Here is a 72,089-nt window from a genome sequence, read left to right on the forward strand (position 1 = left end):
TAGAAGATAAAACAATAATGAGATTAGTGGCAATTCTGGACTACCAACTTGGAAAGGCAATCAAGAAGAAGTGGGAATGGCGACAGGCTTCAGAGATCAAGTGTTTTTCTGTGTTGGACATGTGAGTAGAAGCAATTCCAGATGTCTGGGTATGATAAAACAGCAGACCTCAAATGCCTGCTCTAGTATAGATAGCTATACTGTGCTAGATGCTTTGGGAGATATCAAAATATTTAAAAGACGAATAGTTTATCTTCATAAAGTTTCTAATTTAGTTGCATGATAATGGTTTAGAAAGCCAACTGATGGGTTTACAGTCCAGCTTTAACCCTTACCAGCACTGTGTTCTTGGGTAAAATACTTAATGTCTTCAGGCATTACTCCCTCATCTGTGGAACATCAATACTTGTATCTCCTATATGGCAGTTATGCTGCCTCCTTTCCATTCTTCCACAAGGCAAGCTTTCACTTCCCTCACCCCCTTTGCATATATGTTCCTGTTACCTGGAAAGCTCTTAGCATGGCTACATCTTTGAAGTTTTGCCTTTCATGTCAGAGAGCTTTAGTTCAGAAAATATCGTGTCTATATCCACGGATGAAGCTGTTAAAACACGAAAAGGACTACATAAAAATACGGATGCTATTATTATCAGCCACCGGAAACAGGCTTTGAGATCAAGGAGTTCTCCGGGATTTAGGGTCAGCAAATTTTTTCTCTAAATGGCCAGATAGCAAGTCATTTAGGATTTGCAGGCCATACTAAACAAATGGGAGCGGTTGTGTTCCAAATAAAACAATTTATGGACACAGAAATTTGACTTTCACGTTGCTTTCCACAGTCACTGAACCGGATTTGGCCTCTGCCCTGTAGCGGACTGACCCCTAGTCTATATGAGGATGGCAGACAAGAAGGGAGTGGAGAAGAACCGAGATTCTGCAGCCAGATATTAGGGATCAGATGGCTACTGCGTGAGGCTGTCTCAACCTCCCTGGGCGCCAACGACCTCTACAATGGGGCTGCGGCCCCCGTGTCTGGGGTTTGTGATGAGGGTTAGAAGTGACACGCAGGGGAAGCTCGGTGCTTGGAACGAGGGGCCCATTTACAGCGTCGCCCTCTCTGCGGTGACCTGGGAGCAACCGGGTTTCGAGCGGAACCGACTCCGAAGCCTCAGCCTCGGGGTGCGGGAGGAGGGGCGGAGCCCACCCGGGGCGGCGGCACCGCGGGGCGAGGCCGGGCCCACCGGGCCCGGCGGCGCGAGTCGGGGGCGGGGCGGCGGCGCAGCGTCGTCGTCGTCGTCCCCGCCTCCTCCCCAGGGGCCGCGTCGGAACCTCGGTAGCCGCGGCGTTTACAGCCCGAGGAGAGCGGCCGGCCTGGCAGCGGCGGTGGCCACCGAGACCCACCCGAGGCGCGTCCCCGTCGGCCTCCCGGCGCCCCCAGGCCGCAGCACCCGCGCACCTTCAGCTCGCTCGCTCGCCCTCCTTCCCTGCGGCCGGCTGCGCCATGGCGTTGGCGTTGGCGGCGCTGGCGGCGGTGGAGCCGGCCTGCGGCAGCCGGTACCAGCAGGTAAGCAGCGCCCAGTGTCTCCCCGGCCCTGCCCTACCCGCTGGCCGCTTCAGGCCTCCTCTCCGGCCCCGCCTGTGGCCAACTCGATGCCGCGGCTTGGCAGGCCGCGCTGGGCCTGGGCGGGCCGGGCGGGCCCCGGGCTCGAATTCGAGGCGGCCGCGAGCTGGGCCTGTCCCTCCGCCACCCGGGCCGGGGCTCGGGCGGTGGAAAAACCTCCGCCCCGCAGTGTTTCTCGCATTTCCCACGGCGGGCGGGTCCCCGGGTCGGAACCCGCGACCCTCCGGAGGCGTAGACCAGGGTGCATTCAGTTTTCCTTTTTCCACCTTGAATTTGATGTCACTGGAAAGAAAGAAAAAAAAAAGCGTGAGATGGGAAAGGAAACTGGGTGGAGATGAAAGATTAAAATCGCTGCTACTGCTGCCGACAGCTCTCCGCAGCGAGATGCGATTACTCAGGGTTTCAGAGCCTAGTCTGCCCGTCGAAACCCATCCCCCTCGCTTGCGTTTTAAGACAAAAGTCAAAATGAGACGAGGAACAAGTCTGCAGTTCGCAGTAGATTTGGAAAAGGCGATTAACTGGCGATGTCCCTATAATGTCGAGCTACGTTGCAGGCTGCAGGGCGTGTGCCTGAGTGTGTTTTCAGAGATTGGAAATGACGTTTAAAGAGATTGAATAGCATAGCTGGGGAGAAAATGTATAGGAGATGATTGGATTATTATCTCGGGTACGATTTATAAATTGAGGCCCTAGGGAAAACAGCTGCTTGTTTTACTCGCCTGTCTGTAGCCGGGTTTCCCTCGGAAATTCGGGAAGACATTTTGCAGGGTTTTTAGAGGTATTCAATCTAAGACATCGTAATTGTGGCAGCTGAGCCAGCTGGTAACTGATGTTGATTGGAACTGCAGGTAACTGCTTATATTTTGTTTCAGATGCTTTCACTATAATTTGCATACAAATGGCAATCGTGCTTTTATGAAATTAAATGTCCTATCATAGATGATCTACAGTTTTATATTTTAGGAGTGAGGAAAACCAGTATGATTAAAACATGTAGATTAACCCTGGTGGGGCCAGTTACTGGGTTGTTTTGCTGTCGTCAGCCCCCTGTTGTAATTTCCTCCCTCCTACAGTCCGACTCCTGATATGACTGATTTTAAGAATTTAGCTTTTTGGTTTCATAAGCACGCCCAAATTGTGGCAATGCAGTCTAGTCCTTAGATCTCTCACAGCCTGGGGTACATGCTTTTTTGTATGACCTTGGGCAAGGCCCTGGGTTCCTCCCTGTTTTAGTAAAATATGATTGACAGGTATCACTTAACTGTCACCAAGGTGTTCACAAATCACATGTACCCCATCGTGTGATTTAATTCATTCTTTTCATCCTGCCTTGGATAAGGCAAAGAAGCAAAAAGCTGTGGCTTTTCTTTGTACTGCCATCTTCTTGAGCTATTAGGTAATGCTGACATAACGCTAGAATACAAAAAATTTGGTGGAGTAACAAAATTACGTATTTCTCAGCGTAGTGTTTAATAGCTTTTAATATGCAGAACAGAGGTATGTTAAGGACAGGCCATCGTTTTTACTTTTTTAAAACTTATTATTTTGAAGAAATCTTCAAAAAAAAAAAGAATGAAAGAAAGACCTAATCTTCCTAGAAAAATTGCAAAATATGAAAGCCAAAAAAACCCAAAACCCCACACCAAAAACCTATCACATATAGATAACCAAAGTTAATATTTTGTGTATTCTTGTGGACTCATAGCTGTGTAAGTATACATGAGTGTGTACATGTACAGATAAGGAAAGTTAATATTGATTGAGCATTTATTATGTGCCAGTCATGGTACTGAGTGCTTTATATCCATTATTAAACTTAATCCTCACAAAACCCCTTCGAGGCAGGGTTTGGTATTGTATAGATGACAAGTCAAGACTCCCTAGAGGCTCAGTAACTTGCTCAAGGTCACAGCTTCTAAGTAGTGATTAGAAGGATAAATACATGCTCACCTACTTAAAACACAGGCTTATGGCCCAAATATAAGCATATGCATTAGCAGATATATACATGTGCATATGTATTCTTTTATGTACCCATACATACATATACAGGCACATCTTTGTACATACGTGCAGTTCCAAGGGCCCCTGATTATACTTGCACACACTTTGTGCATATGTGCACATGTATGTTTACATACCCACATGTTCTCAAATACATGTGCATTCACAAATTTGCACGTGTATGTATTGTGCACATATAGGTACAAAGGCACACAATATAGCTATATAATAAAATGGGTTCATATTTTAATGTCTGCAGAGCATGCAGTTGTATAGCTGAACCATAATTTAATCAATTGGCTATTGTTGGTCCCTAAGGGTGTTTATAATTTTTTTTCTGTCACTGAAGTTTCTTTTATATACATCTTCAACCATTTCCGTAGTATAAATTTCTAGGCGTGTAAATGCTTGGTCAGAGAATATACATATTTAAAAGGCTTTTGAATTATGGAATGTTGAATTGTCCAGGCAACTTGATAGGAGCATAATACTCTTTGGCTGTCACAAAGGGCCGTTCTGACTTCTGTTTGATCTGGTTAGTCAAATTGAGCTGGTCCTCTAGTGAAGTAAGTGTAATGGAAAACTGTATGATTCATTCATAAATGCAAACAGTGGTTTTGCCTTTATGGCCTTTTGATTGGTAGAGCAATATGTGCCCAACTTAGCATCACCACAGACTATACAGATAGGCTGGGCTCATAGGTTTCCTGTCGCTTTATTTTTCCCTTTTTGCATTTTGAAACTGAGATTGTGTGTCCAAACATTCTGAAGCACTGTTTCAGGAAGCTCTAGGTAGGCCCAGTGTTGAGAAACCTGTTGTGTTTTCATCTCTCTGAGGATGTTTACCCTGTTCATCCATTCCAAGCCTTCTTTGCCTCACTGTAATAGATCTTTGGCTATATCATGCATTTTGCCAAATACTTCCTGAAATGTTTTGAGATATTTGGATTTAAATCCATTGAAAGTAGGCAATGATGACACTGCCATATAGACTTAAAAATAGACTGCAGAGGGCTTCCCTGGTGGCGCAATGATTAAGAATCCACCTGCCAGTGCAGGAGACACGGGTTCGAGCCCTGGTCTGGGAAAATCTCACGTGCCGCGGAACAACTAAGCCCGTGCGCCACAACTACTGAGCCTGTGCCCTAGAGCCCACGAGCCACAACTACTGAGCCCGCGTGCCACAACTACTGAGCCCGCGTGCCACAACTACTGAAGCCCGCACACCTAGAGCCCGTGTTCCACAAGAGAAGCCACCGCAATGAGAAACCCGTGCACCGCAACGAAGAGTAGCCCCCACTCGCCACAACTAGAAGAAGCCCGTGCACTGCAATGAAGACCCAGTGCAGCTAAAAAAAAAAAAAAAAAAAGGCTGCAGAATGTTTACTTTTAGATCTGACTCCCTGTCTGCTAAAGAAGTTGCTCGCTTGTGGGCATCACTAATAAGTTTGTATTGTAGTTTGGTGACATTGTAAAGCAGTTTTGGGTAAGTTCTTTCAGGATTGTGAAGGAAGGTTTTGATAGATGAGGGAAAGAATTCCATCTCCGGCAGGCCAAACTTTTTCATGTTCAAGTGTTAGATGACGTCATGATCCTAGAGGAAGGAGTGAGTGGTGCCCATGTGGTTTTATTTTTTTATTTTTATTTTTTTTAGTTTCAGAAGACATTATAATTATATCATAGAATGTCCCTTAGGATGTCATGTCAAGATTTTGAGGTTATTTGGTGTATTTGTGGCCTCTATTGCCAATGATCAAAGAAAACTTTTATAAAAATACTGAGAAGATGGGTAGAATTATTTCTTAGAAGAATTTTTTTAGTTGTGGTAAAATATATATGAAGTTTTACCATTTTAACTGTACACTGTTTTTAAGTGTACAGTTAGTTCAGTAGTTGTTTTTTGTTTTTTGGCTGCACTGGTTCTTCGTTGCTGCGCTCGGGCTTTCTTTAGTTGCAGCGAGCGGGAACTACTGTTCGTGGCAGTGCGCGGGCTTCTCATTGCGGTGGCTTCTCATTGCAGAGCATGGGCTCTAGGCGGCGGGCTGCAGTAGTTGTGGCTTGTGGGCTCTAGAGTGCAGGCTCAGTCGTTGTAGCTCACGGGCTTAGTTGTTCCACGGCATGTGAGATCTTTCCGGACCAGGGATCGAACCCGTGTTCCCTGTATTGGCAGGCGGATTCTTAACCAACCACTGTCTACTAGGGAAGTCCCAGTTCAGTGGTATTAAGTACATTCATATTGTTGGGCAGTCTTCATCACCATCCACTTCCAGAAACTCCATACCCCTTAAACAATAACTCTCTATTTCTCCCTCCCAAGCCCCTGACAGCCAACATTCTGCTTTCTGTCCATGAATTTGATTACTCTAAGTACCTCATATAAGTGGAATCGTATAGTATTTGTTCCTTCTGTCTGGCTTATTTCACTCAGCATAATGTCCTCCAGGTTCATCCATGTTGTGGCATATGTCAGAATTTTCTTCCATTTTAAGGCTAAATAATATTCCATTGTATGTGTATACTATATTTTGTTTATCTGCTTTTTGGCCATTGTGAATAATGCTGCTGTGAATATGGGTGAACAAGTATCAAAAGAGTCCCAGCTTTCAATTCTTTTGGATATATTGTTGAATTTGTATAATTTGTAGGTTTTACCATATGAACCAACAATTTGTAGAATTGTTCGTTCATATGGTATTGCTATTTTTAATTTTTTGAGGAACTGCCATACTGTTTTCCATAGAAATGCACTATTTTATATTCCAACCAGCAGTGCATAGGGATTCCAATTTTGTCACATCCTCATCAACACTTGTTATTTTCTGTTTTGTTTTTGATAAAACCATCTTAATGGGTGTGAAGTGGCATCTCATAATGATTTTGGTTTGCATTTCCCTAATGATTAGTGATATTGAGCATCTTTTTATGTGCTTGTTGGCCATTTGAATATCGTTGGAAAAATGTGTATTCAAGTCCTTTGCCAGTTTTTGAATTGGGCAAATTCAAAAATTCAAATTTTTGAATTGTTTGCTTTTTGTTGTTGAGTTGTGGGCATAATTTCTTTTTTTTAATTGAAGTATAGTCGATTTACAATATTGTGTTAGTTTCAGGTGTACAACATAGTGATTCAGTATTTTCGCAGATTATACTCCATTATAGGTTATTACAAGATACTGGGTATAATTCCTTTTATGTGAATATTCTTGTTGCTTACCTATTTTATATGTAGTAGCTTGTATCTGTTAATCTCATACCCCTAGTTTGTCCCTCCCTCCTTCCCTCTCCCCTTTGGTAACCACAAATTTGTTTTCTATATCTGTGAGTCTGTTTGTTTTGCATATACATTCATTTGTATTAATCTTTACATTCCACATATAAGTGATATCATACAGTATTTGTCTTTCTCTGACTTATTTCACTAAGCATAATATTCTCTAGGTCCACCCACTTGCTGCAGATGGCAGTATTTCATTCTTTTTTGTGGCTGAGTAATAGTCCATTGTATGTATATATTAAGAAGATAATGGTGTATGTGTTTGTGTGTGTGTATCTCACATCTTCTTTATGTACATTTTCAACTTTTTACTATGAAAATTTCAAACATATACAAAAATTTAGCGTAATAAATCCTATGTACCCATCACTCAGCTTCAACAATTATCAACAAATGGCTAACCTTGGGACTTCCCTGGTGGTCCAGTGGTTAAGAGTCTGCCTTCCACATATACAATGGAGTATTACTCAGCCAAAAAAAGAAACGAAATTGAGTTATTTGCAGTGAGGTGGATGGACCTAGAGACTGTCATACAGAGTGAAGTAAGTCAGAAAGAGAAAAACAAATACTGCATGCTAACACATATATGGAATCAAAAAAAAAAAAGGTTCTAAAGAACCTAGGGGCAGGACAGGAATAAAGATGCAGACGTAGAGAATGGACTTGAAGACACGGGGAGGGGGAAGGGTAAGCTGGGACTAAGTGAGAGAGTGGCATGGACATATATACACTACCTAATGTAAAATAGATAGCTAGTGGGGAGCAACCGCATGGCACAGGGAGATCAGCTCAGTGCTTTGTGTCCACCTAGAGGGGTGGGATAGGGAGGGTGGGAGGGAGACGCAAGAGGAAGGGGATATGGGGATATATGTATGCATATAGCTGATTCACTTTGTTATACATCAGAAACTAACACAACATTGTAAAGCAATTATACTGCAATAAAGACGTTAAAAAAATAAAAAAAAGGACCCACCTTCCAATGCAGGCGATGCAGGTTCGATCCCTGGCTGGGGAACTAAGGTCCCACATGCCACGGGGCAACTAAGCCCGCACACCACAACTAGAGAGAAGCCCGCGCGCCTCAACGAAAGATCTCGCATGCTACAACAAAGATCCCGCGTGCCACAAGTAAGAACCGACACAGCCAAATAAAAAAACAAACAAACAAAACAAATGGCTAATCTTTTTCATTTATACTCTCTACCATTATTTTGGAGCAAATCCTAGAAATCATGTCATTTTGTCCATAAATATTTCTGTGTGTAAAAGATAATGGTGTGATATTTTAAGCAGACATTATCACATGAGGAAATATGTCATGAGAGCACTTTTGTAATTTGTTATGAATGTGGAACCAGGATTTGTGAGTGTCAGGAGCTGCAGATCTGCAGCTATCCATTGTATTTGACTCACTCTCTATGAGGTGCTCTAGGAAATCCTCGCATCATCTAAACTGATGCCATCCACTGGTTTGCCTGCATATAACTTCAAATTACTTTATCCTGGACACCAATTATATTACATTACATTAAATTCGATTATAAAATAAATCCTACCATGAGAGTAATTTTGTATTTTATTAATTAAAAAAAAAGGAAGATGAAGAAATTCAAGTGACATTCTCTGATTTACTTGTTCTTAGGGCTTTAAAATAATTACTTTGGTTTCTTAATCATTTATTCTTACATTATCTTTGTGAACAAGTACAGCCGTTTAGTGGAATCATATTCTTGTAGTAGTGGATAATGCCCATTTAGTTAAAGCAACTTTTAACACTTTAATTAGAGATTACTGCTGAGAATCAACTTGGTGATCTTATCTTTATTCTCAAGTCATTTTTGCCAGTATGCCAGGCAGTTGGTGAATACCATGTATTGAATCTGTTGAATTTTACACATTCCAGTTGTAATTGCTTCTCGTGGCTGTCTAGATAGAACTACAGTGTATGTTGTTGCTTTCACCAAGTGTAGTAATAAAGGGAGTGTTATCAGACATCACTTTGCACATCCTTCTGTAACAGGCTCATTTTTTCTGAATACCACAATTTATATTAAAAGTTCTAAATACCAGCTCTAAATATTGATCCAATTTAAGAACATTTCTAGTGAAATATTTTCTTACTGATTAAAGCAGTTTCTTTCACGTGTATTATATATTTCTTCTCCCCTAGCAATTTAGTATAATTTTGACAGTTTCTCTTTTAAATTTGTGTATTGCAATAATATCAGTTAGTAGTAAATCAGAGGCTTGAATGTGATTTGGAGGTCTTTCTGGAGAGTGGATATTTATGAATAGACATACAAAGGTTTAGGGAGGGTTTCTGTTTAATAACAATTTCATTTTATTTGTCATTCAGTGTTTAAATGTGTCATTAAATGTTAAACATTTCTTGTGATAAAATAGTACACAGATACATTATATACTGGAGTCAAACAGTAACTTGTAAAGGAAAACTTGACTTCCCTTCTAGTCTCTCCCCAGAGGTGTAACTGCTTCCCAAGTTTGGTGTGCGTTCTTCAGGCTTTCTTCCTTTCCTTTTAAAAAAAAAAATGTTAAAAGTGTTAAATATTTAAAAATAAACTTTACCTTTCATAACGTTTTTAGATTTTCAGAAACATTGAAGATAGTACAGTTTCTGTATACCCCAGACCCAATTAACCCTTTAACATCTTATATTAGTGTGGTACATTTGTGACAATTAATGAACCAGTATTGATATGTTGTTATTAACTGAAGTCCATACTTTATTCAGATTTTCAGTTTTTATCTGTGTGTTTTTTCTGTTCCACATTACATTTGGTCATCGTATCTCCGTAGGCTCCTCTTGACTGTGACAGTTTCTCAAGTTTTCCATGTTTTTGATGACCTTTACAGTTTTGAGGAGTATTAGTTATTTGCAGGATGTCCCTGAATTGGGATTTTTTAAAATTTATTTTTAATTAATCAATTGATTTTATTTTATTTTTGAGTCTTTGTTGCTGTGCGCGGGCTTTCTCTAGTTGCAGCGAGTGTGGGCTACTCTTCGTTGCAGTGCACGGGCTTCTCATTGCGGTGGCCTCTCTTGTTGCGGAGCACGAGCTCTAGGCGCATGGGCTTCAGTAGTTGCAGCACGCGGGCTCGGTAGCTGTGGCTCGCAGGCTCTAGAGCGCAGCCTCAGTAGTTGCAGCACACAGGCTTAGTTGCTCCACAGCATGTGGGATCTTCCCGGACCAGGGCTCAAACCTGTGTCCCCTGCATTGGCAGGCAGATTCTTAATAACCACTGTGCCATCAGGGAAGTCCAGGGATTTGTTGGTTGCTTTTCTCATGATTAGACTAGAGTTGTGGGTTGGAGGGGGGAAGACCACAGAGGTAAAGTGCCATTTTACATCATGTCATATCAAGAATGCATACTGTCCCCATGACTTACCACTGTTGATGTTGACCTTCATCATCTGGCTGAAGTAGAGTTTGTCAGATCTCTCTACGTAAAGTGACTCTTTCCCCCCTTTTGAACTGTGCTCTTTGGAAGGAAGTCAATGTGGTCACTATGCACAGCCTATACTTAAGCTTTGGGGAGTTAAGTTCCATCACCTCATTGGGGGCAGTGTATCTACATAAATTATTTGGAATTTTTCTGCATGGGACATTTGTCTCTTCTCCATTAATTTATTTATTCAGTGATACTAGTATGAGCTCATTAATTTTACTCTGGGTTATAAGCCAACACTATTTTATTTTGTTGCTCAAATTGTTCCAGCTTTGGCCATTGGGATCTCTTTCAGTTGGCACTTGTATCCCTTTGACAGAGCTCCATCTTTGTGGTTTTTTAAAGCACTTCCTTACTTTTTGGCACCAGGCTCACCACGTATATTTTCTGTGCCATCCTGGAATCAGCCATTTCTCCAAGGAACCCTGGTTCCTTTTATTGGAGAATGATGTTAGAAACCAAGATCTGTGCTCATTGCTGCTGGTGTGTCATTGCTTCTAGGTCTTCTAGGCTGACAGAGTAAAGAAATACATGTGTGTGTGTGTGTATCCATAAACATTTCATATGTAACCATCTATCTATATTAAACTGACTCTAATCCATTACTACATGGATCACTCTAGCCTCCTTCTCTCTCATCTTTAAACTTCTACTCCAACAATGAGAGACCTGGCTCCTCCCACCTGCCATCCATTTGTTTAATTTAACTTCAGTTCTAATGTACATGTGTAGCAGTATCAGAATTGTTAACTTACACCCCTGTGGGAAACAGTTTTATCAACTAGAGGACAGGGCATATGTACAGTTTCTTTTGCCTTTAGTCTTATAAAGACTACTCATTTCCAAAGTTACTTAAGTACTTATGTCAGCACCTTTTCTTCTCACCCTCTTTAATGAGGTGGTTTCATAAATTTATAATACAGTTAGATTGTTTTGTCACATTCTGCATACCATCCTGGGAACCACCAACCACCTAACATTTTTTTTTAATTTCACATACATTAAAGTTCATACATTATTTCACATACATTAAATTTTTTATTGTATTTCACATACATTAAAGTTCACCCCTTGTGCTATAAAGTTCTGTAGGTTTAGACAAATACAGGTTTTGACAAATGTATAGCATCCTTTTTGTTTTTGTTTTTCAAACTACTTTTAAAGAAAAATGATGAGTGATTTCTCATTCTTATTTTGCAAGTTTTCCACTAATCATGTTTTGCTTCTTTTTAAAAAATTCCTTAAAATTTTTTTTTATTTGGAAGTAAATAAAAACTGCAGGAATAGTATAAAATAATGCCCATATAGTATGTATCGCCCAGATTCATCGTAAACATTAAGATTTGATTAACAATGACTACAATCCTATAAAAATTGAAAGCACTACAGGTAAAACTCAAGTCCTTTTAACCACCACCAATCCTTTCTCTATGGAACTCAGTGCTTATTTTGCTGTTTACTTTGTTACTAATTTTAAAAATTTGTTTTGTCCTTGTTAAATTTAGGTGAAATTTTGTGGGCTGTGTAGTCAGGAATATAGTGTTCTTAGTATTCTGAAGCTTTTATTTTAGGAGCTTTATGATATAACGTCCAAACTTTTCATATAACTTTGTGTTAAAAAGCAGTTTTTGAAGGGTGTGATGTACACTTCAGTATCTGGAAGGCTCAATTTGGACATTAAGTAGAGACTGATTCAGGAGAACAAAGAAGGACTTTATCAAAACATCTAATCAGTAATATATTGCCTGACTTCTGCAATGAAGTATGTAGTTGTCATATGACTGTGGGCTAGAACTTCAATCTCTTTCTAGCTTTATTTTCTCCTTTCATAAAATGAAGTAGTAGTTAGATTAGATCATTTTGTCTCCTTCCAGCTTTATGATTGATTGTTTTTGTTTATAGAAGTTGGTGGCTTTGATCCAAAGAGACAGCATTCTATTGATGATTTAGCAAATTTCTTTTATGATGAATAATTATTTTTGAAAATGATGTCAGTAAATATATATGCCCAGTAGATTTTTTAAAAATTATGCATGGTTTAAAAAATAGAAAAATCTCCTTAATATTATGTTTAAAAAGAATAAGTCACTGGTGAGTACAGAGTACTGTTTTGTAATTTCCCACTAGTTAAAACATTCTGTTTGTAGGTCTTTCCCTTCTGGTCAGCTTCAAACAAACATGGTATATCATGACAAAAAGTTAATGATATGGGACTTTCCTGGTGGCACAGTGGTTAAGAATCCGCCTGCCAATTCAGGGGACACAAGTTCGAGCCCTGGTCCGGAAAGATCCCACATGTCACGGAGAAACTAAGCCCGTGTGCCACAACTACTGAGCCTGCACTCTAGAGCCCGCGAGCCACAACTGCTGAGCCCACGTGCCAGAACTACTGAAGACCGCGCACCTAGAGCCCGTGCTCCACAGCAAAGAGAGGCCACCACTATGAGAAGCCCGCGCACCGCCAACGAAGAGTAGCCCCGCTCGCTGCAACTAGAGAAAGCCCACGCACAGCAACGAAGATCCAACGCAGCCAAAAATAGATAGATAAATTAAAAAATAAAAAGTTAATGATGCTTTTAGAAATCAGAAAAGTTAATCAATAATTTAAAATTTTTTCAAATAAACTTTTTAAGAGCAATTTTAGGTTCACAATAAAATCGGTAATCTTTTAAAAGGAAGAAAATACCAATTTTAAAAGTTTTTTTAGCTTTTTTAAAAGAAACTGGCTCTTGATTTCTAGTATTCTTATTCACTGCTTTTAGCAGTTGCATTTTCACAAGTTTGGAAAATCTGCTCATGTTATTATAGAAATAGCATAAGAAGTATGAATTGAGGGTTATCTGCAGCCTTGGGGATCTTACACATGATTGATTGTTGATAGGAGATTCCTTTCAACACTTGTCCTTGTGAAGCAGAATTGCATTTTCAGATGTAATAGTATTTTAGAGTGTACATACTTAAAATCAGTTCTACTCAGTCATGCATGTGAGGGTGAGTAGCATTAATGCTCTCAAGCACATTGGTCCAGTTTCATTTTAGGTGAGAGTTAATTGAGGTGATCACAGTTATGTGATGTTGTAAGCTTTACAGCCATCTTGTCACCATTCAGCTCTGGCCAAAATGACTAGCTGAGTCGAGGGGGAGAAAAGGCAAATTATGCTGGGCATGAAAGGTAATTATTGGCTTATTAGCTTCACCATTATTTGGAAGGTTAAAATATCTTATTTTCTATGTATCAGCTAGGTTTAAGGTAATCCAAATGCCATTTTATATTTAGGACTTCACATTTTAGTGAAAATATTTAAGTAAGAATCTGTAATTGTGTTTGAAAGGATCTCAGCAATTTCCATCATATACCTTTTTAACACTGATTTTGTATTTCTCTCAGCAGGTTGCTTTAACTGTTATTTAGCGGTACCTAGTTACTGCTGTAGTTATTTCTAAGAAGTGAACTTTTTTTCCCATAAGAAAAATATAGACTGACTTTCAAATACTACAGTGATATTACAAAAGAATATTTAATAATGAAGGAAAATTCCACCATGTAGTGAGTGAAAAAGGTTATAAGATGATTTGTATTCCCCCAGAAGGCTGGAAGGATATCTGAAAGATGGGATTGTGGTGGTTTTTATTTTCTTCTCTATATTTTTGTCCAGTTTTCTCCTTGTGAGCCTAGGAATCTTAGGAAAAAAAAATTTTTTTAATCGCTGTGTGCTGTTTATTATTATGAAAATGTTACTTTTATGCTTGTCTTATATGTATAGAGTATACTTTTTTCCCCCCAAATTTGTATCTTGGTTTTTAAAGTGTCAAGCTTCCATTCATCAAAGACTTTTCATCTTGTGAGCCATCTGCAATCTACGTAATAAGGCATTTATGAAGTGCCAGCTTGCGTGTTTAAATATTATGGAATGCAAAAGGATGTGCCATGGGCCTTCCTAATTAAAAGTTGACTAAGTGCCTGTAGAGTGCTGCTTTGTTTGTCCTCGTTCCTTCGCATCTTGCCTTCCTTTTCTTCTTTCCCTTACTTTTAGTACCCAGCATAATTTGATGCATATAGTAAGTATTCACTAAATACCTGTTGAATGACTTCAATCCATGAGAATGTATTATGGTATTGATACAATATTAATTATATTAATTCAGAAAATAAGATAGTAGATAAAAGGCATTATCTTGAGATGGAAGAGATCATCTACTTCCAGAGACTTCTTAGGAGGCTTCTGAGAAGATGTAACTTGAGCCTGGCCTTGAAGGATAGGTAAGAGGTAGATGGGGGAGACCAGGACTTGGGAGAAGGGGTGGAGTTGGACTCTCATGATTCGTTGTTTCCCTGGGGAACTTGTTTCACTTCGTGGAACACATCACCTTCTCTGGCCAGGAGGTCTCCTGTTGCTCTACTTCCTCTACCTGGAATGCTCCCTTCTTCCCAGCTCCCCTCTCAGTTTAGGTAGTCTGTCCTAAGGGGAGTTGGAGTACCTCCCCTCTCGCCCAGTTAGGTTAGTTTCCCATGAATACGAGGTTACTCTTTCATGACACATTTTGTAATCACATTTTAATCTTTTTAAATTTATTTTTCATATCTTACAGATAGCTATACTTACATACAGGTTAGAGTCAGATAGCTCTTACAGGCTTACTACCCAAGACAGCAGTCTCCTGCTTACTTGCCTGCTTCTTAGCTCTTTCTTTTGCTGTTTCGCTGTTATCTGTGAAGGTAAAAAACATTTATAGGGTGTTACTCCTTGATTTTTCAGTTTTCAGGGTTTTTTTAATTGACTTACCACTAGGAGATTTAAGGGTTTAGCTCTCTTTTACCACCCTGCCACAACTGCATGTACTCCCATTTCCTGTCTCTCCATTTTTCTAGTATAGTTATATCCACAATGTAGTTAGATCAGTATTCAGTATTTACAGTAATATGTTGTATGCTGTGGTTATTTTCCTTGCCTGACAGTATCTTATTTTCCCTAAAGTTAACAACAAATTCTTTTGTTTGCCTAATTTTCTAAGTATATATCATAAATTGCTTATAACATAAATTCATTCTCAGACTCTCACTTAATAATCTTAATGGTTTTGGGTTTTTTTTTTTTAGATTTTATTTATTTATTTATTTATTGGATGTGCTGGGTCTTCGTTGCTGTGCGCGGGCTTTCTCTAGTTGCGGTGAGCGGGGTCTACTCTTTGTTGTGGTGCGTGGGCTTCTCATTGCGGTGGCTTCTCTTGTTGCGGAGCATGGGCTCTAGGTGCACGGGCTTCAGTAGTTGTGGCTCGTGGGCTCAGTAGCTGTGGCTCGCAGGCTCTAGAGCTCAGGCTCAGTAGTTGTGGTGCACGGGCTTAGTTGCTCCGTGGCATGTGGGATCTTCCCGGACCAGGGCTCGAACCTGTGTCCCCTGCATTGGCAGGTGGATTCTTAACCACTGCGCCACCAGGGAAGCCCCTCTTAATAGTTTTTTGATATTTTCAAACACATCAGGTATTTTATTGATTTCATTGTTGGGATGGTGTGGTGGCTCTTTCCTGGTTTTTTGACTTGTTCTAGAAGGCTGTTCTCAAGGTCTGCTGTTTAGTTGTTATCCTAGGGATTTCCTTTTCCAACTTTTTAAATTGAAGCCCTTTCCCTTGATTCACATCTCTTTTTTTCTTGGTTTATTGTCTCATATCCATGGAACATACACTCCAGTATCTTTCTGAGGAAGAATGCATGTGGGTTAAACTTTTTTTTTTTTAATCTTCACCCTTACTTCGACTTCTGGGTTGGAAACATTTTCCTTTAGAATTTTGAAAGCTATTTGTTGCATTGCCTTCTAGGTTCCACTATTAGGAAGACCGAAGCCAATTGTGATGTCTGATTCTTTAAATGTGGCCTACTTTCTCTGTTTCTCTGGAAGCCTTTAGGAGCTTCTTTGTGTCCCCAGTGTTGTTAAATTTCACTATGCTGTACCTTGGTGTAGATCTGTTTACATCTGTTGTGCTGGGCACTCAGTGGGTCCTTTCGGTCTAGAAGCTCATGTCCGTTAGTTCTGGGAAATTTTAAAAAGTGTTTGTTTGATTTTTTTTTCTCTGCTTTAATTTTTTTTTCCTTCTCTCCTTGGATCTTTTGTACTGATTCTTTAAAGTTGTTTATTTAATTTTTAAATTTTTATTTATTTATCTATTTGGCTGCGCTGTGTCTGAATTGCAGCACGTGGGATCTAGTTCCCCCACCAGGGATCGAACCCAGGCTCCATACATTGGGAGCGCGGAGTCTTAACCATTGGACCACCAGGGAAGTCCCTTAAAATTTTTTTTAACCTCTTCTTATATTTTCACCTGTTTTTCTCTACTTTCTATGAGAGATTCTCAATTTTATATTCTAACTCTTTGATAAAATTTTAATAATATGTTATTTTTAATTTTCAAAAACTCTTTAATTGTCCCTACCCCCCATTTTAGTAGCACACTGTCCTCGTTTTATGGTTTTAATTTTTTTTCTCTTACTTCCCTGAGATTACAGAAAGTTTTTTTCTTTCTTTTTAAAGTTTACACCTTCCTGCGTAGTTCTTTCCTCCGTGTTGCATTTATTCTCTTTGCTTTGGTCTTTTATGACCTTTTAGTTAGAAGTATGTGGTGATCTTTGTCTGCTTGGTTAAGAGTGCACAATCAGTAAAGCAGTTTGGAAGCTCAGTATGCTTGATGGGACTTCTTGCAGGGGCTTCTTGCCTTCTAATCTAATTAGGCTGTTTCTTTGAGTGACAGTGTTTTTAAATCTTTCTTCTTGGGCTGGTCAGTTTCCCCAGAGAATAGGCCCGACTGTTACTGTTCTGGGAACTGATTGGCGGAGGAAGACTGCGATATCTCAAGGTTTAGTACATAAACCTCTCACTTAATCACTCTTTTTCTGATCTGCTGTTCTTTCTCCTAAGCTCTGGTGTCTCCAGTCCAGACCTCTCCACCTCAGTCTCTCCAGAGAGAGTCTTCTAATGGGGATTCTGGGAGCTGTGTTTGTTTAACTGGGTCTCCGGGCTTCCCTGGTGGCGCAGTGGTTAAGAATCCGTCTGCCAATGCAGGGGGCACTGGTTCGAGCCCTGGTCCGGGAAGATCCCACATGCCACAGAGCAACTAAGCCCATGCGCCACAACTAGTGAACCTGCGCTCTAGAGCCCGTGAGCCACAACTACTGAGCCCACGTGCCACAGCTGCTGAAGCCTACGCACCTAGAGCCTGTGCTCCGCAACAAGAGAAGCCACCGCAGTGAGAAGCCCACACCCTGTAACCAAGAGTAGCCCCCGCTCGCTGCAACTAGGGAAAGCTCGCGCGCAGCAACAGAGACCCAACTCAGCCATGAATGAATGAATGAATGAATGAATGAATAACTGGATCTCCAACTTCCCTTTCTGCTTTTAAATCTAATTTTCACTCTTATTTCCGCTGGTACCTGCTACCACTGATTCTTGAGCCTTTGGAGGGTATAGTGCAAGACAGGTTGATTTTTCTGCTTTCTGGGTTAGGATTCAGGTTTCTTGGGTCTGCTGTGTACATTGTTTCCTGTCTTCCTGCTTCTAACTTGCAGGATTTTATTGCTGCTTCGTCTCCTGTTAATCGATTTTGAATTTTTTTTTGCCTGAAATTTAATAAAACTTTAATAACATTTACATTTGAGAGGATTTTGGAAGGTATAAGAGGCAAATGTGTGTGTTTAATCTTCAGCTGGAAAATTATGATTGTAATTACTTCTTTTGATGGTCTTTTCTTTGGTAAGCTTTAGACTTAGTGAGGTAAAAAACATCAGTCATGGCCTGACATGTTCTTTGAGTGGTGTTAATTATAAAATGCAAGCAATTATACACTTGCATATTGGAACATTCTCTGATAGGGTGAATGTTTCATAGATATGAAATGCTTAATGAATCTCCCTCTTGGTTCTCGTTCTTGCAGGAGAAGGGGACCTCATGACCAGGCCGAAGTTAAGGCAGCCTCTTGGATAGAATACCTTTCCCCATCCGTAATCTCTGTCTCAGTATGCTGTATGCCAGGCATCATATCATCATCATATAATAATAATAATAATGAGCAAGCATAGCTGAGAGAGCTCTGTAGCTCATGGGGCTAGCAGAGCCAAGCAGGCTGCAGTCAGCATGAGTCTCTGGATTCTAGGCATGTCTGTCACTTTCTGGGGCTGTACATTTGACTTTACTATCTTATTATTATTGTTATTTTTGAAATTATAATCATGCTTATTTTTCAAAAATATTTCTTTATTTTTGTCTGCGTCGGGTCTTAGTTGCGGTGCGCGGGCTTCTGTCTGGTTGTGGCATGTGAGCTCAGTAGTTGTGGCGTGTGGCCTTAGTTGCCCTGTGGCATGTGAGACCTTAGTTCCCTGACCAGGGATCAAACCCATGCCCCCTGCATTGGAAGGCAGATTCTTAACCACTGGACCACCCGGGAAGTCCCTTTACTATCATTTTAATGTAGAATATTCCATTTTTTGGATATGCCAATTGGTAGTTTTTAGAAGGGAAAACTTTCTAGGAATTAGTGTGATCAATCAAAATACCAATTTTCCTTCGTATGTGCCACAAACATTTACTGAATACCTATTTGTACCCAATACACTATGCTAAATGTTTTATTTCCTAAGAGCTGAAGGTTGGAGAGGTCTGTTTCTCTTTTGTGTTTCTTATACTCTTGTTACCATTTCTTTTTAAAATAGGTAACTCTGGAACCATAGTGTTGATGTATGTAATGCATAGTACTTTATGAAGCATGAAGTAGTGATGGGGATGCCACCTGCTGTTGATCACTCATGGAATCATCATCACTGTCCCTTCCACAGATATAGCAGTCATCTGCATGTGGCTCCATACCTAGCCTTATATTATTTGGTGATTTGTAAAGTAATATGAATACTTCAGATAAATGTGAACTAGTAAGTCAAGATGGCATTACCGTTAGCTGCCATTTCTTCAGGTAGGTTTCTGTTAAAGCTACACCTCCATGCTTGCTTTAGTCAACATGTGCTAATAAGGTATCCATGATATGCCACTCACTGTTAAGTGCTGGGGTGAATACAGCAGTGAACCATATGAAGGTCCCAGTCTGCAGAGGGCTCACAGTCTACACTGTTAACCCAGCAAGGGCTCGTGTGCCTGTGGCACAGAAAGCCAAACTCTGGCAGCGGGTATTTGCGCAAAATAAGGGTTTATTTGAAGGTGCCAAGCAAGGAGAACCGGGCAGCTTATGCTCGAAAGACCCAAACTCTCTGATGGCTTTCAGGCAAGGGTTTTTTGTTTTTGGCTGCGTTGGGTCTTTGTTGCTGCACGCGGGCTTTCTCTAGTTGCGGAGAACAGGGGTTACTCTTCTCATTGCGGAGGCTTCTCTTGTTGCAGAGCACGGGCTCTACGTGCACAGGCTTCAGTAGTTGCAGCACGTGGGCTCAGTAGTTGCGGCACGCGGGTGCTAGAGCATGCAGGCTTCAGTAGTTGCGGCCTAGGAGACTAAAGCCTTTCTGCAAACAAGAAACAAAGGACAGGGACACGGGTTCGAGCCCTGGTCCGGGAAGATCCCACATGCTGCAGAGCAGCTAATCCCGTGTGCCACAGCTACTGAGCCTGTGCTTAAGGGCCCGCGAGCCACAACTACTGAAGCCTGTGCGCCTAGGGTCTGTGCTCTGCAACAAGAGAAGCCACCGCAATGAGAAGCCCGCACACTGCAACGAAGAGTAGCCCCCGCCCATAGCCCCCGCTCACCGCAACTAGAGAAAGCCGGCGCACAACAACGAAGACCCAACACAGGCAAAAATAAATAAATAAATAAATAAAATTTAAAAAAAAAAAGAAAGGACAAGAAGAGCCTTTTGTACCTGGGAAGGCCCCACAAGGTCCTGTTTCGTTCATTTCCCCCTTTTCTTTGATAGCCCTCAATCCTGAGAGGAACAGGGACAGAACCAGAAACGAAATAAAGTTTTGGAGAGAGATTAATCATAAACTGAGCAGGGGAACTCAGTTTTAGGGGGACGCAGTTTCAGGAATCCTCTGCCAGTCTCCTTTTCTCCCCTTCTGGAACTGTTAGTGAGTATGATTTACATACAGAAACATGCACAAATCATAAATGTGTATTGTAGTTCAGTGAATTTTCACAAGCTGAACATGCACGTTAACTAGTACCCAGATCAAGCAACAGCATTACCAGCACTCCAAAAGCTCCCTTCATGTGCCCTTCCAGTTGTGCCCCTGCCCTGGGTGACCACTCAGCTGGCAGACTAGGTTTGCCTGCTTTTGCTCTTTATATAAGTGTAATCGTACAGTAAATGCTCTTGTGTCTGGTTTCTGTTGCTCAGCATTATGTTTATGAGATTCACCCTTGCTGTTGTGTGTTGTTACAGTTTATTCATTCACATGGTTGTATAATATTCCATTGTGTGAAGTTGTAATTTAGTTACCCATTCTGCTGTTGATGGGCATTTGGGTAGTTTCCAATTTTATGAATACTGTTGCTTTGAACATCCTGGTGTGTCTTTTGGTGAACATGTGTGTTTCTGTCAGGATGTATAACTAGAGTATAATTGCTGGGTCATACAGTATGTATGAATTCATCTTTAGTAGATATTGCTAAACAGTTTTCTGAAGTGGCTCTACAAATTTACATTCCCAGTACGAGAGTTCTGGTTGTTATGTACCCTCAACAACATTTGGTATTTTCTGCTTTTTTATTTTAACTATTATCTGTGGTTTTAATTTGCATTTCTGTGATGACTATTGAAATGCAGCACTTTTTAAATATGTTTATCAGCCATTTGGCTATCTTCTTTTGTGAAGTGTCTATTCAAGACTTTTGCCCATTTTTCAGTTCTGTGTTTTCCTTTTTGTTGTGGCTTTTTAGACGTTTTTTTTAACGTATTCTGGATATGAGTCCTTTGTCCAGAAAATATGTCTTCTATTCTGGGTTGTCTTTTCATTCTCTCAGTAGGGTCTTTTGAATGAATAAAAGTTCTTAATTTGAGAAGCACATGTGGGTGAAAGTCTTCATGTCCTTGTGCACAAAAAAGCCAACGATAAATGAAGAAATTGATAGTTCACTTTTGAAGATCTGTAAGATGGATATGTACTACTTCTGCAGGAACTTGCTGATAAAAATATGCCATCCCTTGTGATGACCCAAACACTAAGCTGACCACAGAGTAGAAAATACTGACATATGAAAAACAAGTAGAGCCCAGAAGAAACCAGTAACTGTACCTAAGAAAGAATTTCCTTTGGCATTTTATTATAATGGTATATAGGAATAGTGCTTCTGTCAGTAGATTTAATGGAAAAGTTATTTTGTCCATGTTGACAAATGTTGATCTTAATAATTGTACATAAAGCATCATTTAACAAATTTCATCAAGTTAACTTTTTAATATCCCAAATTATCAGCCTAAATAATACTATTATGGCTTAAAGTAGCAACCAGTCTTTCTAGTAAATTAATGAAAAAATGGAAGTGTTCTTTCAGGAATATTAAGGGGTAATAGTCAAATTGGTGTGATTGTGGCATGTAATAGTGCCTGGTAAAATTTCATTGAATGAAATCATTAAAATTTCTGACTATCCATGAAGAAGGCTGTTGTGGGCTATTGCAGAAGAAAAGGCAATGGAGAGAATGGAAAGCAAGAATTGCAACATATTTACATCTAATTCTATTCCTGTAGGTTATGTATCTACATTAATAGCATTTACTTTTATTTTTGTTTGCACCGGGTCTTAGTTGTGGCATGTGGGATCTAGTTCCCTGACCAGGGATCGAACCCGGGCCCCCTGCATTGGGAGCATGGAGTCTTAACCACTGGACTACCAGGGAAGTCGCCGCATTTACATTCTAAGTACTCTTTCTGCAGTACAGCTGTTTTTCAGAAAAGTTGTACAAATCAAACTAATTTAAATATATTGCTAGATAGGCATGTAGTTTGATGATAGCTTTGCATTGTACTGATTTAAAAGGGTTGACTTCTTTTGTAATTTTAATATTGCATTATATAATTGTTTTACCAGTCAGGATTTTAGGAGAGACATATATGTGTATGTATGGTATATATGTATCTTAAATATATGTATCTTTATATATATGTCTTTATATGTGTACATTTACACATACATATATATGTGTGTATTAGTGGGTATATGTGTGTATAAAATCTTAATGGAGACTAGAAATGTTCTGCATGCCAAGTCCAAAATCCTTTCAGTTCTGTTGTGAGTTTATAAATAGGAACAGATAATTGTAAAAAATTGTTCTTGAAATTTAAAAGAACCATTGAATAGATGCCAATTGTAGTCCACGTTCTGTTGGGACAATTTTTTTTTCATAAAGTGTTGCTTAATGTATCATTTTAAGTGGTGAATAATTAGGAGTTCATTTTTGCTTTCATGATGATATTTTAGAGCTTTAACGTATCTTAGAAGAGGACATGTAGGGTTTTAAAAACACAAACAGTATTTACCACTCATGGACTAGATTTTATGTAAACTATTTTAAAATGAATCTGATCTAGCTCCTATTTTCATATTGTTTATTCTGTAAACAAAAGATGAACTGTCCTGTCAGAGGCAAGGGGAACAAGCCAGGTGTTTAGTCTCCAGTTCAACTTGTCTTTGCTAGGACGTTTAATTCCTTCTCCAAGTGGGTTCTGGAGCGCTGAACTAAGAACTGAGTTTTCTTATGGAACCAAAAAGTGGAGAAGAGGTAAGACTCAAGCCATGGATTGGTTAGTACATAGTTGGATGCTACTTCTTAAAACATATTATGTTCAGGGGCAAAGAGACTTACCTATTTGAAAACCGTGTGATTGTTCCTTATTTCCCCAATCTTTATAAAATCATGAAGCATGGCAAGGGGTGGGGGGGGCACTTATCATTAACCTGGAAGGTTCTTGGCTGTAGATTTTGCTGAAGCTAGGTGACAGAAAACACTGGGCACCATTTACTTGACAGTGCCTTGGTGAAGCCATCAGTAGTGAAAATACTTGGATGTAAGATGTGGGTCCCAGGGGTTGGCAGGTTGATGGCAGCTTTCTGGTGCCACCCAAAAATCTCACAATGCCACTATCATAGCCATAGTTGGCTAGTTTAGTGCCTTCATGGATGAGGAGTTATTTCTCCTAGTGCCTTGGCTTCTTAATGACGTTGGAGTTGGTGATGAGTGGCTACTATGTTGCCTTCCTCTTTTCTCTCTGGATGGTATGCCTTCACTTGTTCTTTGGACCTCAGGTGAAAAAAAGAAGAAAAGCCATCAAATTGGTGATCATAGTTTGTAGCATTTGCTCTCATTTCTAAGGACTAACATAAATACTGAGTTAGAATATTTTCTCTCCTTCCAAACCAGATTATCTTCATCAGTTGTATTTATGTATGTTAACGGTGATAACCACAAACATCTTTAAATAGAAAGCTTTACAAACTGCTGGCCTTTCTGAGGAGATTTACTGTAGTATACTTTTCACCTCTTATTGCCATTGTCTTTTTAAAGCATTATTCTAATTACTTTGCTTTGGTGAATTTTGATTTTTAATTGTGTTTTCATTTTGCTGTTAAGAGGATTTGCATTTATCTTTTCCCTCTGCCATGAGAGCTGCTGTTGGGGATAGTCTAAATCCGGTGGTTGTTTGTTTTTAAAGTTATCTTTAGGTAAACAAAGTAGAAAAAAATCATGATGTTTATTCTCAGCTCTTAAAACAGATTGTTAGTCAGACTATCTTTTAATTTCTTGATCCTAATATTTTTCTTTTCAGGAAAGGAGAATATTAAGGAATTTAAAAAAAATCATGATGAGGTTATAATTCATTGTGTTATTTTTCTTTTTTCTTTTTATCCATTCATATATATGTGTTCCGTGTTAAGCTCTGGAGATATTTATGGGATCAGGACCTATCCCCTCCCATTAAAGGACATAGACATTGATTTAGCAAGGAAATACTGATTTGGAATAGTCAATTTTCAGTGTCATTTTAAATGAAATGTGCATTATACAGATTTGCAGTTTTAGAAAATACTCTTTTTTTGAGATGTAATCCACATACCATAAAATTCATCTTTTTAAAGTGTACAATTCAGTGATTTTTACTGTGTTCACACAGTTTTGCAACCATTGCCACTGTCTAATTCCAGAACATTTGAATCACTCCCAAAAGAAACATGACACTATTAGCAGTCCGTCACTCCCCTTTCTTCCCTTCCCCAGAACCTGGCAACCACCAGTCTACTTTCTGTCTCTGTTGGATTTGCCGTTTCTGGAGACATTATATAAATGGAATCATACAGTATGTGGCGTTTTGTGACTGGCTCCTTTGCTTAGCATAATAACGTTTTCAAGGTTGACCCAGGTTTTAGCACGTATCAGTACTTTACCGCCATTTTTTTGCTGTTGTTAGGTTGATTTATTCCTATCCATCCTTTTGTATGGATATATCATATTTTGTTTATCCATTCATCATTTGATGAACCATTTGACTATTATAAATAATGCTGCTATGAACATTCATATATAAGCTTTTCTGTGAAAATTTGTTTTCATTTCTCTTGAGTATATGTCTAGGAGTGGAATTGCTGGATCCTTTTATAACTCTGTGTTTAACTTTTTTTTGAGAAACAGCCAAACTGTTTTCCGCAGTGGCTGTACTACTTGACATTCCTACCAGCAGTGTATGAGGGTTCTAATTGCCCCACATATTCAACATTTGATTTTTTTCCTTTTTTTTTTTTTTTTTTTTTTTACGCGAGCCTCTCACTGTTGTGGTCTCTCCCGTTGCGGAGCACAGGCTCCAGACGCGCAGGCTCAGCGGCCATGGCTCACGGGCCCAGCCGCTCCGCGGCATGTGGGATCTTCCCGGACCGGGACACGAACCCGTGTCCCCTGCATCGACAGGCGGACTCTCAACGACTGCGCCACCAGAGTAGCCCCCCTTTTTTCCTTTTTTTTTTTTATGGCCATATTCATTCGTGTGACGAGGTAGCTTGTGGTTTTGATTTGCATTTCTTTTTTTTTTTAATTTATTTTTGGCTGCATTGGGTCTTCCTTGCTGTGCATAGGCTTTCTCTAGTTGTGGTGAGCGGGGGCTACTCTTCGTTGCGGTGCACGTGCTTCTCACTCTGGTGGTTTCTCTTGTTGAAGAGCATGGGCTCTAGGCACGCGGGCTTCAGTAGTTGTGGCGCATGGGCTCAGTAGTTGTGGTGCACGGGCTTAGCTGCTCCATGTGGCGTGTGGAATCTTCCCGGACCAGGGCTTGAACCCGTGTCCCCTGCATTGGCAGGCGGATTCTTAACCACTACACCACCAGGGAAGCCCCTGATTTGCATTTCTTGATGACTAATGATGTTGAGCATCTCATGTATACTGGCCATTTGTATATCTTCTTTGGAGAAATGTCTATTAAAATTAGATTGTCTTTTTATTGTTGAATTTCTCTTTGTCAAAATTACCTTTAGCAGAGAACTATTCTTTTTTTTTCTTCTTTTTTTTAAAATTTATTTCTGGTTGTGCTGGGTCTTAGTTGAGGTAGGTGGGCTCCTTAGTTGCAGCTCACCAACTCCTTGAGTTGCGGCACACATGCTCCTTAGTTGTGACATGCGAACTCTTAGTTGTGGCATGCATGTGGGAATCTAGTTTCCTGACCAGGGATCGAACCCGGGCCCCCTGCATTGGGAGGTGGATTCTTAACCACTGCGCCACCAGGGAAGTCCCAGGAGAACTATTCTTGAATGTAAAGAATTCGGTGGTGGTAGAATATTTTATAGTCAGTATACTATATACAATTAAAAATCTACAAACAGGTGATTGCCAGAGGGAAGGTGGGTTGGGGGGCAGGTGAAATAGGTGAAGGGGATTAAGGGGTACAGAGTTCCAGTTTTAAAATATAATAAGTAAGTCACGGGGTTGTAATGTATAGCATAGGGAAAACAGTAAGTAGTGCTGTAACAACTTTGTATGGTGATGGATGGTAACTAGATACGGTGATGATCATTTTGAAATGTATATGAATATTGAATTACTATAATGTATACCTGAAAGTAATATCATATGATATTGAATGTCAATTATACTTCAATTACAAAAAAAAAACTATAGTCTGTATACAATAGAAAATTTACAGTCCTCACAAACTTCAGCTGTTTCTGAACAACACAGTAAAATAGCATACTCAGTTGTTTACCTAAAGAAATGTGCTTGTTTACTTTCTGGTAATTATACTGTCTCATTTGGTGGGATTTAAAGAGTACACAAAAATAGCGGGTTGGTAATGAGAGGTTTAAAAAATTGCATTTTAAGTAAAAGTTTTAGAAATTAACTCTCAAATTAGAAGTGGTAAATAGCACTTAAAGCTAAAGTTTAGGCTTTTCTGAGACTGTTACTAACTTAAAGAAGGGATTTAAAACTTACCAGAATTTTCTTGCCATTTAAATAGGACTCACCCGAGAAAAAAATGAGTGGTGAAAATACTTGTAACTTTATGGACTTACCGGATAAGTTCGGCATTACTTTCCACATATTTGTTTGTGTGAATTATGAGGCATATTTTGATACCTCTTCTCATGGATTTATGAGTTTTTGGTTTTTCTCTTTGTTGTTTAGTAGGTTTTTTTTGTTGTTCTCCCATTCTTAGTAAATAGAATCCAAGAATGACTTTTACGTAAGTGCCTTTAGGTACTGCCGTCCTGTACAGTTGTAAATGTTGACCCTTACTTAGGCTTAATCCTAGCCCTTGCTCTTCTGTTGCTTAAAAACAGCTTATTTCTAAATTGGAGAACATCTTTAGAACTACTTATGGGAGGGCAGTGAGGAAGCCTTCTTACTGGGGTGGGAGCTCAAATAAGAATTTAAACCTGTAGGGTTTACGTGTCTTTAAACTTGTTAATTCAAGTTTTCTTCTATTAGAACTGGAGCTATGTATGATTTCTATATGGGAGATTCTGTTGTCCAACTAAAACACCATATCCTTATTTCTAATAGCAACAATATGGATAGGATACAGAGGAAGGAAAAACATCCTTTATTTTAGATGTGCTGTATTTCACAGACTAAATCTAGAGGACAAAGCATTTTAGCACTTATTTGTAGGTAATTTTTTTTTTTTCAATCTGAGGGCGATCAAGGCTAAGAAGTACCATAGGAGATTGTGACATATTTATAAAATGGGAATGTGGAAGAGTTTTAGGGTTCTTCTGGGGAGCCATAACAGAGTCTGCTCAGAGTATAAGGAGGAACGTACGTAATCAGGAAAGTGGGAGTAAGGGCACTGTCCGGGGAGTGGCAAAGAGAAAGACCATCTGAATTTTCACATGATTGAATTATTCCTTTGTCAGCAGTGGAGACATACTTTTGTATTGAACTCAGTAGTTTATATGGCATGTATAGGTAATTGTATAATTCTGTTTGGAAAAGCCACAGTTTAAATCTTATTTGGAGACAAGTAAAATTGATGAGAATTGTTAAAAAAAATTATGTGACCGAGAAGAATCCAGAGCTGTGAAGGTATTTATTATCTGTCACAATTACACAATCAAAGGACCACCCCCCCACCCCCCGCAGTAGGGAGAGAGCAGAAAGTCCCACCACTTCTCAGATTTGTCTCTCAGTATCCCCTACAACCAGGAATCTGTAACAGGTAGGTTGTACTCAGGCTTCCACTGACCCAGTTGCTAGAAGAGACTGGGCATCTTTCCAACGCCAGCCCCAAATTGACAGTGACACTTATTGTCTTAGCCTTGGGAGAGCCTGAGGATCCCTGAACCCCAGGGATATGGCAGGAAGGGCTGCACAGGAAAGGTTCCCAAGGACAGAAAAGGAGAACCTTAAAAATACATTTTGGGGGACTTCCCTGGTGGTCCATTGGGTAGGACTCCGCGGTCCCAATGCAGGGGGCCTGGGTTTAATCCCCGGTCAGGGAACTAGATCCCGTACGCATGCCACAACTAAGAGTTTGCATGCTGCAACTAAAGAAGCCCGCATGCTGCAACTAAAAGATACTGCATGCCACAACTGAGACCTGGTGCAGCCTAAGTAAATTTAAAAAATAAAGAAATATTTTAAAAAAATACATTTTGGAACCAAGTAACCAATTTCATAGCCTTATAGGTAAGGCCCACTCTAGTTCTAGTCCTCCCCACCTTTCCCCTCCCCCCCGCCCCTGTTAGTGAGTGCCTGGCTTGTTTGGCTGGCAGAGCCAAATTAATGGCAATAGATGCCCCCAGAGTGTAAAAAGATGTATAGTTAGGACTTCTGTTATATAACAAGTTATTATTCACACAGATGGTGATCACTAAATACTTCTTGAAGGTGATTGCCTCTTTCCCTCCCACATCGTAGTGTTTCATTTTAAACACCTTTCTTGGTGGAGCCTAAATTTATCACCAGCATTATAGAAAACACCAGAGTTGGGAACCCTGTAGAGTGAGGTCCTGGGATCATCCCAGTATGTGGAGCCTCCATAATCATAGTGGGTGTTTTTTTTGTTGGTTATGTTTTTTCAGTCAGAAATAATATTAGTATGATTAATTACTAATTATTAATTAATAATAATATGATTCTGAAGTGGTGAATTTTAATGGAGTAAAAATTTTCATCTGGAAATGTTTCTTTTTTCCTCATCAAAGAGAAAATGGGGGTTTCTGAGCCAATTGGAATTTCTTTGCTTTGTTATCTGTTACCCTGGTGTGGAATGATCAAATTTCACATTTCCAGGTTGCTAGGAGACAGGCAACCTATCTTGTAGATACAGGCATTAAAACTCCATTATGCTTTATTTCTTAGAATTCTGTTTTTCTCAGAATTCTCATGCTTTCTTTCTAAAACCTAAATTATGCAGAGGTAACATGATTATTTGACCAAGCTCAGGAGATAAAAGAATTATCAAATCAAAAATATCAAGCTGGAAAAAAACAATATCAGGCTGGGTTTAAATAAAGAACATGACTGGCTACCATAAGTTAAGGCAACATTCTTGAAAGTGAGTCTGTATTTGCCTCTGCTTTTGCTGCTGACTCTTCTTGCAACTTTTTTTTTTTTGCTGCTTTTTTGTACTTTTTGCAGCACACAAGAGTGGTTAGGTAGGAGTAGGCTGAGAATACCCTGTCTAGAGAGCTACAGATGATGTTAAAAGTATTCCAAGTGAACATGGCCCCAGGAACTCTATTTAAATAATTTACTGATTTGGTCTCCCAGGAACATTTGGATTTACTGTAGCTATTTTGTCCTTTCCTTTCTTTTGAAAGGAAAATTCATCTTATGTTACAATGCACTTATTTCGGGAATGCCTTAGGTTTAACATTAGATAACTAGGGTTCAAAAAAATGTGCCCAGATGGTAGATGTTGATGAAAATTTGGGAGAAGAATTCATTTGAAGTTGAATGCTTGGCAGTATTAATCAGAAAGGTTTTGTTGGCTTCCGATTTTGAATAGCATAGAGATTGGAGGCTGAGATATTACTTTAATATCTACTTCATGTTAGGACAGGTCAGGCTTTTCTCTTTTTCTGTTTCAATTCAGGATAGAGTTCTTTGCAGCAGTTGGTTTAGAGGGGTTTGTATTTTACAACTGGCTCAATTGGCTCTATATATCTTGATGTTACACAGCTGGGACGCAGACCCCCAAGTCAGTTACACTGATAAATACTCTGTTAGTACTTTACTCAATGGGAGTTAATTGACTCCCATTCTCAGCCACTTCATCTTTTTTTTTTAAATGTTTTTAATTTTTTCTTTAAAATTCCTTTGTAAAATATAGACACAGAAAGCTACATAAATCATATATATTTATATAACATTTACTAAACATTAATGGAGTTGACATTCACAAAACCAACACCCAGATCAGGTAATAATACTTCCATCACATCTCTGAAGCATATTCCCATCTGCCCACCAATAGACTGACTCTTAGCCAGTTCGTCTTTTAAATGAGCTGTAGTCGTGACAGTGGAAAAATTAAATCACATGTCTTTGTTTATGAAGATGAGTTGCATAGACTATATAGACTGGCAGTGGTAGGAAGACACTTTCAGTGTCAGTTATCTAAAGTAACTGGAGCTGTAGATTTGACTAGTGAGAAAGTTACTGAGATATGGAAGGGGAAGATGTATTGACAGAGGTTATATGTAGAATTAGGTGGAATTTTATGTTTTTGTAAATATCTCAATTATTTAAGATATAATTTCTATGCACAAACTGGATATAATGGTAAACATTGGTTTTACTGTGATTTGTCTTTGCCTTAACAGATTGTTATTATTAGATTATTTTTCTAATGGAAAAAATTAAGTGATAAATGTTCATTACAAGAAATTAGAACATACATATACACAAGGAAAAAATCCCCTCTAATTGCATCTCCTGAGATAACCAGTGTAAACTGTAGATGTTTATCTTTAGAGACCTGCTTTCCATCACATATCTGTCTTTCAAAACCAAGTTATATGATTCATACAGTTTGGTAAACTTAGCTTTTTTCATGTAACAGTACAGCACAAATATCTGTTCAAGTCATCGAATTTTCTTCATTTTCATTTTTGTGGTTACTTAGTAATCCTTTGTGAGATGAACTGTAGTTTATTTAATAAGTCCCCAATGATTGGTATTTAGGTTGTTCCTAATTTTTGCTGCAATAGCATTTATGGCTACCTTTTTTGCCTCTGTCTGATTACTTCCTTAGGATAAACTCCTGGCAGTAGAATAATTTGCAAAGGATTTGCTCATTTTAAGGCTTTTGAAACACACTGCAAAATAGCTTTCCAGAAAGGCTATTCCAGTTTTCAGGTTTTCCTCCGTCTAGTTGGCTTTATGATTGCATTAAAATGTGAAATTTTTATTTAGTTGCAGAATGAAGAAGAGCCTGGAGAGCCGGAACAAGCTGCAGGGGACGCTCCTCCACCTTATAGCAGCATCTCTGCAGAGAGTGCAGGTAGGTAACAGGGCGAGGTGGCTGCTGAGCTCTTGAAATGCATCAGCCAGAGGCTTTTGTGTGCTATGTATTTGTTGGTGTTTGTGTTTGCTTCAGCTTTCCTTAAGAAGTCTTTGACATTAGTTTTAGTTTGTAGTCTGAGGTGAAAAAAAGTCACTGTTGTGAAAAACAGATAAAACCCCATTCCTATGTGGCTTTCTTACGGAACTCAGTTTCATCCCAACAGGCTCTTAATATAAAGGAGGTAGAATTCAGGAACCAGGTGATCACCTGTTTTTTCTGTTGCTGTTCTTTTTGTAGTTTGCTCATTAGTTGTTTTGCCTTTTTTTTTTTTTTAAACCAAATCCTGTTCTTTTAATCATTTTTTTGTTTTAGATGTTGGGGGTAGGAGTTTATTAATTAATTTATTTTTGCTGTGTTGGGTCTTCGTTTCTGTGCGAGGGCTTTCTCTAGTTGTGGCAAGCGGGGGCCACTCTTCATCGCGGTGTGCGGGCCTCTCACTATCGCGGCCTCTCTTGTTGCGGAGCACAGGCTCCAGACGCGCAGGCTCAGTAGTTGTGGCCCACGGGCCTAGTTGCTCTGCGGCATGTGGGATCCTCCCAGACCAGGGCTCGAACCCGTGTCCCCTGCATTAGCAGGCAGATTCTCAACCACTGCGCCACCAGGGAAGCCCCCTGTTTTGCTTTTTGATTCTAGTACCTGTGACCTGGAAATATATATAGTATGTTAGATTTCTTTTATGCTAATAAATTCTTAATAAAAAAACTAGAAGTCTCCCAACTCTTTCATTTTGTTTCTCATAGTTTAAAACCATCCTTAATTAACCTTTCATCTTCCCATCTTATACCAGATTATCTTTATAATTTGCACACGCATGTTTAGAAGGGGTGGGGGAGAAGAAAGAAAATTGCAGTAGTTCAGGACTTTTGGTAATTAGATCTTTATGACAACCAGTTCTACTTTAATTACTGAAAATTGACCAGTTTTGATGGAACCTCTTCCATATTCTCTGAAACAACTGTGGCAGAGTGGCAAGTACATGGCTGATGGTTAGAAATAAGAGTGGTGCACACATGTTGGTAGGGGGAAAAAAGGCACAAGTCCCTATTTTGTATACTCACTTTACCTGTTTTAATTTGTGGTGTATAAATTTGGACAGCCTAACAAATACTGGATTTTTGTTTGTTTTGAATGTACTAAATAAAATGGAAAAGATTGTCGTTAAACTTTTCATGGAAACTTAAAATTATGTGAGGTGTCTATATTGATGGATCCCATTTTTTAAAACTCCATTGAAATAGGGAAATAAAAATGTTCTTGATTTCCCTCAACTTAAGGTAGTAAGGGCAATTCCCTGGTGGCCTAGTAGTTAGGATTCCGGGCTTTCACTGTTGCGGCCTGGGCTCCTTCCCTGGTCGGGGAACCCAAGATCATGTAAGCTGCGTGGCGCAGCCAAAAAAAAAGTTTTCCTTAAGGTAGTAGGTATCAGTTTTGTTCATGTATTCAGAATTACTGTGGCTATGGGCGATTTCAGATTGTACCCTTCAATTTGTCAATTAACTTTTAAATTAAAAGTAAAAAGAAATTTTTAAGGAAATTATATATACAGTGTTTTATATACACATACATGCATGTATATATGTATGTGTATGTGTAATGTATGTAAAATAGTTATTTTGACATAGAGAAAAACAAATTTCTTGAATTGGATTAGGTGGCAGCTTTAGTTTCAGTAACACATTTTCCTAATTTTCGTCTAAAACCTTTGATATTTTATTTTTCCCATTTAGATAAATGGGCGTTCCATCTGGAATTGTTTTTTCTGTGTAGTGTGAGGTAGTGGTCAAGGTTGTTCTTCCATATGGATATCCAGTTGGTCCCACACCATTTATTGAAAAGACCATTCATTCTTCTTCCACTGCTGTAATGTCACCTTGGTCGTAAATCAAGTGACTCTGTGTGTGTTTGTGTGTGTGTGTGTGTGTGTGTCTGTTTTCTGGACTAAATATTCTGTCCTTAGGTCTATTTATTCATCTTTGTGCCTGTGCTTAACTTTCTTAATTCCAGAACTTTATAATCTTGATATCTGGTAATTAGGTCCTTTAGCCTTTGTGTTCTTCAAGATTTCCTTGATACTTCTTGGCTTTTTGTATTCTTATTTACATTTTAGAATCAGTTTGCCAATTTCCATAAAACAGATGAAACAAACAAAAATTCTGCTGGAAGTTTAGTTGGGATGGCATTGAATCTGTGTATCAATTAACATCTTTATAATGTTGCATCTTCCAGTCAATGTTAAATCCCTCCCATTTATTAAGATCTTCTTTAATTTCTCTCAATAATATTTTGTGAGTTTCAATATAGAGATAATTAGATTTATTCCTAGGTATTTGGTGTATTTTGGTGCTGTTATAAAAGGTCCGTGTATAATTTTATTTTCTCTTTGTTGCTGGCATATGAAAATACAGTTGATGGTTTATATTAACTATATGTTCAGAGACTTTCCTAAATTCATATATTAATTCTAATAGTTTGTAGATACTCTTGGATTTTCTACATATGTAACTATGTCATCCATGATTAAGGATAGATTTCTTCTTTTCCAATCCTTATGTCTTATATTTTCTTTTCTTTCCATATTGTATCAACTAGTAGTACCTCTAAGATAATGTTTGATTAGAAGTGGTAATGGTGGGCCATTTTTGTCTGATTCTCTAATCTTAGGGGAGAAAGCTTTTAATAATTTACCATTAATTATGATATTTACTCTAGATTTTTCATAGAGATTTGTGAGAAGGTTAAGGAATCATAGTTTTCTTTTACAGTATTCCTAATTTGCTAAGTTGTTTTGTTATTAATAGGTATGTTATCAATGCTTTTTCTGCCCATGTGAAGACAGAATTTTTCTCCTTTTTTCTGTTAATGAGGTGAATCTATTGATTGATAATTTCAGTAATATACTACAGTAAAATTGGAAGTTAGTTATAATTAACCAAAGAGAAAAAAGAAAAGAAAAATATTAATCTTGATGAAGTATAGGAATTTTTTCAGAATTCTTAAGTGTTTTCAAAAATTGTATAGAAATTTAATCCATTTGTAAATAGATCTTTTCTAATACATATTGAATCTTTTATAATAGAAGTCAGTGAGAATGAAGATGCAGTATTAGAAGGAATGCAAGATTTCACACAAATAAATAATGGTTCTGTAACTGAACCTGTAATTACCTTAGGCATGTCACAGAAAACAATACATGGCAAAAATAATGTGAAAGAATCAAAAGGGGCAAAATCTGTGAGAAATGACTTTTAACTTTTTTTCAAGTTTATTTTCATGTTTATAAATGGGAGGACACCATGGTACAGATTTCCAAACACACAGGTGAATTATTTTTAGCTTAAATTTTACCTTATTCCATTATTAATATTACATGCCTTTTGTGGACACACCACATAAACAGCCAAAAAAAAAGTGTTCAGAAGCACTTGGGAGGGCAAAGTGAATGTGGAATTTAAATAATTGAAAAGTGGATACATTTAAAAATCATTCCCAGTCTTATGTTCATCTTTAAACACCTTTTGATTCAATTATTCTATATGTACTGTAACAGGAATGGCTGGTTTTTGTTTGCCAGAGTTAGCAGAAATCCTCTTTTTCCTCATTTCAACTAATCTTCAGATTATTATGACTTCCTTTTTATTCTGCAGCATATTTTGACTACAAAGATGAGTCTGGGTTTCCAAAGCCCCCATCTTACAATGTGGCTACCACACTGCCCAGTTATGATGAAGCTGAGAGAACCAAAGCTGAAGCTACTATCCCTTTGGTTCCTGGAAGAGTAAGTCCAACTTACCATGTTACTTGGTGCTGGTTTATGGGAATTAAGTTCTTTGCATTATCCACTTTGTGATATTACTTATGATTAAATTGGTTAGTGAAAGTACAGCTAGTGTTTAAAAGCAGATACATTTTCTTTTGGGATAATAAACTCTTATCTTTTCCTAAAAACGATGAGGTAAAAGATACAAATGAGCAGAAAAATCACTAGTCAAACCAGCTCATTTTCCCTATATCTCTCCTACTGCCATCACTTTCTCAAGTCTCCTGGCATGGCTGAAACATCTTGGAGCAGGAGCTGATTTAAGAAATACACCAACTTTGCCTTGATTCTGCACACTTAATATTTTGGTGTTAGGTAGATAGCTGCTAGGGAGTCTATGGAGAGAATAAATAAGTGGAACTTCATAGAATTAAACTCAGAAGGGCTCTAACAATCATCTAGATGAACCCCATGTCACCAGCGGTCCAGATCATGCCATCTGTGGAGGCACAGTGAATTCAGATCCCGTCTGGCCTGATGTTAATTCATGGGAGTGGGGGTGGGGTGTGATGAAAGCCAATGGAGAATTTTGGACACTCTTGGTTCGTGATGTCAGGCCTATAAGTGATACAGTTGTGTTTTCATAAGTATTCATTCAGGTTGAAGCTGATGCAGGTGGGGCCTTGGGTGAGATATTGAGAGAAAGGAAAGCAGGATCCAGTCCCCATAAATGTGGGGCAATCAAGGCTCCAGACCCTAGGCCTGGCAGGAAATTAGAGTAAAAGATAAGAACAAGAACAGAAATTCGGTCTGGGCAGTGCAATGACACAAGCCCCAGAAGTTCGGGCCTTAGGATAGTAGACTGTTTGCAGATCATATTTATACTATGAGGGGTGAAACTCATAAAACCACTGCTGGGCAGAAGTAATAGTTTACAAGCCTAGTCTAGGCTGATTCTACCTGGTGAAATGCATTCACTTCTTGTAGGTGCTAGGGAAAAACTAAGACCCCTCATGCAGCTCACTCTCTAAAGACAAAACAGTCTTAATATAGTTACCATGTATTGGAAGCAAACAACATGGTTGGTACTGTGCTTGATGCTTACATATATTTTGTATGTTGTTTCCAGTCTTCACAATAACTTTGCAAGGTAGAGATTATATTATCCATATTTTACAAATGCAAAAATTGAGGCCCAGAGAGATTAAATAATTTGCCCAAAGTCATATAGCTAATAAGTAGCATAGGTGAGTCAAACCCAGATATTCTAGACTCCAAAGTCCTTGTATGTACTCTCCAGACCTCTTGGATTATGGTAACTGTCCCATGAAATAGACCAGGAGATTAGCTCTGGTTAATCACAGAACTCTTTAGAATGCTTTTGTATACATTTAAGAACTTCTTAAGGGGCTCTTTTATTCAGCCAACATGTATAGAACACTTTTTTATATAATGTGCTATGTATTTTGCAGTGGATAAGTGGAAGGCTTTGTATAAAGCAATGCTCCTGCCATACAAGAGCTTAGAATCCAGCTGGGGAAAAGGCCCACAAAGACCTATATCTAAGGAACAGCACAAGAGCAGTGAGCGTTAAGAACTGTGACTTTAACTTTGTGATCACGGGGAAGATGGGATTTGAAGTGGGCCCCGAGTTTTGATGGATAAGAACATTCCAGAAGGAAAAGCTCAGAAAGCAGATGTGAATCAGCCAGGTGCAGGGCAGGTTCTGTGGTTGTAGTAATTGGTTTTGCTTGAGCAAAGAGTTCGTGACCAGAACTGTAGGTTGTAGAATCTTCTGAATGCTAGGCTGAGGCATTTAGACTTACACGTAGGTCACACAGAATCTTTCAGAGTTTTTAAGCATGAGTATGATAAGACAAGTATGGTGTTTTAGAAACATTAACCTGGCAACAGTTTGTAGGAGGAATCCTGGTAGTAGAGATACCAAGGACAGAAAGAACAGCTAGAAGGCATTTGTAATATTATTAGGCATTACTTCCATGTATTTTTGTAGTACATCTTTGAGTAGTTATGCAAAAAACAGAATTACTTTCTAATTTGGCAAAGCCTATTTATCCTACTAGTATGCATTCATTATACAAGCTATTTCGTATTTTTAAAAAGATAAAACAAACACATTCTTATATAAATTTCAAACAATAGAGGAAAGGTGTTAAATTAGATGAAAGCTGCCACTGCCACTTCTTCTTTAGTTCCCATTCCCCAGGGGAACCAGTTGGCAGCTTGTTATGAATTTCCCAGTCCTTTTTCTGTGTAGGGCAAGTTTTGGTTCTCCCTAAAGTTTTTTTTTTTTTTTTCATTTGAGGAACCCTCATTGTACTGTGTACAAGTCTACCACTTTTACTTTTAAGCGTATATTCATTTATTTTTCAATATCTCAACACTTATCTACAATTAGTTGAAAAGGTAAGTTGCATATGTTGGTGTCATTGTTGGTCAAGACCATCTTCCTTCTAGACTTGACTTGCAACACTGTGTTTTCAGGTTAGGATGGAAAGGATCCTATCTGCCGACAAGATTGGTAGTGAGGTTGTTTCAGACCTATGTACCAATATAAACAAATGGTTATGGAGCAGTGGGCAGCGCTGTTAGACTCTTCACGTATGATTACACTGTCTTCTTCCACCGCTCCACCCCACCCCACCCCACCCCAAGTCAGTCTCATAAAGCACTTGAGCTAGTCACTGGTATCTTCTTAATAGGCCCAGGATTACGAATATTCTGGGCTAAACAAGCCCTGGATTACTGATATTCTAGAATTTAAGCCAAATGTGTAAGAAAAATTTCTTTTTCTTTTCTTTATGTATATATTTCTTTTCTTTATATTTATATATATATAAAAGGAAGAGTGAATAGTTCTTTGTGAACTTCATGATTTTTGAAGTGTATTGTTAAAGAACTTGGGTTATAAAGTGAAAAATTCCTTTCACTGAGAAAAAATTATATCTTTTACTTATAAGACAAATGAAAATTTTAACATATAGTTAAAGCCTTAATGCTCCTAGTTTTGAATTGAGCCGAAGCAGTATATTTTCTCATTGGAACTCACTTTTGTCCCTTTCTCTGTTTTTCTTGATGTCTTTCCTTTGCCTTGAAATAATTTATTGTGAATTTACCTTTCCTTTTCATTTAGGATGAGGATTTTGTGGGTCGGGATGATTTTGATGATCCTGACCAGATGAGGATAGGAAACGATGGGATTTTCATGTTAACTTTTTTCAGTAAGTATATACACACAGCAGAGCCACTTCCCACAAACCAGAGTGCTTTGAATTATGAGTGAATATGACTGAATTAAAAGAACTAGTTGAGTTAATACATTATATTTATTACATATATTTAATACATTATATTTATTTTAATACATTTTATTTAATGTATTACATTATATTTGATGCCTTTTACTGAGATGTTCAGAGGTTAGTACACTTTTAATATCCTTTCTCTTTGTCTTTTATTTCTGTGAATACCTATGCAAAATATAATTAAAGCAGTTTTGGGGGATGCTTCATTTTTACATGATCTAATAAGCTTCAGTTTTGCAATCTTCAAGGCCCCTTAGCATTCCTCCTACTCATTCCTGACCGTGGAATAGGAATTAAATGCCTTCGATGAATTTTATTTTACAAGCTTCTATTTTCTAATACATCAAAGTCAGCCCGATTTTTCCCCCTTGATGTTATTTTGCATTTAGGTTTCCATATGCCTGACTTGGAAGTGAGCACCAGTTTCTTTAATTTGCTGTATTAAAAAGATATGAAGCAAATGCAGTGCTTTTAGAGGTGACGTGTTACATAAGCTGTCAAAATTCGTAGAAGCAGGAGGTGAATGACTTGAATCAGATTATTTGGGGGCACTAATTTAATGTTCAAATAATGTTTATTTACTCAGGTGTAACACATACAGTAAAGGGCACAAGTCGTAAGTATTCAGTGTGGTGATATTAAGGCATTTTTGAAAGCGTATATAGCAGTAGATGTAATAATATAACACCTGATATCCAGAGACTGTGTTTTCTTGTTTGCTTTTGGGAGGAAGACAGAGGATGGATGTTTTGGGGAAGTGGGATAAGGGTTTTGGAGGGTGGGCTAAGCCATTTAAGCAGAAGCAAGTACAGAGGGCACCCTTAGGGCACTCTTGCTCCTTGGGTAACAGGACATGTCTGACCTCTTTTTTTCTCTTGGCTTTTACAGTGGCATTCCTCTTTAACTGGATTGGTTTTTTCCTGTCTTTTTGCCTGACCACTTCAGCTGCAGGAAGGTATGGGGCCATTTCAGGATTTGGTCTCTCTCTAATTAAGTGGATCCTGATTGTCAGGGTAAGTTGTGCAACAGTAATGATAGTCTGTAGAGAAGCAATAAGTAGAATAATTTTGAATATTTGATATTTTTTTCATCTGCTTTTTGGAATCATTTTAAAATGATTTTTGATTTGTCTTTGTTCTGGTTTCATGAAATTGAACCTAGGTCAGTTGCAGTTGGTTCATGCACCCAAGTTTTGTAGTCAAATCTAGTGAATATTGGTGGTCCAAGGGCATCCATCTATCCTTGTTCACCAGCTGCTTTCTCTGTTTTTAATGTTTGTAATGTGATAATACATGTATTTGTTCTGAAATTAGTTGTTTTTATAATAAAAGAAAGACTCTGTCACCTCTCTGGTATCTCATCAAAAGCAGCCATTCCTCTCATTAATGCTACTGAAGTTTTAGTCTTTCTTCTCTCCTTCCCTCTCTTCTTTTCTCCCTCCTTCCTCCTGTCCTTCCTCCCTTCCAGGATTGGTTATCAGTAGCATCATTGGTTATGCCAAAATGTTTGGAGAGCCAAAACTGTTTAACTGTTTAACAAGCCCTACTCCATTAGGGGCCCTTATCTCCAAGGTAAATTAGAGAGAGATCTTCAGTGATGTAGGAGTTACCAGTTAGTTAGAATTGCATGAAGTTAATTTAAAGTTGTAAAATATCTAGTCTCTTAAAGTGTCCTCTGATTTCGGATAGGTTTACTGCCATGGTTAACTTTATATATAAAACCAATGTGTTTATCATAAATTGACATTAACTAATTAATGGGTGTTGACTGAGCATTGGAGTTTTTCAAAGTTATTTATTCTAAAGGAATTGTTAACATTTTTAGAATTCCAGGTTCCTTTGAGAATCTGATAAAAGTTACATGCTTTTCTCCTAGATGGCTAATGTGTACTCACCTAAAACATGGACTTTAAGTTAAGAACTCAAGCCCTAAAGAGGTTTTTCATTCTTTCTCTATAAACCTTGTTATTTTATTAAGAAATAAAATACTGTATTTAATGCTCAAACTGTGCTAAAGTCCATACTGTGTAAAGCCTCCAATAGAAACAAGATCAAATTAGTTACCAATCTTTTTATTTTTACTAAACTTTTAACTGAATTGAATGAATCAGCTTGTATTAGTTAGGATGGCTTTTTGAGTAACAGAAAACCTAGCTCAAAATGGCTTAGAAAACAATGGGGAAACTTTATTTCCAGTGACAATAAGTCCTGACATGGAGGTTAGTTAAATGTTTCACTGACATCATCGAGGACAGCTGACGGTCTGCTCAACATGTTAGTATAGCTGCTCCACCCTCAGGGTTAAGATGGCCAAGGCAGTTTCAGGCATCACATCAGAAACACAACAGTGTTCAACAGAAGAAAGGGAACTATTTCTTCTCCTCCTTTTCTTCTTAAGAGCTAGGAAACCTTCTCAGCAGCCCTCAGTTCCATTGGCCAGAATAACATTATGTGCTAGTCCCTGGCAAAGGAATGTGATCATCATGATGTACGTGACAAAAGTTTTCCAAGGTCGAGACATGGCTGGAGGCATAGGAACAAAATCAGGGATCATTAGAAAAGAGGTCAGATAGTTGGGTTTGGCACTGGGTAATAAGCAAAATGAAAGTTATCATCAAGACATATTTCTACAAGGGAAAATAACGTGGGCAAAAAAAAAAAAATTTTTTTTTAAAAACAAGCAGATTTGAGCACTTTCAAAACAAGGCGTTTGTAAAGCCGGAAGCTATCATATTTCAAGATTGCTTTTCCATGAAAGAAAATATATTTGCGTATATCATAATCATTTCAAATCTGTACTGTATAAAATACTTTCACTAACTTCTTAGAAATTTTTGTAAGAACTAAATGAATAGCATTAGTATACAAGATAAAATCTTGTGTTTTGTAAACTCTTAGGCTAAAATGTGAAATTATATCTGCTGAGGTGCTCTGAAGTATTTTGCTTTATTTTTCAGTTTTCCACTTACTTCCCTGGATATTTTGATGGTCAGTACTGGCTCTGGTGGGTGTTCCTGGTTTTAGGTAAGTGCTCTTAACAAAGACAAAGGAGAGGAAAGATTATGTTAAATTTTAGAAGTAAAATTACTTTTAGTAAGCCCTCATCTCACTTACTATACAGTAATATATTAGCAATAGTAAGTATAATTTTTAAAATATTTCAAGGATTAGGCTCTTGTCACCATCAGAGTAACATAAATGTTCATAGAACGTCTCTTTGTGGTGATAAATTTCTCTTAACCCGTCCATATACACTTCTCACATTTCCTGTGTGGCCAGAGGGGCACACTGATAAGATGACTTTATAGTCCGTAGATCTGTTTTCCCCTTGTGAGTTATTGCCGCAAAGCATTCACAAGCTCAACCCCAAATTGCTTATAGGTATATTGTAACCAGCTGAACTACTCATGTGTGTATGTGGCCTATATTCAGTTGGATCTATCAGTAGAAAACAGAAAATGTATAACCTTACTAGACATAACTTCTGGAAGAACTGCCAGAAGTTATGTCTAGTAAGAATTGGGGTTCCAGAATTCTTTAGTTTGCTGTTGTTGCGAATAAGAATTATTTTGTGATGAGAGGGAGGAATTTTTAAAAAAAAATATACCAGCCATTTCAGGTTGTTGGTCTTCAGATTATACTTATTACTCTAAATTTTTATTTTAAAATCTTTTCTTCCAAGACATCTTAAAGCAAAGAAATGAGCAGTGTGGTGAATACTGTTGGTTTCTTCATTGTAGAGAAAATACATATGATACAGTAACAGACCATCATCACTGCTGTCATTTCTACAATAGCAGAGACATCCTGTAGCTGTTAAAGATGGTATAATTGCCTCACTCTGCTTCTGTGACATCATTTTCTCCTATCCTAACATTTCTCCTGTTTCAGGCCTTTTTGTTGTCTCCTTGATTAGGATCCTTGGTTCCAGGGCTGCTAATGGGTCTGGCTAGCACAGTGTAGAACCCATGCCCGACAGGTGCTTAATATATTCAGGACCTACCTGTTTTACCCAGGGTAATAGAGCCATGTATTGCTGACCCTAAATTTTACTTAGAAAATACAAGTCATCCATGATGCCATCCCCCACCTCCCCAGTAGCATCACCTGCTCTACTATTGGTCATTGGCATTCCAAGGAAAGAGAGAGAGTGATTTTTACCCCTTCCCTTGATTACTGAGAAACTTTTTTTAAAAGTGACCTACAGGAAAGTTACTTTAGAGGAGTAGTTCCTTGACTTGCTTATTCTCTAAACTGTACCTTTAAGAGAAAGTCTGACTCCTCATCTTCCCCCAAGCTCCCTAAAGTCCAAGCAAATCCTGAATAGACCAAAGAAGAGTCATTAAGCATAATTTTAGGTTGATTGTTGACAGTGTTGATAATTTAAAGAAATTTAATGGGCTGATTTCCTTCATATATTAAACTTTCATGGGAGATGAATTTATAGTACTTTGTAATTCATCATTCTTGCTATCTTACTGCTTACTGATAAGCAAAAAGTAGTGAGACTTTGGATGTACTTAGTGTATTTGGATCCAGTGTTTGGGTCATTTTTGGAACCTCTTGCAGAGAGAACTTTTTTTTTTTTTTTTGAGTTTTTCCTGCAAAGAACAGGTCTGTACAAAGTTCTCAAGCTGGCAGCTCATAAGCTATAGCTAGCCTGCCGTTGTGGTTTGTATGTTCCACAGTTATTTTCAGAAGTTTTTTTTTTGTTGTTGTTGTTGTTGTTGTTTTTGCGGTACGCGGGCCTCTCACTGTTGCGGCCTCTCCCGTTGCAGAGCACAGGCTCTGGATGCGCAGGCTCAGGGGCCATGGCTCACGGGCCTAGCCACTCCGCGGCATGTGGGATCTTCCCGGACTGGGGCACGAACCCGTGTCCCCTGCATCGGCAGGCGGACTCTCAACCACTGTGCCACCAGGGAAGCCCCAAGAAGTTTTTTTTTTTATTATTATTAGTTGTCTTCGCATGAAAATCAAGAATTTTCATGTAAAATACCTGCATTTTTTAACTTTTCAAAATTGAAATGTCTAGCAAAACTGACCTATATTCATTCCCACATGGCACCCATCCTTTGACTGGAGCTGGCTTGTTGATTTTGGTGCCAAACAGGATGATGTTGTGCTCAGTGCTGATGATTCTTGGTTACTGCCAAAAATCATTTCTATTTGAGTACAAAGAGTCTTCTACTCCTTGAGTATATTTTAAAATGTATCCAAAAGAAAGTGATTGCTTAGAGCTGGGGAGATGGGAGGAGGGTAGGAAATGGGGAATGGCTGCTTAGTGGGTACAAGATATTTTTAGGGGCGACAGAGTTCTAAAATTGGATTCTAGTTTTAACTGACTAAAAGCCAGTGAATCGTACACATTAAATGGGTAAACTTTATGGTATGTAAATTATATCTCCATAAAGGTGTTTTAAAAAAATGTGTCTAAGACTCAGGGACCATCTCTGGAGGAGGAGGGCCAGGAGTATGTGAGCTACCATTGGAGGGGGCTCGTCACCTTCCCCGCTGACTCCTAAATTAAGAGTAGAGAAATACAGTTGAGAATATGAGAATTGCTGTAAAGGTAAGGGGAGCCTGACATCTAGTGGACAACATTATGTACTGTCTTTGGAAAAAAAGCCCACAGCAAGAAAGGATGGAATTTTTTTTTTTTTTTTTTTGAGAAAAACAGCTTATAACCTCTCTAAAAAGAGTATATTATCTTGGAATACTTTTTTGGAACTCAGAAGGTAGCTTTTGGGAATTACCTGGTGGTCCAGTGGTTAGGATTCCGCCCTTTCACTGCTGTGGTCACAGGTTCCGTCCCTCGTTGGGGAACTAAGATCCCTGGAGCCGTGGGGCGAGGCCGGAGGCGGGGCAGGGGAGAGAAGGTAGGTTTTGATAATGCTTCTCAATGAGGCTTCCACATGTAAATGTTTGGCCCCATCTTATTTTTGTTTCCTTTTTAGACCACTTAGATTCTGAATGTGCAAAAGGGACTTTGTTTTGGCTCTTGAGATTATGTATTCTCATTGAGAAGTGGAAAATTTGGTGTGGAAATCCTTTGGAAATTTTAGAGGCAATTGTGTTTTGATAGCTTTTAGCAGAAAAATGATGAAGTATTGGTATCAGAAGGGGTATTTCTGGGGAGTGGACTTAATATGGGAATTATGAACTCATTCTTGACTTCTCTTTTTTAAATTAGGCTTTCTCCTGTTTCTCAGAGGATTTATCAATTATGCAAAAGTCCGGAAGATGCCAGAAACTTTCTCAAATCTCCCCAGGACCAGAGTTCTCTTTATTTATTGAAGGTATTAAAGAAAAAAACTTTACTGTGGTCCCAGCGTAATCATGTGATACATTGCAGATGACTGTTCAGGGTTAGGGGAGAGGGTACGCCCTGTGGCCGGGGGTGTGGAGAAGGTGAGGGAGCCGTGTCTTTTAGTTTCTAGTTTAGTAAGGGGTGTTTCTATGAAAAAAACTATTAAAAAAGGCAAGTTAGAAAAACTGCCGAAGGAGAAAACATTATCTCATGTTCAGACAATGCAGAAGAGGCTCGACTGGGACTCAGGGTCCTAGATCTTTGAATCGTGAATCCCGAAGCCACTGCTGCCTGCAGTTTTACCGGTTCCAGAGGACTGTAGCGAGAAGGAGCCTTTCAGGCCTGATCACTCAGCTCAGTTATGTGGGGCCCTAAACCCCAGAGCTGACAGGACCATGAGTACTTTAGGAACTCCTTTTGCCTGGCCACTGACAAGCCCATCAAGGCTTCCGTCTTCTCAGGTTAGTCAGAGAGGCTTTCCTGATCCCTTTTCTTCAGGTTCCCATCCTAATGTTACCATTCTGGTGGTAGTGTCAAACCCCAGGAAAGGAAGGGGAGGAAAGGGCCTTTTCCCTTGCCTAGCTAGAACAGGAGGACTAAGCCTTGCCAAGGCTCTTTGGTTCACCCATGGTTTTCCCCAGAGGCTGACTCCATCTTACATCACTAGCTACAAAAAGGAGGAGTTAGGGAATCTTGGGAAAGAGTACACCAGAGAGAGGCCTCTGGTTACAAGACCTAACCTTCGTGGAGTTGACTCTTTGTTACTTAAGACTGTTGAGGACAGGTGGGACCAGGCTGGTTGAAGGCCTCAAGCAAGGATTTGTGAAGGTTGTAGCAGTTGAGATAAACCTGAAATGATAGGTAGGAAGTGTAAATGATCGTGGAAATTGTTGGGTGGGGAAGCATTTCAGAGTCACCTAAGGCCAAGCGTTGAATAGGAATAGAGGCAGAGAAGTTACGGAGCTGGCTTAAGGGACAGCAGTGTGATTGTAGCATAAAGGAGTGTTGAGGATTAAGGCTGGAAAGCCAGGCTGAGACAGTGTTCTCAAATATCTTGAGCACTAAACCCGTTTGCAGTGGAAGTGTTGAACTCATAGAGCAGCCCTTTAAACCCAGTGATGTGTTGGCTCAACACAAGGCTGACTCCATGTGAGCATCAGTTTGTTCTGTATTTGCTGTTGGGTTATCATAGTTTATGTAAGTAATCATATGCTAAGAGTGTAGTTCTCAGTTTTGAAGATTTGCGGTGGTCTCAGAATATATGCTTCTAGAAAAGAAAGTACCGTATTTAATTTGCCAGGTGGTGAGATGGTATTGAAAGTTTTTAAGCAACAGAATAATGTGATGAGAACTTCTTAAATGAAACAAAAATTTTTTCAAGCATGGCGTAATAGTAATAACTAATGTTTGTCGACTTTTTGATATATCAGATAGTGTAGTAAGCACTTTACATGTATAATTAAATGTTCTTACATAAGTAACAAAGGTTACAGTGACAGATAAGCTCAGATACACGCATGGTAGAGTATATTCATAAGGCGTTTCTTATAAAAGTTAAAGAAAGCGTGGAAAGAACTTAGGTTCTGTTGGTTAAAGTCAGTTTCTTCAAAGGAGTGTGGACTTTTATTTGAGAGATAATTTTAGCCGTTAAGAATACCACTTGTGTATATGATTTTTTTTTTTTAAAAGAAAGGGAATGTTTTGTTGCATGTTTAAAATGTCCTGAGTGGTGTGTCCTGAATTTGAATTCAGTTACACAGTCTGGGCACAGATGGACACTGACACCACTGGCCTAGGTCCTAATGCCTGTGATGTGCCTGTGTTTGTGTCTAGGACATCCTAACTTTAAGAGGCTTGTCAGATATTTTGTGTGGTTTTATTGTAGTTAACCATTGTCATCTTTCTTCTTCCTCTACATATCTGATTATAATTTGTAGTTACTTCTAAGCCCTAGGTTTAACTCTTACCTACCATAGATTCAAAAGTTAATTCTTGGGCTTCCCTGGTGGCGCAGTGGTTGAGAGTCCGCCTGCCGATGCAGGGGACACGGGTTCGTGCCCTGGTCCGGGAAGATCCCATGTGCCGCGGAGCGGCTGGACCCGTGAGCCATGGCCCCTGAGCCTGTGCATCCGGAGCCTGTGCTCCGCAACGGGAGAGGCCACAACAGTGAGAGGCCCCCATACCGCAAAAAAAAAAAAGTTAATTCTTTGGGGTCGCCACAGTTCTTCTTAGGATGAATGCTTGAAATCACCTGCAGATTTCCCCTAATCCATTGGTGCCCAACATATCCTGAGGGGACAGATTCCTCCTGCCCTCCCTCCCTCCCTTTCTTCCTTCCTTCACAGATTCTATAGGTCTAGTCTAATGGCTTTGAATTTCTAAATGGAATGAGGCCACACCTCTGTCTGTTCTCTTCATTCTTCAGTTAGAAGGCAATTTCAGGCTTTATTAGAGGATGCATACATTCTTGCTTCTAATACATGACAGGTTGACATGACAATAGAGGTTGAGAGAAAGCCTGAACTTCTCAGTTTTCCTGTATTGTTAGGGACTTGGAGGGTTTTTTTGTTTATAAAATTTGTTATTATTGTTTTGATTTTCTAAAACTTCTGAAATGCTTTATGGGTATATTCTAAATGTAAAACAAAGCATCTTTAGGGTTATGAGTTGAAGTAGGCAGCCCTTAGTTAAGTAATAATGCTGTTGGAGGGGTAAAGGGATATTATAGACCTGGTGTTTTCTGTATTTTGGAGCCAGAGGCCTTACAGTGCTTTAGGCATTGTCAGAGACTTAGAGGTATATGAATAAAGTTCCCCAGTGGAGGGCATAGTAGGGTTTCTTTGCTTTCCTGTCTGACTTTGATATCCTAGTTGATTTGAAATTGTCCCAGACATGCCCAGAGGATTCAGAGCTCCAAATTAGGGGTTTAGGGACTTACAGCAGCATTTAGAATTTTAATGACTTCCTTACTAACTTTCAGTATCCCCAGAGGGAACCCAAAAAGCTGTAATACCTCATGGGACTGAATTTCCTTTGTCCATTTGACAGGGGTAAGAACTGTCCATCCAGATCCAAAAGTAGAATGTTTTCTTTCTCTAGTTCAGAGGAAATTTAGTTTAATTTAGTTTGAAGATGTACTAGAAAACCATCATGTAAGGTGTGAAGATTTTCTTTTCTTTCACTGAGACCTTTTACTTTCTTTACTGGAGGTATCACTAGTTAAAAGCTAGCTGTGGGCTTCCTTTTTGCCAGAAAGCCACAGGTAGGGAATTTCTAAAATAACTTTGCCATAGAGAAAAATAACTCAATTCCCGTGCTAAGATCTGGCACTGTACTAGAAAAAAGTGTAAGAATAGTGACTTTTCTATTTAGGCTGCCCAAAGTATAGTGTACACACACACACACACACACACACACACACACGCCGTGAAATGACCTCAAAAGGCCTTCTTTCTAACCAGCCAAAGTAGATATTACAAGAGTTGAACACAGGGCAACTCTCAGGTTCCCTTTCAGAACTTATTTATAAGCTTATAAAGGAAATTTGGGTTCCTGCCTCACAGCAAAAAAAGCCAGAAGGAACTGCTAGAGCTGGGCACAGTGGCAGCAAGAAGTGTGTGACTGTGAGGAAGCAGGAAAAACAAAATGTTCCTTCTATGTTGTTTAAAAAGAAACAGATACCTTTTAGAAACGTCTTTATCTGAAATGGTCAAAAATGTAAAATGTCCATACTTTATCTTATTTACCAATGAACTGGAAAATAAATTTTTATGGAGTACCACTTCTTTTGATGCTGCCAGATAATTGAGGAGCTAGTTATAGGAACTGTAAGGTGGTAACACAATTAACTGATAATCTAACACTACTGCAAAAGCACTTGTATATGTGAAGTATAATGGATCTTAAATTTGTTACTTTAACCACATCTGAAATAGGAGGGAAGAAAATTTGTAAGCCCTCGCGGCATTAATGAGATAGGGCCCTTCATAATTAAATAGTGATTGCTGTGACCTGGTGAGCTATACATATGAGGCATCAGTTATCTTCTTAACTTTTTTCCATGTAGTGATAAGTGTTTTCATTTCCTTTTTTCTATAACCTTCCCCCTCCTTCTTAATACGTCTTTATTTTTAATTCACCTCAAGTTAGTTTCACTTATTTGGACTGTGTTGTAAAGTAGCAAGATAGTAGAAAATGTTTCCAGAGGAATTTTTGCTTAAAAAAAAAAAAAAATCACACAGTGTCCTAGAAGAAATTGTTGTCTTCCTCTTGAAATTAAATGATCTGTAGGCTGTTGGATTCCTTTTGTTTCTGAAGTGATCTAATCTAAAGTTTAGTAATGATAGCCACAGTCCCTAAAACGTGGCATTCCATCACTGTTTTTGTAACAGCTTGTGAGTCAGGTTGATCAGAACAGGCCTCTGGGTCTTAGAGAGCAGTGAGTGCCTCTCTAGCAATCTTTTTCATTTGGAATTTGTATGGTGATTGAGATCACCCATTAGTAACCTATCTAGGACCTCTTAATGGATTTTTTTTTTTAATTATAGTTGATTTACAATGTTGTGTTAGTTTCAGGTGTACAGCAAAGTGATTCAGTTATACATATTCATACATCTATTCTTTTTCAGATTCTTTTCCCATATAGGTTATTACAGAATATTGAGTAGTGTTCCCTGTGCTGTACAGTAGGTAGGACCTCTTAATGCATTTTTAATGTTTGTTGGGTGGCTCTGACTTTGAGGGATCCATTAAAACTAATTTGCCCCCGTGGAAGCAGCATGAACTAAAGAAAGTGGCCAGGTGAACTGTATCTGAACTGTATCTCATATTCTTGCAAAACTCTAGTGTTTTGACTTTATAGTAATCATTCTATCAGTTTTTATCTGTTAATGGAAAGTGATAAAACTGAATTTACTTAGGCTTGTAATGAGTGTAGCTAGCCTCATTGCAAAAATCTCTTATTTGACATCTGTCTACCAATTTTCTTTTTGGTTCTACTTGCCCTTCAGGATTCCTTATATTCTTGTGTCTTTGTCCCTGCACATTCTGAAGTCTCCATGAAGAAAAGTTGCTCTTACGTCAGTATCATTGGTTTACTTCAAATCAAAACACCAGTGTCAGTGAATTTGGGGTTTGGGAAATATTAAGTGTTCAAAAAGAACATGTTGATTTCCTCCAGTGTTGTAGCTTTTCTGCATCTTGCCAGCCTTTTAAAGATGTATACAGTAGTCTAATTAGAAAAGATACAGAAGGGCTGCTTGTGGCTTTTACAGTAATTTGGAAAGATGGAAAAGTGAGCTAGGGGCCTATGTATGAGCCCATCCAACTCTCTTTCGGTGTAGGGTATCACAGTGTAGTTTCTCAATAAATATTTGTTAAGCTGTTAATATATCTCTTTAGAGTATTTTTTTTAGCAGTAATACAGGGAGTTATTTGTATTTTTTTCCATTATTTCCATGAGAACCAAACCAGTTTATATGCCAAAACAAAAGTGCCTTAGAGTATTAGATGAAAACTGCATTTAACAAAATAGATGGACATCATTTTGAGAGTATTTATTTTAGTCATGTATATTGCTTTTTTTAAATTGGGGCTATATACAGTCCCCCCACCCCGAGATACATGCCCCAAAATGCAGTCACTTTTTTTCTAACTGATTGGAAAAAGTACTTGTGGTACCTGTGAGTTTATAGTTGTTTCCTAACTTTGCCCTGCTTCAAGTATAGACTGATATCACTGGCATCCTTATTGGAAATCTTCCTCGTGTGAGATTTGGCAGAATTGGCAGGGTAAACAGCTTCGAGTGTGTATGGAAAATTACCTATGCATTTGGATTCTACTGTCTTTGTCCCCAAATTTCAGTCATTGCTGTTGAGGTTAAGTGTAGGATGAAGTGCTACTTGAATTCTGTTCTTTTGTTAGGAGGTTTAGAGAGAGAGAGAGAGAGAGAGAGAGAGAGAGAGAGAGAGACCGACCCCTGACCTCATGGGTTTTAAGAAAGCATTCAAGTTCTCTCTAGTTCTACAGTCCTTTATAACTTTAAGAACCAAAAATGTAACGTTTATTGAATACTGTGATGTCAGTGTATAGTAATCTTAAAGCTATGTAAAAATGTACTTCTTGTGTCTCCAGACATCCTGCCTTCTTTTGTGACTACATCCTTCTTTTAGCCAAAATAACAACTTAACCAGAGTTTCAATATTCAATATCCTTCTCTGGCAGATGTTTTCTGGCAGAGGCCTTCCTGCATTTATGAATTCTCTCCCAAGAAGCAAGAGAACACCTGCAGGAAGTGAATCAAGAGGCGGAACACAGAGGAATAATCACCTGCTTTAAAAAAATAAAGTACTGTTGACAAAGATCATTTCTCTCTATTTGTTCCTAGATGTAAAATTTTAATAGTTAATGCAAAATTCTGTAATCATTGAATCATTAGTGGTTAATGTTTGAAAAAGCTCTCGCAATCAAGTCTGTGATGTACTAATAATGCCTTATCTATTTGTAGTCATTTTAAATAGCATGAGCCTTGTCCCTGTAGTCAGTAGGGGGCAATCTTGCTTTATTCATCCTCCATCTCAAAATGAATTTGGAATTAAATATTTTAGTGTAAGATATGTACAATGCTGGCCATTTAAAAAAGGGGTTTTCTCAAAAGTATAACTTTTGTTATGACTGCATTTCTGCACATAATCCATTTTGCTGTTAAAATTAATCTAGAAATTTATTTAATTGTACTGTGAACACCTAGAAACAAAATCATAGTGCAAAATACATTTAAGGTGTGGTCAAGAATATGTTCTTAATTGGTAAATGATAAGCATTAATTTTTTATAGTCTGTATTCTAATTTTGCTGTACCTTATTCTGTTGTGTACCTAAGGGATTGTAAAGGTGTTATCACTGTATAAAATAGAAAGGACAAGGACAAATGCAGCATAATTACTAATAAAATGCAATTGGTGATACTTTCTGTGATTAGAATCCCTACCCCTTTTTTTTCTTTTTCTTTTGTCTCCTGATGATTAGGCCAGGGGCTAGGAGTAGGGAGGGGATTAGGTACTAGGAGCAAAGAAAGAATTAGCTTGGAACTTTTGAGATTATCCCTAACATACTGTACTACTTGCTTTTACAATGTGTTAGCAGAGACCAATGTGTTATAGTGTAGAGTGATGTGCTTTCTACCAAGTGGTATTCACCCTGGTTTGGTATGTTAAAGCTGTAAATACAACAGAACATTAATAAACGTCTCTTGTGTAGCAACTTTTGCTGTGGATTAGTGTTTAATATCTTGGTTTGCACTTGTTAATTGCTAAGGCAGTTTTTTCTAATCTTCATATAGATTCATACAGAATCATTCAGTAAACAAAAAAGAAATTGGTCTTGGTCCAGTTTTTCAGCAGGGGAAGTTTCTTTCATATCGTACTCAATATATTCCTTAAAATATATTAGTTCTTCAAAAGATAATGGGTTAAAATAGGGAGGAATTGTAGAGCTCTTAAATCATTCTGGAATCCCCAATTATGCTTCATTTTTTAGACATAATCTCAGATAATTTATTTCCAATGTTCTCTGCGTGTTCCCTGCATTTGCCCTTTTTCTCAGGTGAACACAGCCAACTGGTTTAAGTTCTATGAGCATCCAGCTGAAGCTAACAATGTCTCATTCCTCCTGATTTCTATTTTTGTCTCAATTGTGTTAAATTTAGAGACCAGTGGTTCTTACAATATCAGTCATTTGATATTTTCCACCTCTTCCACTTATTCAAAATGTGAAGAAAAAGATGTAGCAAGATGGTCCAATAACTACACAAACCAGCACTAGCTTGGTATGATAGCTGCATATTCATTTATCTGCTGCATGTGAACATCCAGGATCAGCTTAGGAAGTCTGTTCAGGGGTGTCAGTATGTAGTGCACAGAAGTGTACATTATTTGAAAACCAAGCAGGAAAACAGTGCCTCCTGGATCAGCGTTTCAGTGATCATTCATTCTAACTCGTTTATTGATTACTATAAGTAATAGTATAGTATGTTTCTGTTTAAAAGTTATATTTTACAGTAGATTAGTGGGGCGGGGTTTGAAAGTCTCTGAAGATTTTTTATATTTTGAATTAGATTATACCAACAATATAGTTTGGAGGAGTTTATAGCCTATCGTGTTCTATGTTTCAGAACGAAGTTCTCTCTAAACAGTCTGAATAAATTTGGACATGTACAACAGAGAGAACTATTTAACTTATCTTACAGGACCAAATAGAGGGGCCCTAAATCACATGAACTAAAACATTGTAGTCTCACTTTGTGTTTATTCTTTAGGTCCTGTGCCTTATTTGGCTTTGTGTATTTGAGGACTGAAATATTTGGAATTCTTATTTCTGCATATTTGGTGGTCCTTAAGACTCTGTCATATGTAAACCTACAGTTTGCTTTGCTTTAAAATTAATTAGGAAGGTGATTTCTCTCCTTTTAATGTTCTAAAGATTAAAGTCTTTGTAGATATATAAAGTTGGTACCATATGTTGCCCAGAGTCCTTACTGTTAGGGTGGAAATGTTTATCCTGCACTGTTACTTTTTATTTTTGTCTTTCACTCTTTTCTGTCTCCCTTTGGTAGGTTCATTATTAAGAATAACCCTTTCAGATAAAGGAGGAGTGTTTAAATTATTTGAAAGGGGATACTGAGGAACCACTGTTATTTGCGTAAGGTTATGGAATAAACTGGCTTTGACCTTGGGCTAGGGGACAGTTGGGTCTCATCCATGACTACAGAGGTAGGTCTCTCATGTCTCTTACTTGTTGCTGCCATTTGGAATGATACAAACTAAGTAATCTGACTTGAGCTGTGTCCCACTGTGAGTCATTTGTAACCCGGGTGAAATTTCTTTTCACCTTCATTATATTCTTATACTATGTTTAAAGGAAGAAATAACTCCTGAAAGGGAGTTTCAGGGCCAAGTGATAGTTCAAGTTAAGTGGTTGCCTGAGGTGGCAGGGTTCTAGGTGAGAATCAGGAAAAATATACACAGCAAATGGAGTGTTGGCCTCAGCTTTGAGTCCAACCCTACCACCTCTTCTGGATGTCTGACCTTCTTGAAGGGTTGGAATAGTAGATGTTGAAAAATCACTTGGTCCTGATGATGCTGGTAAAACACCGATGATCAAATTTTAACTTAAAACATGCCAAGAACAGACATAGAACTGTACGTTATGTACAGTATGAGGGAATAATTTATGAAAAAGTAATGTGGCCCCTACTACCTACCTGAATCTGGTTCTTGGTGAAACCTCAGTGATGAATACAGGAAAATCATGTGCAAGATGTAGCTTAATAATTTTCAGGTTCTGCTGATGTTTTTTAGCTCTTTAGATTTTCACCTTTTCAGGCTTTCTGAAGATGATTTGAAGGGTGATGAGAGGCATAACAAAATGCACACATGTTTCTGTAGATGGTTTGTGGGCTTAAAAAAATCTTGTTTCACATATCTTTAAGCCTAAATAGCATTTATAGTCTGTAAGGCCGATGAGGTGGGTGGAGTGAGAGCGTTTGCTAAACCACCAATACTAAAGGTAGGCACTCGAGGTTTAACTTTCCCTTTGCATATACGGTATGCTTTTGTACAGTGGATGGTTGTACTCGTTTAGAGCACCCACAAAAAGTGCTCTGTGACAGGGAACTTCTGTGTATTGGTTCTCTGTAGGCTCTGCTGCTAAAATGGAGGACATCTCAAAGAAAGACACCAAGAATTCTTGAAGGGGAGGATGAGTTCAGGCTGAGCGTAGAAGACTTTCAGGAGGAAAAGAGTTACAGAAACTAATTTTGTGTCATTCTAAAAAGGGGCTCTTTTATTACCCAGTTTACTTCTTACAACTTTCTTACTTACAACTTTATGGCCTATAGAAAGACCCGCTCTTTGGACAACCTAAATGGAGAGCTGTCCTCCTGAAGGACAGCTTCTCTGACTAGAAATTGGAAATAGTCCTATCTACTGCCTGGCATTTTGATCCCCTCAGCCCTCCAGTTATTCTCAGAATTTGTCACTTGTAGAATAGATACATTACTCAAGTTTTGGTTTGATGCCTGTTTTGCTGAAAAGTCTTGTTTTTTCTTTACCAAAAAGCATTGTGTTCTGATTTTGAGAGTTTTAAGTCAATTGGCAAATGAATAAGATGTAAACTGAAATGCAAATCTATTAAACCTGAGTATAGAATATATGAAATAAAGAGAATTCTCTTGCATTTATGCAGGATTTCATCCAGGTCAGAAACTGAGATGTAGTTGTATGAAACAGACATCTCCCAACCCTGCTTTGTATGTTGTTCATCCTGCTCTAAAGTGAGTAGTTGTTATCATTTATGTGAGAAATGAAATGTTTCATAAGCTTTCTCCCATCCATATGTGATTGCAGGTTAATAGACAGCAAAACAGAGAAAAATGGTTTCCTTAAATCTTACAAAGATTAGTGCTGGAGTGCTGAGAAGACGGTATTCATTGTTATTCATTAGTTGACTGGAAGGTTCATCATTGGGTCAAAAACCTAAAAAAAACCCGTCTCAAATAGAGAAGGTGATTTCTTGCCGCAAAGCATCATCAGCTAAACTATAGAATTAAGGAGGTGCTGCCTTCTGACTCTGAAACCCAGCCTGACTCTTTTCTGAAATTCATCCCAAGCTGCACTCGTTTTTCACCACGCTAGTTAAGGTTTGCAGTCACATCCCCTACTGAGAGCTGCTTCCCCCATTTAAGCCCATTACTTCCTGAGTCAAGGAGAGAGGATTGGAGCAACCTATCATCATAACTCGGCTAGAGTTACACTTGATGAAACATTCTTTTTTTCATTTGCACAACAGTCCAAAATGCCTAAAATTTTGCCATCTGTTTCCTGATTCCACATCTTTATTTTGACAGAACATTTCTCAGGCCGTATTTGGCAGTCACTAGGTTTAGATGTCATTCTGGTCATTTTAGTATGTTGTTTTTTTCTCTTGATTATTGACATTGAGGATTTTTATATTCGTGATTTATTTCCAGTTAGTATTTTAACTAGGATTGCAGATAAATTACTAAGCGAGCCACTGGATGGATCAATATTTTCACCAACCCTTTTATCACTAGCATCACTTGGTACTATATAGTTCTTTTAAAAAGTGGGCACTGGTGGGCTAAAGAATCAAAATTAGCAGTCCATTTTTTCTAGGTTTGGCTCAATGACTCTCAAACCCTAGATCTCTATAAATCACGGTCATGTGTATGAGAAAAGCCCTTTTTGGGGTAGTTGTATATATTTTCCCTGTGGCTGTATGTGTGAGATGCGTTTTAATCTGTATGTAGGTCTCCCAACTAATTTTGACCTTAAGCCCTTCTGTGATACAGCAGTTTTCAAGATTTAGGTATTGAAACTAAACTTATGTTTTTCTAATCCCCATCCTGTAGAATTTATAAATGGTCAGACTTGGTTCCTGCTGCGGTTACACAGAGCTTCCAAATAAGGATAATGGGTAAGTATTCATCTCAAACGTTCACTTTCCATAGAAGAAACCTGCAGAGCATGTATACCTACGCTTAAAATTATGAGTTAATTTTTCATTAGGGTACTTACATGGCATCGATTTTTGGGTGAAATGAAGAGTTATTTTGTCTTCATGTAGATCTTCTCAAAGCTCGTGGCTACCATAGTTTCTTCTTTTTATGGCAAGACTATGGGAAGGAATGTGTCTGCAGAGCAATGGGGAAAGGCCATAGGGAAAATGATTTCTAAATACTTGGCTGGCTAAGAGTGATTGTGGACTCTTCCTTGGAGGTCTTTAAAAGTAGGGTCGATCTTCCTCTGGAATGGTTTAAGGGTAAAGGAAAAGGAGTGGATTAGCAGGCCCCTTAAAGTCCCTCAGAGCTCTGGAGGTTTGTATGTGGCCCATGTCAGTGACAGATGGAACAGTAAGTTCAACAGATGTCACGTCTGCCATTCCCAGGCCGTGCTCTCTTTAATGTGGTGACCTTCTGTGAGCACTGTCCTAAATAGTCTGCAGGAGGGAAGGGAGTGTGTCTAAACTTCTGGGAAACCTAACTTGGGTGGCTTATTACCTACTGCTACCTTTTATATTAAGATCCAGTTATCAAAAAAGTTACACTTTGTCAGAATCCCAAAACAAGGACTCAGAAAAGCACCCTCTAGTTTCTGCAGTCATTTTCAACCTTTGTTATATTCTGAAGGAATTTGGTTTAGATGGCATTCCCTAATGTTACATTTAAGAATCTTTTTCCTAAGGGACCATGGGAGGAAGAAAGAAAGAAGATTAGGTGGGTCAGGAGGGCCCTGGAGGAAATGAAGTCTGATTTGTTAAGAAGAGAGGGGACCTGTGGAAGAGTGTAGCAAATCGGTTCCTTTTGTTCTTTGCTTCTGCTTTAATCCTTTAGACTCACAGGATAAGATTGCCAGCTAATTGCTAGGAGCCCCCTATAAAAGAGGATTGGCCTAAATTGGAGAATAAATTTAAAGACTGACTAAAGGTTTTTTTTAAAATCCCTCCTTTATTCGGGTCACTTTTCTTTAGATGTGATTATGTCTCCAAGAAGTGGTTGGATACCTTCTTGAGAGGTTTTCTTAAAAAAAAAAGTCTGAAATTCCAAAGACTCCCCCTACCTCCACTGTAGGATTTATGTAAGCGTGTGATGAACTAAATTCACTAGACTGTAGTTTAAACTTAAAAAATAAAAAGACTAATGTGTTTTATGGTGGCATTTTTATACAAGCGGCTCATTGGTAGAAGTACGTTGACCATTTTAAAGTGCAATTTGATCTTTTAGGGTAAGACATTTAAATTCTCTGAGTACAGACACTATACTTAGGACAAGTTATTATGTTTGTAACTTGGTGCCAGTCTCAATCGTGTCTTCATTGGGTGCTTATTTTCAAATAGTACCTGATCCATTCAAAAACAATATACTAAAAACTGTCATTAAAAACATATCAAATTTTAATAGTAAGGCATGGATACTTTTACTGCCTTTTATTTATTGCCGGGTGTATTTTATTAGAAGGAAAGGTAAATAAATGTGTTTTGCAGAAAATATGTAGTGCAAGTCAGCTCCAGTAGCAGTTATTATTTTTTAACTAGATGGTGGAGCATTTACACACTTAGTTTATTAGTGACCTTCCCATAAAACTTTTAGGAACACAGGGCAAAACAGAGCATGTCATAAGTTTACCCAAGCTGGCCCTCTAGAGCACTGCTTTAGTGACATCAGACACCTGAAGGGAAGCCAAGACACCTTCCTGCATCTTCACATCCCAAGTGGCCTTGGCTTCGCCTCCATCTACGTATTTTATTCCCCTCAGAAAGAATTACAGGTGAAATTTAGACAATCACCTGTGTGTTAGAAGTGATAAAGTCCACCTTCTGAAAAATATAGTGTCTGTATATTATACATACTTTTGATCTGGACTTTTAATTTTTATTTCTTGTAAACCACTTTATTGAGATAATGATTGAATACAAAAAGCTGTACGTATTTAATGTGTACAACTTGATGAGTTTGGAGATAAGTATACAGTGAAACCGTCGCCACAGTCTGTGCCGTGAACCTCTCCATCACCTCCAAAAGTTTCTTCTTTTATTATTAGTATTATCTTTTTTTTTTTTTTGATGATAAGAACGCTTAACATAAGATCTACCCTCTTAGCAGGTTTTTAAGTACACAGTAGTGTTGTTAAATTGCGGCCACTATGCTGTGCAGTAGATTGCTGGGACTTACTCATAATGGAAATGCGCCGGCTTCTTGAATATAGATGTTTCAGGCCTTCATTTGATAAATTAATTTCTATTAGCTGATTATGATGTGTATGACCCTGTGCTGGCTATAGGGTATGCAAGATTTGTGCAAGGGAGCCCCTGGGCACAAGGAGGTTCTGGTGAGGGAGAGGGCAGGGCATAAGACAAAGTGCTTTCCTGTCCAAGAAATCATAATACACCATCATTTTCTCTGCCTTATTTGCATAGAGGTGTAAGAAGGTTTTTGCATTTTTCAAGTTGTGATGACCTGCCCCTAACTTAGTTTTCACCAGAAGAGCACCAAAGTCTTCCTAAAACCAGTACCCTCCAAGGAAAGAGAGATTCCTACCACCTGAAGAAGCCAGGCCCCAAAGGCCTAGAAGGATGGATGGGAAAGCATCTCAGGGCGTTTGTGAGGCTGGGACCTGGAAAATCACTGCGAGGGGAGATGTGCACATGTGTCCATCCCACGGGGCCGGAACCCTTGCTCCCCACTTGCCAGCTTTGTTGTCTTAGGTCATTCACTTGGCCTATCCAAACTTTGGTTTTCTAATCTGTGTTCCAGAATCTTTTCTCACGGGGCTGCTTTTAGTTCTAAATGGGATAATGTAGTTAAAGGGCCAGGCACTTAGGAGACAGCTCTTTACAGCTCTCCAGCCAGCTCCAGCACTGGATCCAAGGGCAGGACGTTAAAAACCCAAACCTATCATTCAAACCCAGGCATTCATTTCCTTCTGACGACCACATAGCTTTCATAAATTCTGCCTTTCCTCATTCCTTCCTTCGTCAAGGCTGTCGCTAGACCATCCCTGACAAATCAGACCGCTCTTTTCTACCTAAATTCCTGCTGCCCAGATGAGAGTATGACCTACTCTTGCTTTTCTGGTAATACCATCATGTGTTTCTGTAGGCCCTTATATTTATATCCATGTTCATTTGATCCTCACAGATTACTATAAAAGGGATCATTGCGTGTTCTTTACCGCCGAGCCACCCCGGCAAATAATTTTTCATCACTCAGTCACATCAAAACACTCTATAAAGCCAATAAACTCTGATTCTCATTTCCTGAGTTCTGTAGGCTGAAATTCTCGCCTCCTTTTTTCTTGGGCCATTTGTATTATATGACAAGATTTGCCGTACACTATCTTTGTGTGGATTTACGTCTTCAAAGCGTCCTTTGAACTTCTTATCCTTCGCTTGTTTCTTTCTGCGCTCGCCTTAAGTTCTTCGCTACGTTCCCTGCTCTTCACCAGACCTCCTTACCTGCCGCTCTGTACCTCCCCCTAACAAGGTTTCCAGTACTTTAGATCACTCTATTTGGCTTTGCCTTTTCCTGAACCAAATCCCTACCAGTCCCTTCTCTCCCGCCGTAGAGAGGGCCATCTCCTCGGCGGTCCCCTCACCCTTTCCTTTCTCTACATCTTGCCTGGGCCACGGCAACTCTAGTTACTCTCTGCCTTCTTTACCTTCCTGCTTAGCCCCACCGGACAAGAAGATCACATGCTTTATTTTCCTTCCTGAGCCCGCCAGTTAGGATTCCTGAATGCCCCCAGGTAGGTGTTCCCAGCAAATCCAAGCCCATCCGGTACGCCTGCCTGTTTTCTTCTTTCATTTGGGACCTGGGGAGCTTTGCACAGATGAGGCCTTTGTCACAGTGTCCCCACACTCGCCTCTTCTCCATACCCCTCTGTGTTAGTTTGGTTTGGTCATTAAACAGAAGACATCGGGGTGTCTTCCGCTCACTGTTCCTCCTCTCCCTACATGTACACAGATGACTTTTGCATGCAGCTCTGGAAGCTGTGGTCCCTATGGAAAAGTGCCTGGCAGCCGGCTAGCCCTAATCTTCACAATCCTCTCTATGTTCCTGAACCATCTTCCAAGAAATACTAGGATTCTGTGTTTTTATTTGGAATTTTATCTTCTAGAAATATCTTTAACCGTTAAAAAATCAAATAGAATGTCTTTATTGAAATGTGTATGCAACCAGTACACATTTGTGCTCTCACTTAGAGACCTACGTGGAGCAAGGATTAAAACTGAACCTATAAATGAATTTATTCAATAAAAGCAATGTTTTATCTGCTTTATAGATGGGGGTTTCAATAAGATTTTGTTTACAAAAAGTGTTCCACAGCCGGAAAAAAGGTTTGAAAAGCACTGCCCCAAATCATCTCTCACTGTGCCTGAAACTATCAGACCGTCATACATTTTTCCCCCCCTTGATCTTACAGGGGTTTCAAAAATACCCTGATTTTGCCAAAAAAAAAAAACAAATCTAGATATCAACTCTAATCCCACTACCCCCCAAAAGCAACTGTTTTGGGGGGTGGTTTCAGCCTTGTTTATGTGGCTTTATCATTTTTACATAGTGTAGTACTAGCCACCAGTATAGTCTGGTGAGATGAGGTCTCTTATTAAGCCATTCTGGTTATGTTAGACATTAAAAAGAAATTTTTTACAGTCTTCTTGCTACAGTGGAGATTATCTTGCTTTGTCCTGCTTTTCAACGAGTTCTGATGAGTCCTAAATGGTTATGTTTTTAAAGCCAACTTTTCTCTAGTACTTCTTTTTTTTTTTTTTTTTTTTTGCGGTACGCGGGCCTCTCACCGCTGTGGCCTCTCCCGTTGCGGAGCACAGGCTCCGGACACGCAGGCTCAGCGGCCATGGCTCACGGGGCCCAGCTGCCCTGCGGCATGTGGGATCTTCCCGGACCGGGGCACGAACCCGTGTCCCCTGCATCGGCAGGCGGACTCTCAACCACTGCGCCACCAGGGAAGCCCAGTACTTCTTTTTTTTAAATACATATTTATTTATTTATTGTCTGCCCCGGGTCTTAGCTGCGGCACGTGGGATCTTCGTTGCCGCGTGTGAGATCCTCATTGCGGCACGCGGGATCTTTAGTTGCGGCATGTGGGATCTAGTTCCCTGACCAGGGTAGGAACCCAGGCCCCCTGCATCGGGAGTGCAGAGTCTTAACTGCTGGACCACCAGGGAAGTCCCTAAAGCCAACTTCTAATTCCTCTTCTTTCCACTGTTTGATTCCTAAGGAGAATGACTAGGCTTTTGCAGCAATTATTACAAAGCCTTCCTATAATCTTAGTCTTTCACTCATAGGATGACCAAAACATTTCCAGTTCTCTGTTCCATCTGAAATTTATATCCAATTCCTTGGCCCCAGGAGTTCAACCTACAGTAGAATTGCCGTGTTGCAGACGCCTGTCATAAATACATAGTCATGGGTACTATTTATGGAGCATTTACCATGTGCTAAGTACCCTGCTTTATTCTTTATACACATTACCTCGTTTAATCATCATCCCAAACCTTTGAAGTGGGCAGTACTATTATCCTCATTTTATACTTTAAAGAAGGGAGGCCCAGAGAGGTTAGCCGACTTGCCCCTTAGAGCTCTGAAGTGATGAGACTGAGACTGATTTGGTTGGTGTTGTCAGAACATGAACTCTTGGCAAAGATGCAGCACCTATCCTGGGAGTGCACCTGCCCCTTCTTGATCCGCAAACGCTATTTCCCTTCCCCCAGGCTCCCAGCCGCCAACTCCCCTTCACTGGAGTGGCAGTGGGGGGATTCTGGCCTGGAGGCACAGAACATCTACCCTAACACAGCCGTTGACCTTGGCCTCAGGCTCCCCAGCTCGTACCCCAGGATTCTTTAATCCCCCCTCTAAGCCAGTGAGGCAGGCCTAGCTGCTGATGTGGATCTTTCTAGCTACTGCTCAGATGAAGTGATTCCTGCAGGCTCTCAGAGACAGGACAAGACCCAGGTGTCCTTCACTCTCTCGCTCTCAAGTTACACAGAATGACATCTTGAAACAGTATTTCAACACTAATTTCGTATTAATGGCTTACATTTATTCAGCACTTAGTGAGTCCAAGTGCTGTTATAATGCTTTTCATGCGTAATATCTTTTAATCCTACAATAAATCAGTAGTAAAAGTTCTGTTATCCCCATTTTACACTGAGGGAGCTGGCTCAGAGGAGTCGAGTAACTTAGGTGAAGTCACATAGCAAGGATCCAAATGCAGGCACTCTTTTTTTTCTTTTCTTTTTTAGCTTACGAGTTTTGTTTTTATTTTGAAGTATAGTTGGTTTACAATGTGTTAGTTTCATGTGTACAGCAAAGTGGTTCGGTTTTATATATATATTATATATAATATATATGTATAACATTTTATATATATATATATATATATATATATACTTTTTCAGATTCTTTTCCCTTGTAGGTTATTACAAGATATTGAGTATAGTTCCATGTGCTATACAGTAGGTCCTTGTTGTTTATCTATTTTATATATAGTAGTATGTATCTGTTAATCTCAAACTCCTAATTTATTCCTCCCTCCCCTGCTTTTCCCTTTTGTAACCATAAATTTGTTTTCTATGTCTGGGAGTCTATTTGTGTTTTGTAAATAAGTTCAGTCGTATCATTTTTTTTAGATTCCACATCAAACCTCGCCACTCTCTCTTTTTTTTTTTTTTTTAAATAAATTTATTTATTTATTTATTTTTGGCTGCGCGGGGTCTTTGTTGCTGCTCGCGGGCTTTCTCTAGTTGTGGCGAGCGGGGGCTACTCTTCGTGGCAGTACGCAGGCTTCTCATTGCGGTGGCTTCTCGTTGCAGAGCACGAGCTCTAGGCACGCGGGCTTCAGTAGTTGTGGCTCGTGGTTCTAGAGCGCAGGCTCAGTAGTTGTGGCGCATGGGCTTAGTTGCTCCGCGGCATATGGAATCTACCTGATCCAGGGCTCGAACCCATGTCCCCTGCATTGGCAGGCGGATTCTTAACCACTGCGCCACCAGGGAAGCCCCAAACCCAGCCACTGTTGACCACTAATCGAAACATCTTCAACCTCCTCTGCTTTTTTTTTTCCAAAGGTAATCCATGTTGATTATAGAAACATTTACTCTCTGATCTTGTAAAATTCGCCTTCTGTCAATAATGCTAAATCTGAAGTACATTTTTAACTTCTCAAAGTGCCACTAATTCACATGTGGTACAGCTGTGAACCTTCATGGGAAGAGCAGCATGTATTGTAGTCTTTGGACTGCTAAGAATAGTCCTGTTTTCAAGTCAGAGAACGGTGTTTGAAGCTGCCCAGCTGATGTCATCTCTATTGAGCTATTCGTGAGAAATATGTCTTTATTTAGATTTGAGAACTGATTACTGAAAACAAAAGTTACAGGTCTACTGTTATTAGTCTCCTTTTAAATTGAACTTTATTTTTTATTACTCGATATTTAGGTGAAGATCTGTTGCAAACCTGAAAGGACATAATCCATAATAGTTTTATTAGCCTCTAATAGACCTTTCCAAGAGCTTTGTAAATACTCTAACCAGTGCTTCTCAAACCGTAACATGCATATGCATTGCCCAGGGATCTTGTTAGAATGCGGTTTCTGGTTTAGAAGGTCTGGTCTGGGCCTCAAGCTTCTGCATTTGTAACAAGCTCCCAGATGATGCCCAAACTACCCATCCAGAAGAACCATACTTTGAGGAGTGAGGCTCTTACCATCTTAATATTCAAGAAAGAAATTCAAATTCAGAATTTGAATTTACAAACATTGTTTACTAAATAAACCAAAACTCAAATAGCCTCCGTACTCCAGCTCCATAGCAATCTGACTTTCTTGGAGTTTCTTTGGGCTTGACCTTGACTCCTTTTTTGGTTGATGTTAGTGCACGCGGGGAAACTCACCAGCTTCCACCTCCTTGCTTCTTTGTGAGCTGAGTCAGTCATCTCCTACTTACTGGTGTGATGTGGGTGGGTCATGGCTTGAACTAGCCCATGTGTCCTGCTTGAAGGATCTGCAGTCAGTTTTCTAGAAGACATTTTCTCAGTCTCAGTTGTTAAGAGAGCACTGTGAGGTGGGACAGGGGGCAGAAAGATGTGGAGCCCTTAGGATTGCAGATCAGCTTGGTCCTCCCCGTCTGCATTTGTCTGATAAAATGCAGGCAAGGTTTGCCTCTCTCCCACCCCCACTCCGCCTACTCCAAGCCTTGGCCATGTCCAGAATGGACTTCGGATGGCAGTTGCGGATGCTCAGAGCACAAAGAGTTTCTTGTTTGTGCAGGGGTCTATCAGTGTTTAAATAGAACGGACGGAAGCGCAGGCACACCATATCAGCAGCTTATCGGGGCCCCTGGTTTTCCATGTACATTTGCTGGTCTCTTGAGTTTACCCAGCTCCATTAGCACCGAGTTAAAAATTGCAAGGCCAGGCTGTACTGTACCGAGATAGGGCAGGAAGAACAAGCCGGTTACTGAGTGTGGTGGTGGTGCCGAGGGCGGTCCTTGATATCTTATTTGCATTCTGCCCATGTAGAGAGTAAAGCTGTGGTAGCCTCTGTGTTTAGAGGCAGCCTGAGAGAACCAAAATCTAGTTTACGAATGCATCCAGGAGATGGGATGACGCCCGGCCTCCCTGGCGCAGAAGTAGTGGAGATACCTCTTGTGACCCTGGCTCTCCATCTTAGCTTACCAGGTCTGCAGTCAGCTCAGGAAGTGGTTAAAGGAGGTGGCAACTGTGAACACCTTAAAATTGTATGCAATTTTGGCATTTGCAAGCATGTCTGCATGCATATTTCTCTGGGAGCAGATCCATGACCCAAAGGCTAAATGTTCCTGTACTATTTGGGTTGCATCTTCCTGGAAGGAACTCTTTAGAAATGAATCCTTTCCCTCTATGAGCCTCACTCCTACTTTGAAAGCACTTGCTATATGCCAGGTGCTATGCTAAAGACTTTATAAATATTACCTCATTTAATGCTCAGAATAATCTAATGAGATAGGAGTTTTCATTTCTGTTTCACAGGTGAAGAAACTGAAGCTTAAAGAGTTGGAATTTGTCCAAGGTCACAGAACTAACTGAACGATAGAGCTAGCATCTGAACCTGGGCTTTCTGATTCCATAGTCCTTAGCACCGTGGAAGGCTGTCTCTAGTGTTTTAATATACTTGTCTAGCCTTTGCATATACATTGGTTAATCTGTCTAACTGGCACAGACTTGTCCCAGACTTTGGTCATCTAAACATTGGCTTCATGGATTTTGTCCTATTTCTGTATCATCTATATTATTAAATTACTCCTTAGTTTAAAATTTTTATTATTTTTCAATTTGTTATTACTTAGCCTCATCCTAAACAACATCCGTGAAATAACCACTGATGTGCTAATTTCATTTTTCTCAAATTCACACTAAAATAAATACATACCCATTAAAATGAAAAATGTTATGCCCCTCCTAACATCATTTAAGGTACCCTCAAGGTATGGGCACTGCACTTGGAACAATCCTGATGTAAGATGTAAAGGCTGTCCCTATTGCTTCAGAACTGTGGGTGAACTAAAATAGCCTTTACACTCCCACCCCAGGCAGCCTTTGCCACCCAGGCCCGCCTCATGGAGCATGGTGCTGAGAGCCTCAGAGAGCTGGCTGGGTTGACTCCAGGGAAGAAGCTCTTCTTTGTCTTTCAGGGCCTGTTTTCATTGCACTAATGAGGCAGCAGTGCCAAGAAAAAGCGTATTACTTAGCTTGACTTGAGGGGGTTTCAGGATTGCAGAGACTGGGGCAAGAATCTGTACTCAATGCTGTGTGCTCCTCCTGAAAGGGAACTGTTGGGATTCTGGGGATTATGGAAGAAATAGCCTTGCCAGGGGCAGAATTTGGGTGGTTAAGGGGTCCCAGCCTCAGATGAAGGATGAAAGAGGCCTCTAACTAAACCCCGTTTGTTCCCGTTTCCATTCTAACCAAATGTTCCTCCCCAAATTCCATCCCCTCTGGGCCGTAAATTAAAGGGAAATTTGGAGTCCTATTGTCTGAAGTTGTGTGTGCATTTGACCTACAATGCTGTGTCTCTTTAATATAAGCAGCTAAAGAACAATTCCTCATTTCCTGACTTCGCTGTTATGCCAAAAACGTGCTAAGACCCTCAGTGACCGAGCATCCTCATTTTTTCCCCCAGTAAAGTCTCAGTTTACATGTTAAACTTCCCGGTCTTGGACCTTTAGCAACTTTGTCACTTGGCAGTCCCTTCAGCGGGCAAGTAAGACACAGGAGGGCCTGGGGGGTGGATTCCAGGAATCTGTCTTCTTTCCCCGGCCTCGAGAAATCACAGTGGGAAAGGTTTTTTTTTGAGGACCAGCTGGTTCTGATCTCTCTGACTAGACCCACCTGTAGCGGAAGTGACGTTGGTCTGCCCCACAGCTGATCTGGTACCTTGATCATTCCAGTCGAGGATTGCCTCACGGTGAGTCAGGCTGTTAATATTTCAGTACCAAGATGTGAAAACAAACCTGCAAAAAAAGGAAGAAAGAAAGAAAAGTCTGGGCTTCTCTGGTGGCGCAGTGGTTGAGAGTCTGCCTGCCGATATAAGGGGACGCGGGTTCGTGCCCCGGTCTGCGAAGATCCCACATGCCGCGGAGCCTGCGTGTCCGGAGCCTGTGCTCCGCAACGGGAGAGGCCACAACAGTGAGAGGCCTGCGTACCGCAAAAAAAAAAGAAAAGTCTGCTCTTGGATTGGTCTGGGCATTTCACATTCTGACTGTCCTCATCCTTGTAGTTCAGCAGTACCTGAATCGGGCTACTCCTCTGGAAGCTGCAGTAGTTCTGGTCCTGCAAACAAAATTCCAGCTCTCTGGGGTTGCAGTTCCTCTACAGTCTGTACCACAAAATGGCATGGCCTGAGCAAGGATTCCCAGGTATGGGGCTGTTTAAAATGCCTCTCGCCGGCCTCCCTCTTCACATCCCATCTTCCACCGCCGCCCTCCTCCCCCCAGGAGCCAGTGGCTGGAGTTGACACAACACCAGGCGCACATGGAGCACTGCCAGTCGCAGGAGATTCCGAGGGAGATAAAAAACACATCTTTGACCACTTCTTTACCAAACAGACCCGAGATGTGTAATTAAAGGCCCCGGGACTCTGCTGGAAATAGGTTTAAACTTGAGGTAATCCCTTCTGGCACTTCCTCTTCCTAATAACCATCAACAAAAATCACACAAATCCACCTGGCTCCAGCCAGTAAGTCTGTAACCAGCAAAGGTCACGGGAGGAGCGATAAGAGAAGAAAGCGGCCACAAACAGCGTTACTGGAAACACATGTCAGGACGTGTTAGAAAGTGACTCCTCCAGCACCATCCTGGCCCTGAGATGGGCCGGCTCTGCTGTCGAGAAACTCATTCTCTGCCACTGGGAAGGAATGTCAGTGACACGCACGGGAGGGGAAGCCGCGTTTGGGGAGCTCCGCCCAGCCTTCGTCTCTTCTCTCTGTAAGATGTGACTCAGCCACAGAGACTAGAGGTGAGGCGATTCTTCATGGTCTTTTGAAGTTAATTTCCTCCTCTTTCCGAAAGTAATGCATGACCGTTATTGAAAATACTATTGATAAGCAAAAGGAGGAAGAAAATGATTTCCCCCAATTCCACCGTGCGGTGACTGCAGTATGATTTTGGTACCTGTGTATGTATCTAGGTGTGAAATGTATAAACACATAGGCGTGGGAAAGGTTTATGAAAAACTTTCAAACTGCATGACACTGTGCAAACTCCTTTTAGCCTGCTTTTTGTTTCAGTCTATCCCAAGCATCTCCTTTCATTGCCTGCACCTCATCATTTTAAGTGTGGGTCGTATTCCGTCACCTGACTATACCATAATTTACTTCAATAATCTCTTGTTATTGAATGTTTAGGTTGCGTCCCAATTGCCATCCCTCTTCTCCCCGCTGCCCCCAAGCTGTGTTGTGGAAACATCCTGAATACTGGGATTTGGGCTGAAGGGGCGAGCGTTGGCTGGTTTGAGTCCTCCCAGGTGAGCTCAGCGTCCTCTACCTCCGCTTTGGAGGGAAGGAGACTTTGGTTTCTCAGAGAGAGTTGGACCCTCACTGGGGTGGACCATGTTCGAGGCACCTTGAGGACAACACAGAGCAACCTTGCGGGAGGGGGATGAGAGCCAACCAGGCCCTCCCGCGTGCAAGGAGACATTGGCTGTGGAGGCCCAGTGGGGGTGGAGTGAGGGGTTGCTGAGGGCAGTGAAATGGAGAGCTTTGAGAGCTTGAAAGAACAGGGAGAGTCTTCCTTCCCTTCCTAGGTGCCTGTGCTCCTCTGGGTCCATGCCAGACCAAGGGTCGTGATGCTAAAACATACTTGGGTCACCGGGGAACTTGGCCCCCAAGGTTATGCAGACTGCTTGCCTATTTGTTGCCCCCATGTGTTTTCTATCTGTGAGGTCAGCAGCAGGGGATTGCAATTAGGGAAAACGCCAAGTCAGGACAAGCAGGACAAGACGAGCGGTGAGCATGTACAGAGCCCCTACTGTGTGTTGGGCTGGGGCCTGTTAGCTTCTCTGTTTTCCAAGAGAGGACCTTGAGGTGGAGGAATGTTGAATTGCTTGCCCAAAGCCATAGAGCTGAAAAGGTGGAGCTGGGGCTCCAGTCCAGGTCAGACTCCAGAACCTGCCCCAAACCATCCTGCCACGCTACCTCATTAGGAAGCATTTACAGAAGCTTTCTAGCTGGGAAGGTTTAGAGATATAACTTATTTATAGTTAACAGGACAAAGTAAAGTTGTAAAAAGTGCCACTGTTCGGTGGTATTTAGGCAACTAGCTTTGCACAAAAAGCTGGGGTTGGAGGCGGGGAGGGCGGGTCCTGGAAGTATCCTCGTCAGAATAGTTTTATATGAATTTGTCATATAAACAACAGGAAGTAGGACTAATGCGGCTGCACTGAGTGTTGGCGTCTTGGGCTAGGATGTAACTTCAAGTGTTTACTATTTTGAACTGAATTTTCTAGTTCAAATATCTTTGAGTATAAATATGCAACCTCAGAATTGTTCCATCTCAAATTTGAGTACACATTCAAAAAAAAGTTGGAATATGGCTTTAAAAACAAACAAGGACAGAATTCCAGGTTTCTGCTTGTCCACATTTTCTTCTGCCTTCAGATCTGGCCTGTGACACTAATAATTTTGACCTGTTTGACCAAAATGAAAAAAAGGCTTTGGAAGGCAAGAATGTGCTTGGCAGTACGTGTATGTTGCAGCATTTAAAAACTGTGTCAGTGAATAGCATACGGTGAGGAAAACTGGAGTCATTACAGCCACGTGGGAGCCTGGAGATCATGTGTTTTCAGTGCCATCCCCGGGGAGGAGGGAGGAAAATGTGGCACCGAATGAAATGCCAGCCCACAGAGGCATGGATGTTGTGGGGAGGGAGATTTCCTTGGGAGAAGCTGCTGTTGCTAAGGTTTTTGTTTGCCCACCCACCCCCTCCGTCAGAAAGACAGTGGCACCAGGTCTGGGAGGGGTTATTTGCCTACTTAGGGACTCTTGGGGGAACCCACGTCCTTGGGGCCTGAGCACCTGGACGCTGTGGCCTGGCTGTGTGTCATGCTCTCGTCCCGCTGGAGCCCAGAGGACTTGCTGAGGGTGGGGGGCAGGCCTGACCCCGGAAATGGTCTTAGCAGCATTGCTCTGCACACAAACAAGCCTTTATCCTGATGGGGGTTGGGGTGGGGACTTCTACTGCTATCTCCGTCACCTTGCCCAGGTCTCGGGGCTGGATTGGAGGCAGCCGATCCCATCTGCCTGGTGAGTCCCTGTCACCCATGGAGAAAATTGGATGGCCTAGCAGCCAGGGGCTGGGGAAAATGGGGACCAGCACTGACAAGGTACCCATCAGCCTAAGGACAGAACAACCAGGCAGGGCTCAGGGCCTAGAGGTGGCCTTTGGTCGGAGCAGATTCCCGAAGGGCCCTTAGCATCTGTGTGGGGCTCTGGCAGAAGTGACAGCACATCCTCCAGCAGCTGGGGAGGAAGTCAAGGGAACCCAGGCCCCTTGGAGGGATTCTGGAATGACTGGGGTGGGGGAAGGGCAGATAAGGAGGGGGAATTCGGGCCATCTCTGCGCACTTCGTCACACTTTCCCACCACATTCGGCATTGCCCGCGCCCTCCCTGTGCCGGGCAGCACTGCAGGTATTAAGTGCATAAAGATAAGATCCTGAGCTTAAGGAGTCCGTTGCCATAAACTGCAGAGGCAGAGAACCCTCTCTAAATACGTCCTCACACGCATGGCAGCAAGAGGAACCAAGTGCGAAAGGTGCTGCTGGAGGAGGTACCACACAATCCGCTTTGTTACTCCTAGTTACATTGCGTTTCTCAGTGTTGTCTCCACAAACGGCTCAGAAGTGCCTTTAGGCCAGAGGCCAGGTTTCTGCCGCGACTCCTGCATGAGCCTCACCCAGTTTAGAGTTCGTAGTAAATGGGGGTCAGTGCTTCCAAACTGACCGACCAACCTTGAACCCTGTGGCAGGAGTGATGTATTGGGCCGGCCAAAATGTTCATCCGGGTTTTTCCGCAGGATGGTACGGAAAAGGCCGAACACTGTTTTTGGCCAGCCCTCTGTTTGGAGGTGACAGCCCCGCAGTCTCTCTAGCGGAGGAGACAGATGAGCTTCCACGGCTGGTTAACTCAGGCTCTGCTTTCTGAAAAATCCATCGCACATCAGCTGAGCTGCTTTGGGCAAGTTACTTAACCTTTCTGAGGCTGTTTCCCTCACTGTCCGTGGAGGATGATGCTGACCTCACATGATCTGAAGGGCTGGCTGCCTTAGTTTTGTGCCCGGCTGTGTTGGGCACTCCAGGCAAGGCTCGGTTTCTCAGGCCTCCAGCTCTGAGTCTCTCTTTCTAGGATCTACCTCCTCCCTTCTGCTCTGAGCCAGATTCTCTGCAGGTCCAGAAAGGGATTCATCCTAGATGTTTGCTTTTAACGAAAAAAGGAGAGTTAAAAAAAAAAATGCTTCGACCTCCTGTTGGCTTTTTGGAAGACATAGGGTCTAACTAAGAGTAAAGACCGAGGGACAGTGTGTGACCAGAGGAGAGTTAGTCTTTATTATGAAAAGTAGAAAGTAGAAACTAACAGAAAAGTAGAATAACAGTGGTGTAAGGAACACCCACCACCTAAATTTTTTTATTGTGATAAAGCACACATAACATAAAATTTACCATTTAACCATTTTTAAGTGTAAAGTTCGGCGGCATGAAGTACACCCAGTGTCGTGTAACCATCGCCACCCTCCCATCTCCAGAACTTTTCCATCATCCCGTACTGTAACCCCGTATCCATTAAACAACCACTCCCAACTCCCCCCTCACCACTATTCTCCTTTGTCTTTATGAAGTCAGCTCTACTAGGTACCTTACAAGTTCACCACCTAAATGTAACAGCCGTTAATATTTGGTTCTATTTGTCATATCTTTTTTTCACTGATGTATTTTAATGTATATTACAAACATCGTGACATTTCCCTAAATATTTTCCTATACGTCTCTAGGAAGTAAGAATATATTCCTCAGTTACCTTAGGACCGTGTATCACAACTTATAAAATTTGCATTCATTCTTTAATATCGTATAATACCAAATCAATGTTCAAATTTCCTGAGTTGTCCTAAGAATATCTCTTACAGCTGGTTTATTTAAATTAGGACCACAAATTGTATCTGGTTGTTATGGCTTTTAAGATGCTTTTATTCTAGAACTTCACTCCCCACCTCTCCACACCCTTGTGAGATTGGCTTGTTGA

At 40.0% G+C, this 72,089-nt stretch overlaps 1 protein-coding gene across 3 annotated transcripts; it reads left to right on the top strand.

Annotated features, from left to right (window-relative positions):
- The first annotated feature begins 1,308 nt into the window (after positions 1 to 1,308).
- Positions 1,309 to 51,989, top strand: NDFIP1 (Nedd4 family interacting protein 1). Of its 3 annotated transcripts, none has more exons than XM_022589980.2 (8): positions 1,309 to 1,564; positions 31,191 to 31,278; positions 34,986 to 35,116; positions 38,253 to 38,340; positions 39,313 to 39,437; positions 41,381 to 41,447; positions 44,614 to 44,719; positions 50,953 to 51,989. In XM_022589980.2, the coding sequence occupies exons 1-7, from the start codon at positions 1,502 to 1,504 to the stop codon at positions 44,715 to 44,717; spliced, it is 666 nt and encodes a 221-aa protein (XP_022445688.1). In that variant the 5' UTR covers positions 1,309 to 1,501; the 3' UTR covers positions 44,718 to 44,719; positions 50,953 to 51,989. The 3 variants fall into 3 exon arrangements, with proteins under 3 accessions (XP_022445688.1, XP_089765552.1, XP_089765553.1); XM_089909427.1 differs by lacking the exon at positions 1,309 to 1,564 and adding an exon at positions 7,806 to 8,027; XM_089909426.1 differs by lacking the exon at positions 44,614 to 44,719 and having other exon boundaries at positions 1,393 to 1,564.
- The last annotated feature ends 20,100 nt before the right edge of the window (positions 51,990 to 72,089 follow it).

This window comes from Delphinapterus leucas, chromosome 3, assembly GCF_059928025.1.
Source record: "Delphinapterus leucas isolate spDelLeu-1000000601 "Yukka" chromosome 3, BTC_Dleu_Yukka2, whole genome shotgun sequence".
In the NCBI taxonomy this organism is placed as follows: domain Eukaryota; kingdom Metazoa; phylum Chordata; class Mammalia; order Artiodactyla; family Monodontidae; genus Delphinapterus; species Delphinapterus leucas.

What these genes read in the sequence shown, in the direction of transcription:
- NDFIP1 (XM_022589980.2), top strand. Translation starts at nt 1,502, where the DNA reads ATGGCGTTGGCGTTGGCGGCGCTGGCGGCGGTGGAGCCGGCCTGCGGC. An exon ending in TTTCATGTTAACTTTTTTCA is followed by an intron (nt 38,341 to 39,312) that starts GTAAGTATATAC and finishes TGGCTTTTACAG; the next exon opens with TGGCATTCCTCTTTAACTGG. An exon ending in AGTGGATCCTGATTGTCAGG is followed by an intron (nt 39,438 to 41,380) that starts GTAAGTTGTGCA and finishes TTTATTTTTCAG; the next exon opens with TTTTCCACTTACTTCCCTGG.